This window comes from Zingiber officinale, chromosome 8A, assembly GCF_018446385.1.
Source record: "Zingiber officinale cultivar Zhangliang chromosome 8A, Zo_v1.1, whole genome shotgun sequence".
In the NCBI taxonomy this organism is placed as follows: Eukaryota; Viridiplantae; Streptophyta; class Magnoliopsida; order Zingiberales; family Zingiberaceae; genus Zingiber; species Zingiber officinale.
In genome coordinates this window covers 38,934,386-39,006,474 of record NC_056000.1, presented here as the reverse complement: position 1 = coordinate 39,006,474, position 72,089 = coordinate 38,934,386, and the positions used below count along the sequence as shown (strand labels likewise).

Below are 72,089 nucleotides of genomic sequence, written 5' to 3'. Positions count from 1 at the left end.
GTTTAAACAAAAGGAACAATCGAATCACAAGATCGACAAATAAAATAAAAGAAACACAACTTTGAATTACAAATCTGAAAATCTAGAATCTCTAGCCTCTTGTGTTTGGTATTTCAAAATCCATACAAAGAAAAATTAGTATGATGCGGAAAAGAATTACTAGTTATACCTTTCTTTGTAAAAACAACCTCTTGATCTTCTACCGTATTCCTCTTCTTATCTCGGACGTTGTGTGAGCAACGATCCACCGAGATGAGAATCCACCAAGCCTCCTTCTTCCTTCTTCCAAGTTTCGGGCAAGCAACCTTCTCCAAGAGATAACAAGTCTCAACCACCAACCAAACTCCAAGGAAAACTAGGAAACAAAACCTCCTTTTTCTCCTTCTTCTCCAAGAAAGATCCGGCCACCTTCCAAGCTCCAAGAGATGATGAGGTTTGGCAAAGGAGAAGAAAGAAAAAGGAAAAGGGAGAAATAAGAGGGTCGACCACACCAAGGAAGAGGGGGAGAAAAATAGAAGAGAGTTCACTTTGTGAAGGCACCCCCTCCCTCTCTTTTATAATCCTTGGTCTTGGCAAATAAGGAAAGTTTTAATAAAACTTGCTTATTTTCTTTTCCATGAAAAGGAAAATTTAATTGATAAAAAACAATTTCCTTTTCTTTTATTAAAGTGTTCGGCCACCTCTAATTCTCCAAGCAAGGAAAGTTTTAATCACAAGAATTAAAACTTCCTAATTTGTTTCCGGAAATTTTTAAAATAAAATTTTCTCTATTAATTTTTTCCTTTATACTTGGTTATAAAAGGAAATTTTATAAATTAAAATCTCTCTATTAAAACATGTGGATGATTTCCAAAAAGGAAAGTTATCTTTAAAATTAAAATCTCCCTCTCAATCTACAAATAAAGAAAGATATCAAATCCTTTCTTAATCTTTTGTAGAAACTATAATAGGAAAAATTTAATTTTAAAACTCTCTTTTAAAATCATGAACATGGTTTCATAAAAGGAAAGTTTTATCAAAAATTAAAATATTCCTTTCAATCTACAAATAAGAAAAGATATCAAATCTTTTCTTAATTTTTTGTAGAAACTATAAAAGGAAAGATTTAATTTTAAAACTCTCTTTTAAAATCATGAGGATGATTTCATAAAAGGAAAGTTTTATCAAAAATTAAAATTTTCCTTTTAACTACAAATAAGGAAAGATATCAAACCTTTCACTTAATCTTTTGTAGAAATCTATAAAAGGAAAGATTTAAATTTTAAACTCTCTTTTAAAATCATAGTATCCACATTAGAAAGATTTAAAAAATAAAATCCTTTTTAATTTAATGTGGCTGACCACACCAAGCTTGGATTCAAGCTAGGGCCGGCCACACAACTTGGCTCATCCTATTTGCTTGGCCGGCCCAAGCTTGGGTTCCAAGCTTGCTTGGTCGGCCACCTTAGGATGGATATAAAGGTGGGTATAGGTGGATATAATACTTTATTAATAAGAGGCTATGATAGGAACCGAGAGGAGGAATTAGTTTTGATCTCTCAATGAAATTAAGCTTCCCGTGTTCGCCCCGAACACCCAACTTAATTTCATCAATAATAATTCATTCCACTAAAGAATTATTATTGAACTACCGCACTAATCCCAAATTACATTTTGGGCTCTTTCTTATAATGAGTGTGTTAGTCTCCTTGTGTTTAAGATGTCGAATGTCCACTAATTAAATGAGTTACTGACAACTCTCTTTAATTAATATCTTAGTCCAAGAGTAGTACCACTCAACCTTATTGTTGTTGGTGCGGGAAGCATCCGATGATCGAAATTTGGATTTGATAATGGCAAAGGGATTCAAAGTTAAGATTATTTATTATCTAATATGTGCAAATGAGCTTGCAGGAAAGTCCTAACTACGGTTAGGCAGGTGGAAACTCCTAAAGGGTGGTAACCTTAGGTCCTAGGGGGTGGTAACCCTAGGTGGAGGAAAAATCCTAAGGGGTGGTAACCTTAGGTCTTAGGGGATGGTAACCCTAGGAGGAGGAAAAATCCTAAGGGGCGGCAACCTTAGGTCCTAGGGGGTGGTAACCCTAGGTGGAGGAAAATCCTAAGGGTGGGTAACCTTAGGTCCTAGGGGTGGTAACCCTAGGTCCTAGGGGGTAGTAACCCTAGGCAGAAAGTCCAGTTGGTCTGGAGGATCAGACTGGCATCAGGTAACTCTCCTGAGTGGAGTAGGTGAGGGCGCGTTCCCCGTAGAGGGAACAGTAGGCGTCGGGTCGACCTAGGGTTTCCGATCGAAAATTTGAAGTCAGACCCGGACAGTCCGGAGATTGTCAATTACTGTTTTTACTATATTTTATGTGTGCTAACATTGTCTTACAGGGTATGTTGTTGTTTTGGGACTAACACATCTTGCAGGTACAAAAAACCAACCTTAAGCCTCGGATGAACAGTGTCCGAGGTGCCTCCATGGAGCTTGGAGGCGCCTCGGGTGCAAAGCAGGAGCCGACTGCGATGGAGGGCTGGAGGCGCCTCGGACGTAGCTAGAGGCGCCTTGGACCAGGGATTGGAGGCGCCTTGGACGGCCATGGAGGCGCCTTCAAACTGATAAAGTGCGACGAGTTCAGCAGTGATCCACGCGACTGACTCAGAGGCCTGGAGGCGCCTCCAACAGTGTATTAAAGGAGTGCTTGAGGCAGCAACTAATTCAACGAATTCAAGAGATCTCTACTACAACGTGCTGCTCCTAAAGATGCCCTGAAGTGATGTTGCAAGTCCCTGACGACCCGAAGCTCCAAGACTTTGATTCTGTCATCGGTATAACTCTTTTATTGTTATTGTACTACTGTAATACTTTTGTAATTGAATTTGAGCGATATAGTTGTTGCCCACAGAAAGCGATCAACGATCGCGGGCCTTGGAGTAGGAGTCACCCTAGACTCCGAACCAAGTAAATATCTTGGTGTCTTTTGTGTATTGTTCTTTTTCCGCTGCTACTTCTCGATTGTTTTACGATTACGAAACGAGTCGAAGCCACGAGCGCTATTCACCCCCTCCCCCCTCTAGCACTTCTTGATCCAACAACTGTCATGTCAGACTAAGTCCACCTGTAGGGTTTAACATGACAATTCTTATGAGCTCCTCTTGGGGACATTATCAACCTAGATTACTAGGACACAGTTTCCCTCTATAATCAACAACACATAATATAAGTAATATCATTTCCCAACTTATTATGCCAATTGATTTATCGAGCTAAATCTCATCCTTTGATAAGTCAAAGAAATAAATACTAAATATATGTGCTTGTTATTATATTAGGATTAAGAGCACACACTTCCATAATAACTAAGGTCTTGTTCTTTTATTAAGTCAGTATAAAAAGAACTTACCTTAAATGGTCCTTCTCAATACACTCAAAGTGTACTAGTGTAATTTATCAGTCAAGATAAACTAATACATAATTATACTATAACTATTCCAATGGTTTGTTCCTTTCCATCTCAGTCGTGAGCTACTGTTTATAATTTATAAGGAATTGATAACATGATCTTCTGTGTGTGACACCATACACCATGTTATCTACAATATAAATTAATCGAACAACTACACTTTGTTGATACAGTCTGACCTGGCTGTTGTTTTGATGTTGACACTAATTTAAGTTTGTATCAGATGTTAATTGAACTCGGATTGATTACTGATCAAGGTTGATCATGTGGAAGGGAAAAGTTCAAGTTGGAAACTTGGCACGCGAAGTCGGAGAGGGCTCGGTAGCTCGGTCTCCGGACTAGGTCGGAGAGGGCTCGGTAGCTCGTTCTCCGGATCAGGTCAGAGAGGGCTCGGTAGCTCGTTCTCTGGACCGGACGAAGTCGGAGAGGGCTCGGTAGCTCGTTCTCGGGTCTAGGTCAGAGAGGGCTCGGTAGCTCGTTCTCTGGACCAGACGAAGTCGGAGAGGGCTCGGCAGCTCGTTCTCCGGACTAGGTCAGAGAGGGCTCGGGAGCTCGTTCTCTGGACTGGATTAGGTCAGAGAGGGCTCGGTAGCTCGTTCTCGGACCAATCCTAGTATCACATAGGCGTTGGATCGGTCAACAGACCGATCCAGTGATACTTTGGATGACTGATCGGTCCGCAGACCGATCTAGTGAGACTAAATTTTCTGATCGGTCTGGTGACCGATCAGGAAACACTCAGTAGCACACTGAGTGTAATTTGATAGGTCTGTAGACTGATCAGGAAACACTCAGTAGCACACTGAGTGCAATCTGATCGGTCTGTAGACCGATCAGGAGAAAATGTCGCAGAAGGAAAAGGGCGTTGGATCGGTCTATGGACCGATCCACATTCAATCTGATCGGTCGTCACGACCGATCAGACCAGCCTCAGACCGATCAGGCTGTTGTCTGATCGGTCCATGGGTCTGTGATCGGTCTGCTGACCGATCCACAATTAAGTTCATTGTGCATGCGCTTTCTCTGATATTTTCTGATTCGCACTTCTTTTTGCCCATCTCTGTTTAACCTTCTGCTGTGAGTCTTTTGGAGATACAGGTTGCAGATACCATACCAGTGCTTAGTTTCAAATTAAGCCTCATCAAAGGAATGAGACAAAGGATATTTCCATTGCTTTCTCTGCATCAAATGCATTTGAAGCAGCAACGGCTACAGGTTGCGATTGGCTGTGTTTCTGGCAGTGATCAGGCGGTGATTGGCTTAACTCCTCGTGATTGGTTCAAGCTCAGAGGCACCAGTGAAGACCGTGGTTCTATTGGTGTGAGCTCAGAGAATCAGAAGAGGAAGAGAAGAGATTGGCGACGCCGTAGCTTGCAGCAGGGATTCGGTGCAGGTTGGCAGCGATCCGGTGTAGGCTGATCAAATGCAGAGACATAAGAAGCAGTGTATGCTGGAAAGGTGAGGAGAAGAAGAAGCAAGTGAAAAGCTGTGTGTGTTTCGGTTGAGAGCTTGCTGTGTTCTTGGACTCTGTCTTCATCATCTTCGTGGCTGTGAGCTTACTTCGATTTTCTTTGAGCCACTGTGATCTGTAAGTCTTGTGTGCTTCATTTTAAATCTGTTCGAAGACTTTGTGGAGAGGTTTCTCCACCGAGAAGGAGAGCTTCATTAGCCGGAGTCATCCGGGGTGTGATCTACCGAAGATCAAGGGCTCGTCCACCTTACGGACACGCCGAGGAGTAGGGGCAAGTTATCCCCGAACCTCGTATATCTTGTGTTAGTGGTGCTTGGTTCTTTTCTCGTATAATTTCTTTTTGTTTGCTTATTTTCCGCTGCGCTAACAAACTCGCTTAGAATTTTTGTGAAAAGATTAAGATTTTGGTGGAGGCTATTCACACCCCCCCTCTCTAGCCATCCAAAGGATCCCAACAAGTGGTATCACAGCCTGGTGCTCTTCATCTGGACTAATATCCTAAGGAGCAAGAAGATGGCCATGAAGGAAAGATTCAGCACCAACAGACCACCCTTCTTCGATGGAGCAGATTTCCAATATTGGAAGAGTCGCATGGAGTATTATCTCAAAACTGATATCTCCATGTGGTTTTCTCTAAAGGAAGGATTTACGCCTCCAAAGGACGAAGAAGGTAAGGAACTCGACTCCTCGAGGTGGTCCACCGAGCAAACCCGCAAAGGACAAGCCGATGCCAAGGCAGTGGTCACTTTGCAATGTGGAATAGCCAAGGACCAACTCGTCAAGGTAGGTCCTTTCACAAGCGCAAAAGATCTATGGAACAAGCTCATCGAGCTCCAAGAAGGAACTCGGGACTCTCGGATCGCCAAGAGAGACTTGTTCCTAAACCAACTCCAAAACCTCACCATGAGGGAAAATGAGACAGTAAGTGAGCTACATGGAAGATTCAAAGATATCATCAATGGTCTCCATTCCGTGGATGAACGCGTGGAGAATCGCGATCTTGTAAGGTACGCCCTAAAAGCCTTTCCGAGGAGTGCCTTGTGGTCATCTATGGTAGATGCCTACAAGGTCTCTAAGGATCTTTCAATTGTAAAGTTAGATGAATTCTTTTGTGAAATGGAACTTCATGAACTTGCTAACAAAGGTCAAAAGGAGAAAGGTATAGCTTTGGTTGTAGGAGAAAAGAGCAAGGATGGGAGAAGAAAGAAAGAAAAGAAGAAGGAGAAAGAGATTCCTTCATCTTCATCCTCCTCCGAGTCCGATGATGAAGGTGGATCATCATCAAGTGAGATGGCAAATTTTGTAAGGAGGATCATGAGAAGAAGCAGGAGATACAAAGGTAAAACTGTAGATCAAAATGTTGATAAGTCTAACGTTACGTGCTATGAGTGTAGTAAGAAAGGACACTATCGGAGCGAGTGTCCAAAGCTAAAGAAGAAGGAGGAAAGGGCCAAGAAAAAGAAAGCCCTCAAAGCCACATGGGATGAATCCTCCTCGAGTTCATCGGAGGAAGAGAAGAAGGAGAAGAGCACAAGGCAACTAGCACTCATGGCAAGGGAGGAATCCGATTCCGGGAGTGATGGGGACGCAAGCACTTTAGCCGCAGCTTCATCATCTTCGGATGATGAAGAGGTAACCTCTTCTCACTTAGAAAAATGCTATAAGACTATTACACATTTGTCTACCTTGCTTAAAAAATCAAAAACTGAAATTAAATCTTTAAAAGATGAAGTAGAGAACTTGAGAGCCCTTAGGGATGATGAGGTTGATGACCTACATCTAGAGCTCCTTGAAGATGAAAACAAAGCCTTGAAGAGTGAAGTTGAGAAACTCAAGAAAATGCTTGAGAAATTCTCAACTAGCTCCAAGACATTAGACATGATTCTAAATGCCCAAAGGGCGGTCTACAATAAGGCTGGGTTAGGGTATCAACCCAAGGAGTCAAGTTTTATTTCTCTAGTGTCTAGAACTCATTTTCATAGATCACATGCTTCTAGGATTCATGAGACTAGGAAGGGTGTAACCAAGGCATGGGTGCCTAAGTCTTTCATTGTAGATGCATTAGGTCCCAAGATTTGGGTACCTAAAACATCTATCTTTCGTGTCTTGTAGGCATTGGTCAAGGGGGAGCGTCTATCAACTTGGTTTGTTGATAGTGGATGCTCCAAGCACATGACCGGGGACAAGTAATTTTTTACTACCCTTCAAAACAAAAATAGAGGTAATGTTGTTGGGTTCTTCGAGCCGCGAAAACCGCGTTTTCGCGTCGCGGAAACCCCGAAGGACCCAAAGCCGTAGATCCGTGCAAAGATTCGTATAAAAATTCGAAAAACTATTTCTTGTACGAGTTCAAAAACTGATCTACTACTTAGATCTATGAGGAAAAAGTGTTTACTCTTGATGCGATGCCCTTCGCGTTCCCGCTCGTCCAAATGATGCCGGATCTCAAGACCGTCAAGCGCCGGTCCTCTAGAAGTATCCACACGGACACACTAGATGGAGATGACCAAAAACCAAGGTGTGCTAGCACCTATGTGGTTCAGCCAAGGGAGGAGAGGGAGAGGGAGAGCTTGAGAGGGAGAAGGAGGAAGATGCACACACGTGAATGAAAAATAATTTTTTTTCACCCAAAAACCAAGTGGCGGCCACATTTCAAAATTCACATTAATTGCATTAATTGCAATTAATATGAAACCATAAAATCACATTAATTGCATTAATTGCAATTAATATGAAACCATTAAGAGAGTGGCTTTGTTACTTCCATGAGGTGGCACCCATGATGATGTGGAACATCATTATTGGTCCACCTAATGCCAACTCACCAATGAGGTGGCAAAAAGGTCAAGTCAAAATTGACCTTTGGTCTTCCTTCTCAAGTCAAGTCAAACTTGACTCAATCTCTACCATGGTGGATCTAATCCAACCATTTGATTCGAGCCAACTTAATATAATGAATCTAATTCATTAAATTAAATTGATTCAATGAGTCAAAATCTAAATTAGACTCATTTAACACATGAATCAACTTGAGTCGAACTCAAGTTAGCCCAATTAGGATTACTCTTAATCCAATTTGATTCATCAAATGAATCTAATCCTCTTGGTTCATCATATGAACCTAATCTCCACCTAATTGTCCTAAGTGTGTGACCCTATAGGTTCTTGTAACGTTGGCAATGCCCTAAACCCATTTAGGAGCATAAGTAATGAGCGGTATCTAGCAACACATCATTACTACCCAAGTTACAAGAATGTCGAGATCCGACATCACCTTGTGACTACCAATTGTGACTACTCACAAAATAATGACAAGTGTCCTTCTATCCTAGACGTCTAGATTGATCAATATGAGGCATAGACCGTGTCATCCTCTAATCAATCTAAATCTTGAACTCCAAGTAGACTCACTCGATCAAATGAGCTCAACATCTAATGTTGACTCATTTGGGCATGGCCATGCACTTAGTGGTCTCACTCTATCAAGAATACCGATGTCGCTCCCGTCATATGGGAGGAATAGATCCCATCTACATCACTCACATCCCTCTACATAATTCGTTATATACCCAGTAATCGCCTTTATAGTCCACCCAGTTACGGGTGACGTTTGACGAAACCAAAGTACATAACTCCTTATGTAGGGATCCATGGTGACTTCAGGTCTAAGGACTAATAGTCATACTAATAGTCACATGAGAAAGTATATGACACTCATATAACGATCCATGATACTTTCTCATGGCGGGTCATTCAGTATACATTCTCTAATGCATACCCATGTGTCAGCTTGATATCTCTATATCCATGACTTGTGAGATCAAGTCATCGAGCTGACCTACATGCTAGTCTTATTGTATTAACATTGTCCCTGAATGTTAATACTCGACTAGGAATGATTTAGAGTAGTGTTCCCTATATCATCTCACTATCGATTCAACTAATCGATTGATATAGGTATGAACCTTCTACTCAAGGACGCTATTATACTTAGTCTATTTGGCACTAATATAAATAAGTATAATAACCAAACAAATGCCTTTATTGATATACAAGAATATGATATACATGAGTCCATACAATCATCAAATGATTGGCTCTAGGGCTCTAACTAACAAATGTATCATTTGGTAACAATGGTAGTCTTAAAGTTATAGGAGTTGGAGACATTCATATATCCGAATGCCTCCAAATCAAGAATGTCCTTCTAGTCAAGGGGATGACTTTTAATCTCCTAAGTGTCAGTCAATTGTGTGATACGGGTTACACAATTGAGTTTCATTCAAGTCAATGTCTGGTCAAACACATTGACACACTTGACACGGTACTAGTAGGCACAAGAGTAGATAACATTTATCAAATTTCTTTTAAAAGTGCTACTAATGCCTCTGCTAAGTGTTTCATGTCAAAAGAAGAAGAATCATGGCTTTGGCATAGGAGGTTGGCTCATGTGAACATGAAGAATATTAGAAAGCTGGCCAACAAAGGATTAGTGCGAGGCTTACCAAGCATCAAGTACCAAAAGATAAAACTATGTGATGCATGTCAAAAGGGTAAGCAAACAAAAGCAACTCATAAAGGTAAAAGCACTGTAAGTACCTCTACTGTTTTAGATTTACTGCATATGGACTTGTTTGATTGTAGTAGTGTCATTTCTTTGAATGGTAGTAGATATTGTTTAGTGATTATTGATGATTTTACTAGATATACATGGACTTTCTTTTTGAAAAATAAGGATCAAACCATAGATATTTTTATTTCTTTTTGTAGAAGAACTGAAAATGAAAAATCAACAACAATTAAAACAATTAGAAGTGATCATGGTGGAGAATTTCAAAACCATAGATTTTTAGAGTTTTGTCAAGAAAAAGGATATAGGCATGAGTTCTCTACTCCAAGGACCCCACAGCAAAATGGGGTTGTGGAGAGAAAGAACCGAGCTTTGCAAGAGGCTGCACGAAGCATGCTCAATGAGTACTCACTACCGAGCTACTTGTGGGCTGAAGCTGTGAATACAGCTTGCTATGTGCAAAACCGAGTCCTGATACATAGGTTTTTAGGCAAAACTCCTCATGAACTTTGGTTTGGGAAACCCCCTACAATTAAACATCTTAGGGTGTTTGGTTGTAAGGTGTTTATCTTGAACACCAAGGATCATCTTGGAAAGTTCACGGCTAAGGCTGATGAAGGGATACTGGTTGGGTACTCTCTCTTCAGCAAAGCCTATCGAGTCTACAACAATAGGACTAAATTGATTGAAGAGTCCTCAGATGTAGCATTTGAAGAAATCCCTAAATCGAATGATCAATCAAGGGATGTAGGAGAAATTCAACTTGAACTTAGAAATCTAAGTTTGAATGATCAAAATGAAGAAAGAGTCGACGTTGACTCTGATGACGATGAGCAAAGGCAACAAAGGGCTCAGGCTGATCATTTGCCTGATACTGAGTCTCTGCCTGTGCCTAGTGAGACCATTCATGAGGCACTGCCAACACCAAGGCAATCTAGGATAGCCTCTAGTCATCCCCAAGACCAGATTGTGGGAGACATCCAACAAGGGGTTAGGACTAGATCATTCTTTAGAAATGAGTCTAATGAGGTCGCCTTGATTTCATAAATTGAACAAAAAATAGTTGATGAGGCATTGCACGATCCTGACTGGATCATAGCTATGCAAGATGAGTTAGGTCAATTTGAAAGGAGCCAAGTGTGGGACTTAGTTCCTAGACCTAAGAAGACCACCATTATTGGAACTAAATGGGTCTTCAAAAATAAGTTAAACCAAAAGGGAGAAGTCGTAAGGAACAAGGCGAGACTTGTAGCCAAGGGCTATAGTCAAGTCGAAGGCCTCGATTATGATGAGACTTATGCTCCCGTGGCACGATTAGAGTCCATTCGTTTAATGCTAGCTTTTGCTGCATATAGAGGTTTCAAGCTCTATCAAATGGACGTTAAATCGGCCTTCTTAAACGGATTCATCAAAGAAGAGGTCTATGTTGAACAACCACCAGGGTTTGTGAATACCGAAGCTCCAAACCACGTGTACAAGCTCAAGAAAGCTCTTTATGGGCTTAAACAAGCACCTCGAGCTTGGTACGAAAGGTTGTCAACTTACCTACTAGAAAAGGGTTTTGTGAGAGGTCAAATAGATCCAACACTATTTCTGCGTAGAGATGGTGAAAATATTTTTGTAGCCCAAGTGTATGTCGATGACATAATTTGTGGCTCAAATAACAAGGACTATTTGAATGAATTTATCACTCACATGGAGAGTGAGTTTGAGATGAGTCTGGTGGGAGAATTGACTTTCTTCCTTGGACTTGAAATCAAACAAACTTGAGATGACATTTATGTCCATCAGACGAAATACACTCAAGAGATGCTCAAGAAATTCAACATGAGTGACTCTAAGGAAGTGTCCACTCCAATGGCGACAAACACTCGTCTGGACAATGATGAGAGTGGAAAATCAGTTGATCTAACGCGATATAGAAGCATGATCGGTAGTCTTCTATATCTCACAGCTAGTCGACCGGACATACTCTTTGCTGTGGGCATGTGCGCTAGATATCAAGTCTGTGCCAAGGAATCTCATTTAATTGCAGTTAAGAGAATTCTGAGATACCTTAAAAGCACAATTAGAGTAGGTCTTTGGTACCCTCGTACTGAGTCTTTTGACTTGATAGGTTATACCGACTCCGATTATGCTGGGTGCAAATTGGATCGGAAAAGCACTAGTGGGGGTTGCCAATTCTTAGGATCATCATTGGTTAGTTGGTCAAGTCGGAAGCAACATTGTGTTGCTCTCTCCACGACCGAGGCTGAATACATTGCCATGGGAGAGAGTGTATCACAATTGTTGTGGATGATTCACACTCTAGAAGATTATGGACTTTCGTATAAGGGAGTGCAAGTGTTGTGTGACAACATTAGCACAATAAACCTAACGAAAAATTCAGTCCATCATTCTAGGACCAAACACATTGAAGTGCGTCATCACTTCATTAGAGATCACGTAGCTAGGGGAGACATTGCACTCACATATGTTGAGTCAAAGTCAAACCTAGCTGATATTTTCACCAAACCTCTTCCAGAAAATGAATTTAGTCATTTAAGGAGGGAATTGGGAATGTGTTTGGCTCAATAAGTCATTTTGACCACATCATGATCAATAAGGACTATTAAAATGACAAGAGAAATTGGGAAATTAATTTGGGCAACTTGGGAACATCTCACACAAACTATAAGGTTTAACAAAATATTTTTGTTTGCTAGAAATGGGGTGAGATGCTAGAATCAACCAAATTATTCAAAATGTATCATGCATCCCTTGAATAATTAGGTTGAAGAGACATAAATTGAGTATGGGGAAGACCATTACATAATTCATGTGTATTTGGTTCCTAGATCTTACTCATGTATTCCAACTAAGGAATCTTGGTTGGACTTTTGCCTAGAAATTATCTAATTATGGTTGATGGTTGATGTGTTGATTGATATTGTTGTTTGATTCATTTCTTGACTTTGATTGATAATAAGATAGGTTGTTAAAGGAAATAATAGCAACTTGGATATATTTTAACAAATTTGAAACTGATCATAGCAATCCTAAGTCTTAATTAATACCTTGGTTCACTATAGGTAATAGTTTTATAAGGTTTTCTGAGATTGGAACCCTAAGATTCCAAATGTCTGAGTTTTTGGTTTTAAAGTCTGAAACTTTCGGGCTCTAAACAAGCTCAGACCATAAGAGCTCATTTTTTTTGAATATATTTGTGGGTAATGATTCTTAGGTTCTAGGTTATGAATTTGGGAGATTCTGAATTCTTGAGTTCTGAACTTTTCAGAATTCTCGATAGACAACGGCTCAAAATTTCAGTTACTGAAATCAGAATTTCAGTATTATCAGACACTGACCGGTCTACCGACCGATCAGGAGGTTGCCTGATCGGTCTCCACGACCGATCAGGAGAGTTCCAGACCCATACCTGATCGGTCTCCACGACCGATCAGGACATTCCCTGACCACAGAAGGTTCACTGATCGATCCAAGGATCGATCAGGAGACACTGGCACGCATCGACCTTACTGATCCACATCTGATCGGTCCAGGGACCGATCAGGAAGCTCCCTGATCGGTCTCCACGACCGATCAGGACACTCCCTGACCGATCAAGACGTTCCCTGATCGGTCAGGATTTCTCCTGATCGGACAGCCGTCCGATCTTTTGATCTGATCACCCTCTTTAACTTCCCCCAACCCTTTCTCCTCTCATTTCATGCCAAAGAACCCTAGCCGACATTCTCCTCAGCACTCTCCTCAGTTCCGATTCTTCTCTCCACCTTCTCCGAAAGCTACAAATGGCGCCCAGGTAACTCCTTTTTCCTTCCCGAAATCTGTTCATTGTTGGCATTTTGGTTTCATTTCTCACTGAATCTCTGTATATTGTCTCTTGTCTCGGTACTTGATTATTTGGGGCTCCCGTGCACTCTCACTTGTCCCGATCATATCCCATTTTTGGCCTATTTAGGAAGAAATCAGCCGGTGAGGGTACTTCTAAGTCATCTGCTGAGAAATCCAAGTCCCAGGCACCCTCCCAACCTCAACCTTCTTCTTCTTCGAGATTCCCGAACCGACAGTTTGAACAAGCGTTTCAACAGAGGACATTCAAGCTACTCCCATGTCGATCTGTGGATCGAAAGTACATGGATGAGTTTTGTCCCTCTGCATCCGAAACCCTGGCTTATTATAAACTTGACTCGTTAGTCTACCTAGAAAGGGACATCAACTATGACCTAGTATATGAATTCTACAACAATCTTCATCAGGCCAGTGATGGTGCTTATAGAACCAGAGTCGCTAAGAGAACTATCGATTTCTCCATCGTAGAATTCTTTGGGTATCTAGGTTGCCGAATATGTTCAGGAGATCCTTTTCCCATTTATCCTGATTTACCAGACCCATTACCTCCTCCACTTGATGTATCACCTGACACTATCTATGAGTATTTCTTTGGACACCCTAGACCGAATGGACTGGATGAGTTGGATGTCGAGTTTCCTACTTTTGCGGCTTTGAGACTATCTCCTCCTGACTATAGTCTTTTTAAGATAGTCACAAACTGTCTTCTTCCAATCACATCCAAACCTCTAGCAGAGATCCGACCATACCACTGCCTGATGCTTTATGGTTTGCGTCGGCGTCTCGATTTTGATATCATGCCAAGCATCTATTCTTCGATCATCTCATATACTCAGCCTAGCAGCTCCACTATTTATATGCCTTATGGGCATATAATTATAGATTGGCTCGAGACCCTTCTGATAGATGTGTCTAAGGGTAGGATAGTGAAGATGGTCAGACAGGATTGCAGACTTGGGAAACGGGCATTTTCCAAGTCCGGTATCTTGGGACAGAATAGGACTGTTCGATGGAAGGATGGGAGAGGTCTGGGAGAGTTACCACGGGCACTTCCTCGACAGGTTGCTGCTCCTCCTCCTGTTGTTGATGAGGCCGACTCTGACCTGCGATGGCAGATTGCGGAGCTGGAGAGCCGCGTCGATCGGCACGATGAGCTACTGGCTGCTGAGCTCCATGGACTGCGCGTTCGGATCGACCAGCGCTATGATGATCTACGCAGTCAGCAGATGGTGACGCAGTAGCTGCTTCTGGGCTGGATGGCCAACTACCCACCTCCGCAGCATTTCTCGGGCCATCCACCTTCGAGCTCCAGCATGCCGCCTCAGGGTTACGTGCCTCCCGCAGATGATGATGTTCCTCGTGTTGAGGACATTGATTGATACATTCTGTTTGTCACTTTGACTGTCTGTGTTTTGGATGCTATTTTGTTGGATATTTTTGTATGACCTGGATATTTGCTTATTTCATCTATTTATGCTGCTCATTTTTCTATTTTTCTTTATGTGTCATTTCCTATTGGCTATTGATATGCTGTTCATATGCTTTGTCTTGACTGCCTCTTATTTCTTTATTACTGTCTCATAATACACTTAGAGGGAATTCTAGGTGCATTAAGAAAAAGACAGTATGAGTTAAGGGGGAGTCTTTTGAGTCTTATCACCCCATTCGCACCTTTTCGGTGTTTGACAAAGGGGGAGAGGATATCTAAGTTTAGAGATGTATGAAGGTTTGATTTTAGGGGAGAAGATAACGAGGAGGATCTTAATTCCCGTTATTGACTTCCTTACATCGTGGTGTATTCATGTTAGGGGGAGGATCTTGATTCCCCGAAAATTATGAAAATAAGAACATATCTGATCTAAACTTAAATCGTGTTGTCAAACAACAAAAAGGGGGAGATTGTTGATACAGTCTGACCTGGTTGTTGTTTTGATGTTGACACTAATTTAAGTTTGTATTAGATGTTAATTGAACTCGGATTGATTACTGATCAACGTTGATCATGTGGAAGGGAAAAGTTCAAGTTGGAAACTTGGCACGTGAAGTCGGAGAGGGCTCGGTAGCTCGGTCTCCGGACTAGGTCAGAGAGAGCTCGGTAGCTCGTTCTCCGGATCAGGTCAGAGAGGGCTCGGTAGCTCGTTCTTTGGACCGGACGAAGTCGGAGAGGGCTCGGTAGCTCGTTCTCCGGACTAGGTCAGAGAGGGCTCGGTAGCTCGTTCTCTGGACCAGACGAAGTCGGAGAGGGCTCGGTAGCTCGTTCTCCGGAGAGGGCTCGGGAGCTCGTTCTCTGGACTGGATTAGGTCAGAGAGGGCTCGGTAGCTCGTTCTCGGACCAATCCTAGTATCACATAGGCGTTGGATCGGTCAACAGACCAATCCAGTGATACTTTGGATGACTGATCGGTCCGCAGACCGATCTAGTGAGACTAAATTTTCTGATCGGTCTGGTGACCGATCAGGAAACACTCAGTAGCACACTGAGTGTAATTTGATAGGAAACACTCAGTAGCACACTGAGTGCAATCTGATCGGTCTGTAGACCGATCAGGAGAAAATGTCGCAGAAGGAAAAGGGCATTGGATCGGTCTATGGACCGATCCACATTCAATCTGATCGGTCGTCACGACCGATCAGACCAGCCTCAGACCGATCAGGCTGTTGTCTGATCGGTCCAAGGGTCTGTGATCGGTCTGCTGACCGATCCACAATTAAGTTCATTGTGCATGCGCTTTCTCTGGTATTTTCTGATTCGCACTTCTTTTTGCCCATCTCTGTTTAACCTTCTGCTGTGAGTCTTTTGGAGATACAGGTTGCAGATACCATACCAGTGCTTAGTTTCAAATTAAGCTTCATCAAAGGAATGAGACAAAGGATCTTTCCACTGCTTTCTCTGTGTCAAATGCATTTGAAGCAGCAACGGCTACAGGTTGAGATTGGCTGTGTTTATGGCAGTGATCAGGCGGCGATTGGCTTAACTCCTGGTGATTGGTTCGAGCTCAGAGGCACCAGTGAAGACCGTGATTCTATTGGTGTGAGCTCAGAGAATCAGAAGAGGAAGAGAAGCGATTGGCGACACCGTAGCTTGCAGCAGGGATTCGGTGCAGGTTGGCAGTGATCCGGTTGCAGGCTGATCGAATGTAGAGACATAAGAAGCAGTGTATGCTGGAAAGGTGAGGAGAAGAAGAAGAAAGTAAAAAGCTGTGTGTGTTTCGGTTGAGAGCTTGCTGTGTTCTTGGACTCTGTCTTCATCATCTTTGTGGCTATGAGCTTACTTCGATTTACTTTGAGCCACTGTGATCTGTAAGTCTTGTGTGCTTCATTTTAAATCTGTTCGAAGACTTTGTGGAGAGGTTTCTCCACCGAGAAGGAGAGCTTCATTAGCCGGAGTCATCCGGGGTGTGATCTACCGAAGATCAAGGGCTCGTCCACCTTACGGACACGCCGAGGAGTAGGGGCAAGTTATCCCCGAACCTCGTATATCTTGTGTTAGTGGTGCTTGGTTCTTTTCTCGTATAATTTCTTTTTGTTTGCTTATTTTCCACTGCGCTAACAAACTCGCTTAGAATTTTTGTGAAAAGATTAAGATTTTGGTGGAGGCTATTCACACCCCCCCTCTCTAGCCATCCAAAGGATCCCAACACACTTAACTTATAAATGTAGATATTTGATCAATATGATTCTTATTTCTAAGTAAATGTTTATACAAATAGCTAGGCTTTTAGTATACATTCCAACAGGAACAGTGTTGGGGATCTTGTATGGCCGGCTAGAAGGGGGATTGAATAGTCGGTGCCCCCAAATCGATAGCTTCCTACACTTGTTAGTTTGCGCAGCGTAAATACAAACTAATATGAATACAAAGAAAGCTAAAGACAAAGAAAAAACAAGCAACCCACTAACACGATGATTTACGTGGTTCGGAGATAACTTGCTCCTACTCCACAACTATCCATAAGGTGGACGATCCCTCAATCCATCGAAGGATTAATCCCCAAAAACTTCGGCTAGCACAATCCTCCTTGTCGGTGGAGAAACCTCGCCAACTCGACCAAGAGCACTCGGATTGCTAGGGCACTAGTTGACTACTAATTAGGGTTAACCACTATAAATTTTGTAAGCCTTAACCAAGCTCCAAAGCCTTGGTTATATAGGCCACAGGTTGGAAACCCCCACCTAATAGTCGACTGGTGAAAGTATCAGTCGACTGCCCTCTGTGGAGATTCAACCGTTACAATCCAATGTCTCGATACCAGTCTACTGGTGAAAGTACCAGTCGACTACTCCATACTGTTAACCTCCGCAAGTGTACGGAAATGTCATAAGTAATAATAAAATATATCATATCCACAGGGACTGGAATAAGAACTAAAGATGTCTCAACGCGTGTTAGCTAAACAACTAATCAATGGGTTTACAAGTGTAAAATAAAACTATGAAAAGTAAGATAGAAAATGAAAGGATAAGAAACAAGAATAAGGGCAACGATAAAGGGAATGTTCTAGGAGTTTTGGTTTCTTTGTAAAGATTATTCCATGCAAATGATCTACCAAATCTTATTTCTCAATTGCCCATTATTTGTAGAAGGTTGTCGGTTCTCTCTTGCAATAGACAACCGACCTAGGATTGAAATATATATCTAAACGTGATCAATTTGGAATGAATCTATGTTGTCCTTACACGGGCTTGCTTGTCAAGTGCGTCCCTCGGAAAATCAACATAGAGTTCATCTCTCCTCAACCGCATCAAGATATAATATACAAAACATACAATCTATCCTACCCCCTTGAATAACCCTATTTCACCCTCAAGATCATCCCTCAAACGTCCTTACACGGGCATGTTCCTGTCACGAACGTCCCTCGGAAAATCGAATGAGGTACAATCTCTACAAGATCCACAAGATATCCAAACATTCAATCAAGCATGGTAATTAGGTCTAAACACAACAATCCACACAAGATCAAATAGATACAAAACAGGGCAAAATCATAGAAATGGAAAATTAACAAATCCACAAGAGTTTTACATCAAATCATCCTTACAATTACTCCCTCCATCCTAGAACAATAAATCTACTCCATAAAACAAGGAAAGAAACCCGAAGAAAAGAAGATTACAAACATTCTTAATCCCCTCAAATCCAAGAAAAGAGAGAAAGAAATCTTATCTACAAAGAAGAACGTCTTCGGATCCAATCCATGCTTTCCTGGAGTCGATTCGGTGAAGATCCGCCCTTAGATCGCCGAAAATCCCTCCAAGAATGGTAAGGAACGCCCCAAATCTTGTTTCCCCCCGAAAGGGGAAAAGATCCCTCTCAAATCAAGAAGGAGGCTTTATATAGAGGGAAGGTTTGGGCGCCACACGGCCCCGAGGCACGACGGTGTGAGGTTCACACGGCCTGCTCCATTTCCCTCTCTGCCTACCTCACACGGCCGTGTGTGATACACAGCCATGACATGCACCTTCCATGACCCCCTTTGCATGGTCGTGTAGATCTACATGGCATGGACTGCTTTTGCCTCTGGAAACCTGGCACGACCGTGTGATATGCACGGCTAGAACCCTCTTGCTCACTGGAAATCTTGCACGACCGTGTGATGTACATAGCCAGGGCTTCCCTGGTCTCTGGAAATCTTGCATGGCCATGTGGTGTACACGGCCTGGCTCCATTTGGCTTCAAATCTTGGCACGACCGTGTAAGGTTCACACTGCCGAGCCATCTTCCTTTCCTGCTACAGCTACACGGCCAAGGATCTCCACACGGCCTGGGCAACCCCCCATGTCAGGGTCGTGTGAGGTTCAGGAATGGTGCCTTCCTCCCTTGCTTCCCTTACAGATTTGGCCTTGAACACGAAACCTTCACCAAATTCGACTCCTGTGTACAGAAAATACACAAAAGCAGATCTCCGAACAAAAAGAGTAAATATATTAAAAGGAAAGCTGGAAGTACAAAAATACATAGATAAAGTATGTACAAAGTATGTGAATGTGCGTCAAAACATGCTAAACAAGTGTATACAATCTACGCACATCACACCCCCAGACTTAAACCTTTGCTTGTCCTCAAGCAAAATGCTGCAATCTAAATTCATATGTTCTACAATGCTCTCATATCCCTAATGCATTCTCCTAACTCTATCAAAAAGTTTCATTAACAAGCACGATCGTGGAAACAAGTTAAGTATGGCTCAAGCATAAGTCTCTAGTGCATAGTGCAAGGTAACTCAAAAACTCTTCAAGTTTCAATCTATGTCCTAGTCAAGTCGTCATCAAGTTTGAATTCCTAATGTTTTCAGTGATAGACAAGTAACCAGTGATAGACACTTACTTGCCACACACTTGGTTCATCTTTCTCAATCAACCCAAGGTCTCAAAGGCGTGCTCAATCTCAAGAGAAGCTAAGCAGTCATTTCCCCAGTAACCTAAGTCGGTCTCAAAGGGGTGACTTGCTAGATTCCACTCACGACAACTATTTTTTATATCCCTTATTCACTTTTTTTTTCTTTGCTTTTTTCACACTTTTTTTCCATAAGTATTTGCATTGTGCAAACCTTATTCACAAATGTACTTTTAGCACAATTGTTGGGATATTTTAATTTTTTCAAATGAGCTTACATGATTTGAACATCATCCAGTAACCAAAATGAAGTTTGAGAAATCACCATGGAAAACAAGTACTAAACAAACAAGATAAATCATAACTATTTCAATGATATCAACCATTCAAGCATCAAGTATAGGTGTAGTGAAGATAAGATCCTTAAGGTCAAGCCAAAACTAAGACTCATCTCCATATGACACTTAGCTTATATCATGCTACCCAAGATAGAGAAAAGAGGTACATTGAGCATACTACTAGCATCACTTAAAACATCATGAAACTAGATAATGAGCGTGCTAACATTTAATCTTGAAGACAAGAAAGTATATAAGTGAAGTTTTGATATTCTCAAGATGTATTCCATAAAATTTTCAAAAGATAGTCAAGTGACTATCAAAACTCAAGCAATCAAAGCAAGATAATCAAAATAAAATGCAGAACAAAACTAAACATGCAGAAAATAAGCAAAAACTCCACACGGGCCGTGTAGATCTACACGACCCCTGCCTTCTCCCTCTCGGGTTACCTTGCACAGCCGTGTCTGGGACACGGCCTCACCAGCTTCCTTCTCTGGAATCAGCACACGACCATGTCGGATGACACAACCAGTGCATGCTTCTACACTGGGTTCTTCACACGACCGTGTGTGAGACACGACCAAGAAGCTCTCCTCCTCTGGATTCTTCACACGGCCGTGTCTGGGACACGACCATGCACCTTTTCTTCTCTGGAGACTCCACACGGCTGTGCCATGTAGACACGGCCAGAGCATCTCCTACTATGCAGTATTTGCCTGGCCGTGTACAGCACATGACCATGCTCTATTTTGCTCCACTTGATACTTCAACTCCTATCTAGCTCTTCTAACACTTCCATGCCCATGAAGAAGTTATGGCCAGCTCATGGAAACAAAATTTCAACCTGAAAACAAAGAAAAAACAAAGTAAAAACACTACTAATGAAAAATAGAAACATGGAATGAAACTAACTAAAAAGAACCCTTGGGTTCCCTCCCAAGAAGCGCTTGTTTAGGGTCTTTAGCTCAACCAATCTTGATCACTCTTCTCTTTTCCTTGCCCTTGAAGGGCAGACATATTTGTCATTTTTATTGGGAAGTCTTCTCCCAACATCTTCCACCACAATATTTTCTTCATTTAGTGGCCTCCCATGAGGATGGAAGTTCCATTCCTCAAGTTTATAGATTCTTGCCCTGCTACAAGCATTCAAAAGAGAAGAGACATGGTTAGAGGCTTTAGATAAATCATATTCCAACCGTTCCTTACCAATTACCAAAGAAAGTTTATGATTTTTAACATCTATGATAGCTCCAGCTGTAGCAAGGAATGATCTTCCCAATATGATAGGAATTTTTGGATCCTCATCCATGTCTAATACCACAAAATTGGTAGGAATTATACTCTCACCTACTTCTACTGACACATCTTCTACGATACCCATAGGGTACCTGCAGGAGTGATCAACAAGTTGTAGTGCAATAGTAGTAAGTTTAAAATTTTTGATACCTAGTTTATTACAAATAGAATAAGGAATGAGGCTAAGACTTGCCCCCAAATCACAAAAAGCTTTCTCAATAAATTCAGTTCCTATGTTGCAAGGAATATAAAAACTTCCAGGATATTTCAACTTTAGGGAATTTTCCAAAAGAGCACTACATTCCTCTGTAAGTGCAATGGTTTCTATGTCTCCTTTCCTTCTTTTGTTTGACATGATGTCCTTCAAGAATTTGGCAAACTTGGGAATTTAAAGAATTGCATCAATAAGAGGTACTTCAACACATATTTCTTTCACCTTCTCCAAGAACTTGCCAAACTCTTCATCCTTCTTTAACATAATAAGTCTTTCAGGAAAAGAGACTGCTATACTTTGATGGTTAAGTGGAAGAGTCTCTTCAACCTTAGTGGTACTCTCCTCATTATCTTGAATCTGATTTTGTATTGGAGGAGAGAGCTCTTCTTCAGTGTGCATCACTTTTGGAGTAGTCACTTGGGAATCTCCCAAGGTTCGTCCGCTCCTAAGCTCAATTCTATTGCAGTGCTCCATAGAATTGACATCAGGCTTGCCAGGTAGTTGTCCTGGTGCTCTAGAAGATGAGGAAGCTAGCTGGGCAACCTGGCTATCCTGAATCTTTTGATGTCTTTCAGAATTATTCATTCTCTGAGTAAGCTTCAATATATCCTGCTTCATTTCATTCTGATTGGAGATAATTTCTTCAAACATCTTTTCAATTTTAGACATAGGAAAGTCTTGAGAAGATTGTTGCTGAAAATTCTGCTGCCCAGGCTGAAAATTAGGTCTTGCCCCCATAGATGACCCTTGATCTTGATTATTTCTATAGGAAAAATTAGGATGACTTTTCCACCCAGGGTTGTATGCATTTGAGTGTGGGTTGTTTTACCTTTGATTAAAACCCATGATTGCATCACATTGTTCCAATTGATTAACATGTGTAGTGATAGCTCCCAATGGACATGAGTCATTTGAATGTTCAGAACTTTCACATACTTCACAAGAAGAAACAATGGCATTGACCGTACTTGAGCTAGCTCCCATATTCTCAAATCTTTATGTGAGAGCATCCAGTTTTGCAGTCAATAAGGTAACTGCATCAACATCAAATTTCCCTGATGCTTTTGTTGTTGGGTTCACACAAGAATAGCCACCACTTCTTTCATTAGCCCATTGATGGTGATTTTGTGCTACGCTTTCAATTATTTCTTCGGCTTCATCCAAACTCTTGTTCATAAGTGCCCCTCTAGCAGCTGAATCAAGGGACACCTTTGTATGATAATTGATGCCATTATAAAATGTATGTAGCACTAACCACCTTTCCAAACCATGGTGTGGGCATTGTCTGAGCATACTATTGTATATATCCCAAGCTTCAAATAAAGATTCTGAGTCGGTTTGTTTGAAACTTGCAATAAGGTTCCTCATATGAGTCGTTTTACTTGGAGAATAGAATTTGTCAAGAAATTGTTGCTCACATTGCTCCCATGTGGTGATGCTATTTAGAGCTAAAGAATTCAACCATTGCTTAGCTCTATCTCTCAAAGAGAACCCAAATAATAATAGGCGCACTGCCTCAGAAGGAACACCATTCATCTTCATTGTGCCGCATATCTCATAAAAGACCTCCAAGTTTTGATTCGGGTCTTCATGCGGTCCTCCACCAAACTGATTTTGCTGCACCATAGATATAATTGTAGGTTTGATCTCGAAATTGTTTGCTTCAACTGAAGGCCTTGAAATACTAGATCGAAAACCCCTAGTGTAAGGTGCTGCATAATCCTTTAGTGGTCTATTAGCCATGATAGAATGTTCTTGTTCTTCTTGTTGTCTTTGCAGAATTTTTCTATGAAATGTTTTGTCTATCTCAGGGTCTAGAGGAAGAAGTTCTCCTGCAAAATTAGATCTTCGCATACACAAGAACAAGATAGCAAGATATGTTCACATAAGAAAAAGAAAGAAAGAAACTAAATCAAAAGAAAAACAGAGAGAAGTTAGACAAGAATGTTAGAATAAAAAATACAGAATTAGAATTAGAATTACAACAAAAAGAATTGACAAGAATATTATACAAGAAAGGAAAAACTTATGAAAACAGGATTCTAAAAATTAGATTCAACTATGCAAATGAAAAGAAAAATTATGTTATGTTTAGTCTAACTCAATTGATAATCCCTAATGTTATAGCGCAGTCCTCGGCAACGGCATCATTGTTGACCTCCGCAAGTGTACGGAAATGTCATAAGTAATAATAAAAGATATCGTTTCCACAAGGACTGGAATAAGCACTAAAGATGTCTCAACGCGTGTTAGCTAAACAACTAATCAATGGGTTGACAAGTGTAAAGTAAAACTATGAAAAGTAAAATAGAAAATGAAAGAATAAGAAACAAGAATAAGGGCAACGATAAAGGGAATGTTCTAGGAGTTTTGGTTTCTTTGTAAAGATTTTTCCATGTAAATGATCTACCAAATCTTATTTCTCAATTGTCCATTATTTGTAGAAGGTTGCCGGTTCTCTCTTGCAATAGACAACCGACCTAGGATTGAAATATATACCTAAACGTGATCAATTTGGAATGAATCTATGTTGTCCTTACACGGGCTTACCTGTTGATACAGTCTGACCTGACTGTTGTTTTGATGTTGACACTGATTTAAGTTTGTATCAGATATTAATTAAACTTAGACTGATTGATGATCAAGGTTGATAATGAGGAGAGGAAAAGTCCAAGTACGGATACTTGGCACGCAAAGTCAGAGAGGGCTCGGTAGCTCGTTCTCTGGATCGGACGAAGTCGGAGAGGGCTCGGCAGCTCATTCTCCGGACTAGGTCAGAGAGGACTCAGTAGCTCGTTCTCTGGACCGGACAAAGTCGGAGAGGGCTCGACAGCTCGTTCTCTGGACTAGTTCAGAGAGGGCTTGGTAGCTCATTCTTTGGACCAGGAAGACGTTAGGGTTTAAGGCTGGGAGGCTCTAAAACTAACACAAGGACATTGGATAGGTCTGTTGACCGATCCAGTGATACTCTGGTTGTCTGGATCGGTCGGCAGACCGATCCAGTGATACATTAGTCCACACAGAAGCATTCTGTGGATTATCTGATCGGTCTACAGACCGATCAGAAAGAAGCGATCAGAAAGACGCTGGGACTCAAAGCGAGAGGGGGGATCGGTCTGTGGACTGATCCACCCATAGGCTGATCAGTCCACAGACCGATCAGACTCTTCCCAGACCGATCAGGATGAGTCTTGATCGGTCCAGAGAGCTATGGATCGGTCTGTTGACCGATCCACAACATGTCGTTTGTTTCTGCTGCTTCTCTGATATTTCTGATTCACTTCTGATTCACCTGATCAAATCATCTGCTGTGAAATTTTTAAGTTACAGGTTGCAGGTATCGTGCCATTGGTTAATTTCAAATGAAGCTCCATCAGAAGAATAAGAACAAGTGCCCTTTATGCTGTATTTCACTGCAAGTGATGCAATTCGAGCTTCAACGTTCACTGGTCGCGATCAGTTGAACTCTTGCTCATTGGTTCGAGCTCAGAGACACCAGTGAAGACCATGGATGGTATTGATGTGAGTTAAGAGAACCAGATGAGAAGGAAGAGTGATTGGCGATGTTGGTGCTACTCGGAAAGCCTAGAGGTTCCACTGTACAAAAATTTTGTACAAAGATCTGAACCTTTTCCTAGCTACCATGTGTTCTTTTAAATTAAATTTTGGATCGCCTGCGGAACTTAACACGTTTGATCCAAAACTTAATCTATTTGTTCTTTTAGGTTTTGACTTGGATCTCCTGCGGAACTTAACACGTTCGACCCAAATCACCTTAAGTTATTAATTCCATTAAATATTAATTTCCATAATTGGTTCCCAGTACTGACGTGGCGAGGCACATGGCCTTCTTGGATATGGGAGCAACCACCACCGACTAGACAAAACCTTTTATAGAAATCTAATATTTAATTTCCTAAAATAACTTTAGGTTAACCGAAAAGAACAATCAAATCACAAGGAAAAATAAAACAAAAGAACACAACTTCGAAAAACATATTCGAAACACTAGAATCGTAAGCCTCTTGTATTTGGTATTATTTCCAAAAATAACTAGTATGATGCGGAAAGAAAAATTACTAGTTATACCTTTTAGAAAGACCTCTTGATCTTCTACCGTATTCTTCTTCTAACCTCGGACGTTGTGTGGGCAACGATCTTCCGAGATGAGAACCACCAAGCACATTCTTCTTCCTTACAAGTTTCGGCCATCAAAACTTCTCCTAGGATGAAGAGGTTCGGCCACCACCACCATGCTCCAAGGGATGCTAGAAAAGAGGCTTCTTTTCTCTCCTTCTTCTCCTTCTTAGATCCGGCCACCAAAGCTATCTCCACCATGAGAAGGTTTCAGCCACACAAAGGAGAGGAGAGGAAAGAAAGGGCCGGCCACACCCAAGGAGAAAAGAGAGGGAAAATAGAATAGAGTCGTTAGCCTTGAAGCCTCCTCTACCCCCTCTTTTATAATCCTTGGTCTTGGCAAATAAGGAAAATTTAATAAAAACTTCCTTAATTCTTTTGCCATTGAAAAGGAAAATTTATTTAATTAAAATAATTTTCTCTTTTCAAATTGTAATGGCCACCCTTCTCCCCAAAACAAAATTAAAACTTCCTAATTTGTTTCTAGAAATTTATAAAAATTTCTCCAATAATTTTAATCCTTCATGATTGGTTAATAAAAAGAAATTTTATAAATTAAAATCTTTCTTTTAAACATGTGGATAATTTCCAAAAAGGAAAGTTATCTCTAAAAATTAAAATCTCCTTTCAATATACAAATAAGGAAAGATATTAAATCTTTTCTTAATCTTTTGTAGAAACTAATAAAAGAGAATTTTTAATTTTTAAACTTTCTTTTAAATCATGAATATAATTAAAAGGAAAGTTTTTACCAAAATTAAAATCAACCTTTTAATCTACAAATAAGGAAAGAGATTTTAACTCTTCTCTTAATCTTTTGTAGATTCTTATAAAAGGAAGGATTTAAATTTTTAAACTCTCTTTTAAATTATATTATCCACATAAGAAAAATTTTAAAATTAAAATTCCTTTTTTATTTAATAGGGCCGACCACATGAATTCACCCATGAACATACCCATGGCCGACCCTAGCTTGGTCTCCAAGCTAGCTTGGCCGGCCCCTATAGGATGGGTAAGAAGGTGGGTATAGTACTCTATAATTAAGAGGCTACGATAGGGACCGAGAGGAGGAATTGGTTTTGGTCTCCCGATAAAATTAAGCATCCCGTGCTCGCCCCGAACACACAACTTAATTTTATCAATAATAATTCATTCCACTAGAGAACTATTATTGAACTACCGCACCAATCCCAAATTACATTTTGGGCTCCTTCTTATCATGAGTGTGTTAGTCTCCCTGTGTTTAAGATAACAAATGCCCACTAATTAAGTAAGTTACTGACAACTCACTTAATTAATATCTAGCTCCAAGAGTAGTACCACTCAACTTCATCGTCATGTCGGACTAAGTCCACCTGCAGGGTTTTAACATGACAATCCTTATGAGCTCCTCTTGGGGACATTCTCAACCTAGATTACTAGGACACGCCTTCTATAATCAACAACACACACTATAAGTGATATCATTTCCCAACTTATCGGGCTTATTGATTCATCGAACTAAATCTCACCTATTGATAAATTAAAGAAATAAATATCAAATATATGTGATTGTTATTATATTAGGATTAAGAGCACACACTTCCATAATAACTGAGGTCTTTGTCCCTTTATAAAGTCAGTATAAAAGAAACGACCTCTAATGGTCCTACTCAATACACTCTTAGTGTACTAGTGTAATTATATAGTTAAGATAAACTAACACCTAATTACACTACGACCTTCCAATGGTTTGTTCCTTTCCATCATGGTCGTGAGCTACTGTTTATAATTTATAAGGTACTGATAATATGATCTTCTGTGTGTGACACCACACACCATGTTATCTACAATATAAATTAATGGAACAACTACATTTATCACAAATGTAGACATTTGACCAATGCGATTCTTATTTCTAGATAAATGTTTATACCAAAAGCTAGGATTTTAGTATACACTCTAACAATCTCCCATTTATACTAAAAGACTAAGCTGCCATATCTGCTGCCATACATCTGATTCCCATCCCTTCAACATGCCCATCAAAAGCTCTTGCCTTAAGGACCTTAGTGAAAGGATCTATAGGTCATCACCTGATGCAATCTAGGCGGCAACAACTTCTCCTCGTTTATACGATTCCTCGTATTGGGTGGTACTTGCGCTCTATTGTGTTTACTTGCCTTATAGACTTATGGTTTCTTCGAGTTTGCTACTGCACCAACATTATTTCAATAAATTGTAATAATTTTTGGACAAACCAGAAATCATATCTAAGTCTATCTTGAGGTTATTGAGTCATTCAGCTTTTATGGCTACCTCAGAGGCTTGCCATATACTAAGCTTCTATGGTGGAGTCCAGAAAAACACCTATTCTTATCACTCTTCCATAGTTATGACTTTACCTCCTAAAGTAAACACAAAACCCCGAGGTTGACTTATTATTGTCCCTATCCGATTGGAAGTCAAAATCCATGCAACCCACAAGGACTAAATTAACTGCCTTGTAAGCTAGCATATAATCTCTAGTGCCTCTAAGGTACTACAATATATGTTTTACTGCAGTCCACTGTCCTTGTCCAGGGTTACTTTGATATCTGCTAACTATGCCCATGGCAAAACAGATTTCTGATCTCGTGCATAGCATACATTAGGCTTCCAACAGCCGTAGCATAAAGAACTGCCTTTATTTCCTTTATCTCCTTTGATGTCTACAGAGACATATCTTTAGATAAAGTTACTCCATCCTCAAAAGGTAAGAAACCTTTCTTGGAGTTTTGTATGCTTAAAACGAGCAAGGATTTTTCCGATGTATGAAGCTTGGGATAAGTAAAATATTCTTTTCTTACGATCCCTTATTACTTTGATCTCAAGAATATATACATTCTCCCAAGTCCTTTATATCGAATTGTTTGGACAACCATACCCTTACTTCTGACAACATTTTGATATTGTTTCCAACTACCAAAAATGTTATCTAAGTATAGTACAAGAAATATCACCACGTTTCCATCACATCTTTTGTATACACAAGACTTATCCGGTTACTAAATCCATAGATCTGGATTATTTTGATAAACCGGATGTTCCAAGACCTTGAAGCTTTGCCTCAGTCCATAAACTGATTGAGCTTTCACACAAGATGCTCTTAGCCCTTTGCAATGAACCCTTCTGGTTGCTTTATATGGATGTTTTCTTCAAGACTTCCATTAAGGAATGCTGTCTTGACATCCACTTGCCAAATAGATAAAAGAATCTGGATAGACTTAAGCATGGCTACCAGTGAAAAAGTTTCCTTTTTCATCTAGCCTTGCTTTGAAAGTTTCTACCTTCCTGTCTATCCCTCTTTTCCTAATATAGACCTTTTTACACCCAAAGGCTTTTATACCATTTGGTGGTTCTATAAGCTTTCAGATTTTATTAGAATACATATATTCTAATTCTGTTATTCATTACTCTTTGCCAAGATATTGCATCTTTATCTTGGAGTGCTTCGTCATATGTCCGGAGATCAGGTTCATGTCCTCCAGGGATCGAGTCCAAAAACTCTCCCAAAACATAAATCTTTTTAGGTTGCCTAACAACCCTCCCACTACGATGAGGCACTTTCTTCAATTGTGTATCATTTGTGATACGTGTTGCAGTTTCCTTGTGGTATCTCATCTTGTACAGTTGGTACTAGATTAGACATGTCTTTTATTATTTCCTTAAGAACAAATTTTCTTATGGGCATGAGGTTTATTACATAGTCCTTTTCTAAAAATCGGTCATTGATGCTAACAATAACCTTCTGATTTTTAAGACTATAAACCTACTTTCATTTCTCTAGGATAACCCACAAACAAGTGAATCATTGTCTCTCTTCAGCATATGTGCTGGACTACCCGAATCCGAATATGCTTCAAAATAGGCTTACACCTATTCAGCAATTCTATATGAGTAGAGAGTTCTGACTTTGGAAGGTACTATGTTCACTTCCGTTTCCAGAGTATATCCTTAAAATAAATTTGGTAATTTTCTAAATAACTCATCATCAATCTACTTATTTCCATAAGAGTCCTATACCTTCCTTTTTCTACACCATTCTGTTGGGATATACCTAGGTGTAGTTAGTTGGGATTGAATCCCTACTTCTGATAAGTGACTCCTAAATTCTCCCAAGAGGTACTTGCCACTACGATTTCACCGTAGTGTCTTGATACTTTTACCTTGACATTTCTCCACATCAGCCTCATACTCTTTGAACTAATCAAAGCACTTAGACTTGTGGCACATTAAGTAAATGTATCCGTATATCAAATAGTTGTCTATAAAATAGACGAAATATTTGAAACAACCTCTTGCTTGGATAGTCATAGGATCACACAAATCAGAATGAACCAATTTCAACATATCTTTGACTCCATACCCCTTAGACTTGAAAGCTTCTTGGTTATTTTTCCTTCCAAGTAAGACTCGCAGGTTGGAAAGATTTCCACTACTAATGAACCCAAAAGTTCATCAGCTACCAATGAATCATACTCAAGTTAATATAACCTAGCCTTAGATGCCAAAGATATAATTGGTTCATTTCCGAAGGTTACTTTCTCTTAAAGTTAGAAGATGTGTTACTAATTTCCATTTGTTGCATCGTGAGAGTTATTGGATTTATAAATTGCCAACCAGAACAGATAACTTCCCTCTTTTTCTTAATAATAACTTTGTTATTAAAAGAGGCAGAATATCATGTTCTTTGAATAGTTTAGAAACTGAAAACTAGTTCTTTCTAAACTTGGTGCGTAAGGACAATTACTCAAAAATCCATGTTTTATTTGTATCAAAAGATAAACATCTCCCACTGCAACAGCTGCCACTTTTATAGCAGTGCCCATGTGGACGGTGTTTTTATTTTCATTTAGTTGTCGGGTTTCCTGGAACCCTTCTATGAATTACGAACATGATTAATGACATCTGTATCTACACTCCAGGTTCTGGTAGATAACACCACTAAACATGTTTCAACTAATGAATAAAATACACCTATATTGTTCTTAGTTCTAAGAGGACAGTCTACCTTAATGTCCAAATCCTATTTCCAATCAATTATAATTGGGACCACTAAGTCTATCTAAAGTATATCAGCTAGGGATTGACCATCATCCTAAGAATCACAAAAATATTTGGTTAAGACCAACTCCTTAAAAATCCCCATGAATTTTGTATGTCACGTTAGTGTGGACGTATACAAATTCAAAGAGGAAATTTTATCATTTTAATTTTATTATCTCGTCAACCTTACTTTATGACGAATAAGATTAATAGTTGGTCTATCTTTAATCAAATATTTGGTCAAGACTTCTAAATTTAAAATAATATTGATTCCTCTAACAATACTATTTAAATTTACCAACACCTCAAAACACCGTGAATTTTGCATGCCACGTTAATGTGGACGTATACAAAATCAACATTTGTAAGAGGAGGGTTTTACCCATTAACTATCTTGTCAACGTAACTTTATGACAAATAAAATTATCTCAAACACCGTTAATTTTGTATGCCACGTTAGTGTGGACGTATACAAAATCAATCATTTGTAAGAGGGGTTTTAACCCTTTAATTTTATTATCTTGTCAACCTAGTTTTATGACAAATTAATAGTTGGTTTCATTTGGTCACACAAATAATAACAGTGACTCCGATGGAGAGGATACTATTAGATGTGTCTAAGTGTATACCATTACTTGACACTAAGTCCATTAATAAGATTATGCTCCTTCCGTTGGGGAAGATCACACGCTCTTAATTAACTTCCTATAGTCATCCAAAAATGGAAGTCTGTTCTAGTGATCTGCAAACTAGCTCATCCGTTATGGAGGAAGGCACTCAGAGCCAACGCGCAAGCTTTTTTGCATCACTTATAAACCAGTAATGGAGACCATGGGATTTACTTAAAAATCCCTCTCCCACTTAGTTATTTATAAATAAGGAATTTTAACTATGCTAGCCTACTAAATATATAAACTAACATGCACACACAGCATAATATAAAAGCAATAAATAGAAAATCTAATTTTCAACTATTATGGCTTTTATCTCTAGTTGTCCTCTGTGTGTTGTCATCCCAAGCTGCTGCCATATTTGGCCACCGCCATCGGGTCTAGCTGTCGCATCCATCTTGCTCCTTATTCCGCTGCGCCTCTGGTCCTTAGAAGGTTTCACGCTTTGCAAGATTCGATCCGCGACATAAATAGAATTTTACATTTTGATCCTATATTCCTCGAAGGAATGTACATGTAAACTAGATCGAACATAAAATAAAATTTACATCCATCGATCCTATATTCCATAAAAGGAATGTACATGTAACTAGATCAAAAATAAAATCCTAATAAAACTAAATACAGCTCCTGCTGTATTTTATAATACAATCATGCACACACAATAAAATGCCCTTGACATGTCCAAGGGTCTAATCACACACATAATAACTATAAGCCATAATAGTTGGATCCTGCATCCACAAAGTTAGCACATCCTACTATTAACCTGCCTAAATTATGTATGACATGTGCATAATTAAACTAATACCAAATACACAGAGGCAAAACCCTAGCTCTGATACCAATTGTTGGTTGCTACTCGGAAAGCCTAGAGGTTCCACTGTACAAAAATTTTGTACAAAGGTCTGAACCTTTTCCTAGCTACCATGTGTTCTTTTAAATTAAATTTTGGATCGCCTGCGGAACTTAACACGTTTGATCCAAAACTTAATCTATTTGTTCTTTTAGGTTTTGACTTGGATCTCCTGCGGAACTTAACACGTTCGACCCAAATCACCTTAAGTTATTAATTCCATTAAATATTAATTTCCATAATTGGTTCCCAGTACTGACGTGGCGAGGCACATGACCTTCTTGGATATGGGAGCAACCACCACCGACTAGACAAAACCTTTTATAGAAATCTAATATTTAATTTCCTAAAATAACTTTAGGTTAACCGAAAAGAACAATCAAATCACAAGGAAAAAAAAACAAAAGAACACAACTTCGAAAACATATTCGAAACACTAGAATCGTAAGCCTCTTGTATTTGGTATTATTTCCAAAAATAACTAGTATGATGCGGAAAGAAAAATTACTAGTTATACCTTTTAGAAAGACCTCTTGATCTTCTACCGTATTCCTCTTCTAACCTCGGACGTTGTGTGGGCAACGATCTTCCGAGATGAGAACCACCAAGCACCTTCTTCTTCCTTACAAGTTTCGGCCATCAAAACTTCTCCTAGGATGAAGAGGTTCGGCCACCACCACCATGCTCCAAGGGATGCTAGAAAAGAGGCTTCTTTTCTCTCCTTCTTCTCCTTCTTAGATCCGGCCACCAAAGCTATCTCCACCATGAGAAGGTTTCAGCCACACAAAGGAGAGGAGAGGAAAGAAAGGGCCGACCACACCCAAGGAGAAAAGAGAGGAAAAATAGAATAGAGTCGTTAGCCTTGAAGCCTCCTCTACCCCCTCTTTTATAATCCTTGGTCTTGGCAAATAAGGAAAATTTAATAAAAACTTCCTTAATTCTTTTGCCATTGAAAAGGAAAATTTATTTAATTAAAATAATTTTCTCTTTTCAAATTGTAATGGCCGGCCACTCTTCTCCCCAAACAAAAATTAAAACTTCCTAATTTGTTTCTAGAAATTTATAAAAATTTCTCCAATAATTTTAATCCCTTCATGATTGGTTAATAAAAAGAAATTTTATAAATTAAAATCTTTCTTTTAAACATGTGGATAATTTCCAAAAAGGAAAGTTATCTCTAAAAATTAAAATCTCCTTTCAATCTACAAATAAGGAAAGATATTAAATCTTTTCTTAATCTTTTGTAGAAACTAATAAAAGAGAATTTTTAATTTTTAAACTTTCTTTTAAATCATGAATATAATTAAAAGGAAAGTTTTTACCAAAATTAAAATCAACCTTTTAATCTACAAATAAGGAAAGAGATTTTAACTCTTCTCTTAATCTTTTGTAGAATCTTATAAAAGGAAGGATTTAAATTTTTAAACTCTCTTTTAAATTATATTATCCACATAAGAAAAATTTTAAAATTAAAATTCCTTTTTATTTAATAGGGCCGGCCACATGAATTCACCCATGAACATACCCATCGCCGACCCTAGCTTGGTCTCCAAGCTAGCTTGGCCGGCCCCTATAGGATGGGTAAGAAGGTGGGTATAGTACTCTATAATTAAGAGGCTACGATAGGGACCGAGAGGAGGAATTGGTTTTGGTCTCCCGATAAAATTAAGCATCCCGTGCCTTGAACACACAACTTAATTTTATCAATAATAATTCATTCCACTAGAGAACTATTATTGAACTACCGCACCAATCCCAAATTACATTTTGGGCTCCTTCTTATCATGAGTGTGTTAGTCTCCCTGTGTTTAAGATAACAAATGTCCACTAATTAAGTAAGTTACTGACAATTCACTTAATTAATATCTAGCTCCAAGAGTAGTACCACTCAACTTCATCGTCATGTCGGACTAAGTTCACTTGCAGGGTTTTAACATGACAATCCTTATGAGCTCCTCTTGGGGACATTCTCAACCTAGATTACTAGGACACGGTTTTCTTCTATAATCAACAACACACACTATAAGTGATATCATTTCCCAACTTATCGGGCTTATTGATTCATCGAACTAAATCTCACCCATTGATAAATTAAAGAAATAAATATCAAATATATGTGATTGTTATTATATTAGGATTAAGAGCACACACTTCCATAATAACTGAGGTCTTTGTCCCTTTATAAAGTCAGTATAAAAGAAACGACCTCTAATGGTTCTACTTAATACACTCTTAGTGTACTAGTGTAATTATATAGTTAAGATAAACTAACACCTAATTACACTACGACCTTCCAATGGTTTGTTCCTTTCCATCATGGTCGTGAGCTACTGTTTATAATTTATAAGGTACTGATAATATGATCTTCTGTGTGTGACACCACACACCATGTTATCTACAATATAAATTAATTGAACAACTACATTTATCACAAATGTAGACATTTGACCAATGTGATTCTTATTTCTAGATAAATGTTTATACCAAAAGCTAGGCTTTTAGTATACACTCTAACAGGCGACGCCTGAGTTGGTTGCAGTGATTCGACACAGGTGACAGTGATTTCGGGACAGTGAGAAAGCAGAATAAGAAGAAGGAAGAAGAGAGGTTTGGTAGTGTGCTGGAAAAACTCTCTCTGTCGATCAAGCAAGAGGCTGTGTGTTGTTGAGCACTTGGCTGAAGAATTCCTTCTGTCTTTGCGTGCGTTTTGCTTCGTGGCTGTAAGTTTCATTTGTTCAATCCTTTAGCCACAAAACTCTGTAAGTCATTGTGCTTTGTTTTCAAATCTATTCTGTGACTTTTGTGGAGAGGTTACTCCACCGAGAAGGAGAAACACTTAGCCGGATTTTGTCCGGGGTGTGATCTACCGAAAGATCAAGGGATCGTCCACCTTACGGACACGCCGAGGAGTAGGGGCAAGTTATCCCCGAACCTCGTACATCGTTTTGTTAGTGGTGGTTTGTTCTTTTCCTTGCATCAGTTTTCATTTTACTTATTTCCGCTGTGCTAATAAACTCTTGTGAGGAAATTGATTTGATTTTTATAGGAGGCTATTCACACCCCCCTCTCTAGCCATCCAAAGGTCCTAACAAGTGGTATCAGAGCAAGGCGCTCTTCATCCGGATTAACACCCTAAAGAGCAAGAAGATGGCTATGAAGGAAGGTTTTAGTACCAATCGCCCACCCCACTTCGATGGAGCGGACTTCCAATATTGGAAGAGCCGTATGGAGTATTATCTCAAGACCGACATCTCCATGTGGTTCTCGGTCAAGGAAGGTTTCACACCTCCGAAGGATGAAGAAGGTAAGGAACTAGAGTCGTCAAGGTGGTCCGCCGAGCAAACTCGCAAAGGATAAGCCGATGCCAAGGCGGTGGTCACCCTACAATGTGGAATAGCCAAAGATCAAATTGTCAAGGTAGGTCCATTTGTGAGTGCAAAGGATTTGTGGAACAAGCTCATCGAGCTCCAAGAAGGAACTCGAGACTCTCGGATCGCCAAGAGAGACTTGTTCCTAAACCAACTACAAAATCTCACCATGAAGGAGAGCGAAATGGTAAGTGAACTACACGGAAGGTTCAAAGAGATCATCAATGGTCTTCATTTCGTGGATGAACACGTAGAAAATCGTGATCTCGTAAGGTACGCTCTCAAAGCCTTTCCAAGGAATGCCTTGTGGTCATCTATGGTAGATGCCTACAAGGTCTCCAAGGACCTTTCAATTGTTAAGTTAGATGAATTCTTTTGTGAAATGGAACTTCATGAACTCGCTAACAAGGGTCAAAAGAGAAAGGTATTGCTTTAGTTGCAGGAGAAAAGAGCAAGGATGGAAGAAGGAAGCAAGAAAAGAAGAAGGAGAAAGAAATTCCTACATCCTCATCCTCCTCCGAGTTCGATGATGAAGGAGGATCATCATCAAGCGAGATGGCCAACTTTGTGAGAAGAATCATGAGAAGGAGCCGGAGATACAAAGGGAAATGTAAGTCTATTGATCAAAATATTGATAAGACTAACGTTACTTGTTATGAGTGTAGCAAGAAAGGACACTATCGGAGCGAGTGTCCAAAACTCAAGAAGAAGGAAGAAAGGACCAAGAAGAAGAAAGCTCTCAAAGCTTCTTGGGATGAATCCTCCTCAAGCTCATCGGAGGAAGAGAAGGAGAAAACCACTCATCAATTAGCACTCATGGCAAGGGAGGAATCAGACTCTGGAAGTGATACATCAGCCGCGGCTTCATCATCTTCGGATGATGAAGAGGTAACTTCTCCACATTTAGAAAAATGTTATAAAACTATTGCACATTTATCAACTTTGCTTAAGAAATCAAAAACTGAAATCAAATTATTAAAAGAAGAAGTAGAACACTTGAAGACTCTTAGGGAAGATGAGGTTGATGACCTTCATCAAGAGCTTCTTGAGGATGAAAACAAAGCTCTAAAGAGTGAAGTTGAGAAACTCAAGAAAATGCTTGAAAAATTCTCAACTAGCTCTAAGACCTTAGATATGATTCTAAATGCCCAAAGGGCGGTCCACAACAAGGCTGGATTAGGATATCAACCTAAGCAGTCTAGTTTTATTTCCTTAGTGTCTAGAACCCAATTTCATAGATCACATGCTTCTAGGGTTCATGAGACTAGGAAGGGTGTGACCAAGGCATGGGTTCCTAGGTCTTTCATTGTAGATGCATTAGGTCCCAAGATTTGGGTACCTAAAACATCAATCTTTCGTGTCTTGTAGGCATTTGTCAAGGGGGAGCATCTATCAACTTGGTTTGTTGATAGTGGATGCTCCAAGCACATGACCGGGGACAAGTCACTCTTTACTACCCTTCAAAACAAAAATAGAGGTAATGTGTCCTTTGGTAATAATGGTAGCCTTAAGGTTATAAGAGTTGGAGATATTCAAATTTCCGAATGTCTTCAAATCAAAAATGTCCTTCTAGTCAAGGGGATGACTTTTAATCTCCTAAGTGTCAGCCAATTGTGTGATACGGGTTACACAATTGAGTTTCATTCAAGTCAATGTCTGGTCAAACACATTGACACACTTGACACGGTACTAGTAGGCACAAGGGTAGATAACATTTACCAAGTATCCTTTAAAAGTGCTACTAATGCCTCTGCTAAGTGTTTCATGTCAAAAGAAGAAGAATCATGGTTGTGGCATAGAAGATTGGCCCACGTAAACATGAAGAATATTCGAAAGCTGGCCAACAAAGGACTAGTACGAGACTTTCCAAGCATCAAGTATCAAAAGACAAAATTATGTGATGCATGTCAAAAGGGTAAGCAAACAAAAACGGCTCATAAAGGTAAAAGCGCTGTAAGTACATCTACTGCTTTAGATTTATTACATATGGATTTGTTTGATTGCAGTAATGTTATTTCATTGAATGGAAGTAGATACTGTTTAGTGATCATTGATGATTTTACTAGATATACATGGACTTTCTTTTTGAAAAATAAGGATCAAACCATAGATGTTTTTGTTTCTTTTTGTAGAAGAACTGAAAATGAAAAATCAACAACAATTAAAACAATTAGAAGTGATCATGGTGGAGAATTTCAAAACCATAGATTTTTAGAATTTTGTCAAGAAAAAGGATATAGGCATGAGTTCTCTACTCCAAGGACCCCACAACAAAATGGGGTTGTGGAGAGAAAGAACCGAGTCTTGCAAGAGGCAGCACGAAGCATGCTCAATGAGTACTCACTACCGAACTACTTATGGGCTGAAGCGGTAAATACCGCTTGCTATGTGCAAAACCGAGTCTTGATACATAGGTTTTTAGGAAAGACTCCCCATAAACTTTGGTTTGGGAAGCCCCCTACAATTAAACATCTTAGGGTGTTTGGTTGTAAGGTGTTTATCTTGAACACCAAGGACCATCTTGGAAAGTTCACAACTAAGGCTGACGAAGGGATACTAGTCGGGTACTCTCTCACCAGCAAAGCTTATCGAGTCTACAACAATAGGACTAAATTGATTGAAGAGTCCTCGGATGTAGCATTTGAAGAATCCCTAAATCAAATGATCAATCAAGGGATGTAGGAGAAATTCAATTTGAACTTAGAAATCTAAGTTTAAATGATCAAAACATAGAAAGAGTCGAAGTTGACTCCGATGACGATGAGCAAAGGCAAGAGAGGACTCAGTCTGATCTTTTAACTGATGTTGAGCCCTTGCCTGTGCTAGTGAGACCATTCATGAGGCACCGCCAACACCAAGGAAATCTAGGATAGCCTCTAGTCATCCCCAAGACCAGATTGTGGGAGACATTCAACAAGGGGTTAGGACTAGGTCATTCTTTAGAAATGAGTCTAATGAGGTCGCCTTGATCTCAGAAATCGAACCAAAATTAGTTGATGAGGCATTGCACGATCCTGATTGGATCATAGCTATGCAAGATGAGTTAGGTCAATTTGAAAGGAGCCAAGTGTGGGACTTAGTTCCTAGACCTAAGAAGACCACCATTATTGGAACCAAATGGGTCTTCAAAAATAAGTTAAACCAAAAGGGAGAAGTAGTAAGAAACAAGGCAAGACTTGTAGCCAAGGGCTATAGTCAAGTCGAAGGCCTCGATTATGATGAGACTTATGCTCCCGTGGTTCGATTAGAATCCATTCGCTTAATGCTAGCTTTTGCTGCACATAGAAGCTTCAAGCTATATCAAATGGACGTTAAATCGGCCTTCTTAAATGGTTTCATTAAAGAAGAGGTCTATGTTGAACAACCACCGGGGTTTGTGAATACCAAAGCTCCAAACCACGTGTACAAGCTCAAGAAAGCTCTTTATGGGCTTAAACAAGCACCTCGAGCTTGGTACGAAAGGTTGTCAACTTATCTATTAGAAAAGGGTTTTGTAAGAGGTCAAATAGACCCAACACTATTTCTGCGTAGAGATGGTGAAAACATATTTGTAGCCCAGGTGTATGTCGATGACATAATTTGTGGCTCAAATAACAAGGGATATTTGAATGAATTTATCACTCACATGGAAAGTGAGTTTGAGATGAGTCTGGTGGGAGAATTGACATTCTTCCTTGGACTTGAAATCAAACAAACTCGAGATGACATTTATGTCCATCAAACAAAATATACTCAAGAGATGCTTAAGAAATTCAAAATGAGTGACTCTAAGGAAGTATCCACTCCAATGGCGACAAACACTCACCTTGACAATGATGAGAGTGGAAAACCAGTTGATCTAACGTAATATAGAAGCATGATTGGTAGTCTTCTATATCTCACAGCTAGTAGACTGGACATACTTTTTGCTGTGGGCATGTGCGCTAGATATCAAGTCTGTGTCAAGGAATCTCATTTAATTACAGTTAAGAGAATATTGAGATACCTTAAGGGCACAATTACAGTAGGTCTATGGTACCCTCGTACGGAGTCTTTTGACTTGATAGGCTATACCGACTCCGATTATGCTGGGTGCAAATTGGATCGGAAAAGCACTAGTGGGGGTTGCCAATTTTTAGGTTCATCATTGGTTAGTTGGTCAAGTCGGAATCAACATTGTGTTGCTCTCTCCACGACCAAGGCTGAATACATTGCCATGGGAGAGAGTGTATCACAATTGTTGTGGATGATCCACACTCTAGAGGATTATGGGCTTTCGTATAAGGGAGTGCAAGTGTTGTGTGACAACATCAGCACAATAAACCTAACAAAAAACCCAGTCCATCATTCAAGGACCAAACATATTGAAGTGCGTCACCACTTCATTAGAGATCACGTAGCTAGGGGAGACATTGCACTCACCTATGTTGAGTCAAAGTCAAACCTAGCCGATATTTTCACCAAACCTCTTCCGGAAAATGAATTTAGTCATTTGAGGAGAGAATTGGGAATGTGTTTGGCTCAATAGGCCATTAGGACCCCATCATGATCAATAAGGACAATTAAAACAACAAGAGAAATAGGGAAATTAATTTGGGCAACTTGGGAACATGTCACACAAACTATAAGGTTTAACAAATGATTTTTGTTTGCTAGAAATGGGGTGAGATGCTAGGATCAGCCGAATTATTCAAAATGTATCATGCATCCCTTGAATAATTAGGTTGAAGAGACATAAATTGACTATGGGGAAGACCATTACATACACTACAACAAAATCGCTCATAGACATCGGTTTTCCACCGGTGTCTATTTGATTTTCGACCGATGTCTATGAAGCCGATGTTAAAAGTCTGCCATTTTAGACATCGGGTTAAAACCGGTGTAGTATCACTTAACGACACCGGTCTTCGAATCGGTTATTAACCGGTGTAGTATCACTTAACGACACCGTTTCATCAACGGTGTAAAACCGATGTAATATTGTATGTTAATAACACCAGTTTTGGCAGCGGTAAATGACCGATGTAATATTACTTTATAACACCGGTTTTACATCGGTGGAAAACCGATGTAATATGTATATTTTTTAACAGCACAGATTTGATTTTAAAACCGACAATAACAAAAAAAAAACACAAATATTCACAAATTGTACAAATATTCATCATTCAATAATATCCATAAAATACACAAATATTCACAAATTATATAAATAATCTTCTTACAACAATATCCATAAAATACCCAAACATTCTTTTTACATCAAAAGCTAGCTAATAGATATCAAAATCAAAGTATAACATTATGTTAACACATCAAGGTACAACTGTCTCAAATGTAATCTAGCATGCATTCAACCCACTCGAACCGCACTTCATCAATTTCAACTCTGGAGTACTTGAGATTTGTAAACTGTAAAAACACATAAATCCACCATATGTCAAATAACTAAAACAAATGTGTGCATGGATCAAATAAAATAGAATATTGAGTTTTTAAAGGCTGCTGTGGAAGATAACGAATATAACAGTGAAGGAAGCATAGAAGAACAAAGAAAATGTTCATAGTTAACAAGCAAATGAAGAGATATACTATTTATTGTACTACCTCTGATGCCATCTTCCAAATCTCATAAGCAAGAATGCAACTGTGCCCTTTGTATACACATGGCTAATAGACATAATACAATAAGGAGCAAAAGCTATAAAATTCACCATCACCACGCAATCAATGAAGCAGGCAAACACAAGGTGGGTTGATATGCAGTGAATCAAAAGGCAACTGTGCCCTTTTTTTGTGGCTTTCATCTTTCCCAGATAATTCCTTCAGTGATTTTTGCTGCTAACTTGGTTTCTGTTTTTTCACATCTTTGTATTAGCGGAATGGATTAAGATTATAAAACCCTCTTACATTTCTTTTGCAGTTGGTTGATTTTGAGAGCTGGAAAATTATTTTCTCAGAATCTAAGAAAAGTACTGGTTACTTCAGCAGAGTCTCTCTTCCAGAATATAATGTTCCTCGAGAGCAACAAGAAATGGAAATTCAAGCTAACATCTTTGCTTTTGGAGTAGTTTTACTGGAAATAATCAGTGGAAGACCTCCATATTGCAAGGAAAGAGGGTGTCTAATAAATTGGGTAAGATGCATATTTGAAAATATTTGATACTCAAAAACAGCATCAACTTCTTGTAACAGATACTGAGGGCATAAACCCAAATTTGTTCTTATTTCCTACAAACTTCCGATAATCATTTGTTTCATGTAGTTTAGAAGCTTAATTCTCAACAAGCCCTCTAATCAGTTCATACAATAGTCAGGGTAAGTTAAAGGTTGTATTACCTCTATTTAGCTACCTTATCACATCCCAACTGAGGAAACCATAGCCTCGCTGTAAATCACAAGTTTCTTTCAACATTATCTTCCCTTTGGAGATTCATTAGTTGGAAAAGACATAACATTGTTTGCCCTTTGGGTTCGCTAGTCTCAAGATATATCCTTCTTGATCCAACAGTTTGTGATTCATATTAGTAGATTCATGCTATATATCCATGACTCATTGTTCTTCTATGTTATACAGGCCACAAAGTATCTTCAAAACCCACAAGAGATAAGTAAACTAGTAGACCCTGAACTGAAAAACACAAAGTCAGAAGACCTCGCGGGTTACAGTTAGCCATGTGCATGAAGATGGGGGTCTAAAAGTGTATATCTGGTTAAGTAGGGTCATACTTGATGGTAGATGTACAAAAAAAAATTGGTTCTCAAAATTCAGAAAATACACTTAAACAATAAAAAAAAAACAAACTTAGTTTAGAGTCACAAAATGAACCTTTTGCTATGAAACAGGAGCCCAACATTTAAACAATCAAAATAAGGATTAGTATTGATTACCCATTTATCTTAATAGGTTAGGTTAAATTCGAGTATCAATCCTTTAATCCTAAAGTTACCATTTAAGATAGCTTATCCAGCCACTCTACTCACTGCATCTCCTAATCTCTATTTCCTTTCTTCTTAGGCAATCATTTAGTCTCCAACTAGTATATGGTTTGTAACAAAAGCATAGCATTCGGTTTGTATAAAAAAAATCATTGTAACAAAAGCATAGCATCCGGTTTGTATCAAAAAATCATAGCAAGCACGAGTTTGTAAATCACGAATAAGTATTGGCAACATAATAGGCAATGAATGAGCCATATTGGAATTCAAGCAGGACAAATTGAACTTGGGATTAAGTATTGCATAAAGAAAGAATTGGATTTACCATATCCTTCCATAGAGATAATTTGTAAATCACCACCAAAATAGCGAGCATAGAGACGACTAATTGGAAGCCCATAACCATAACCAGCCATAATTACTCCATCTGAGCTTCCTTCATCGTTTTCCTCGAGTGGATTTTTAGCAGTGCTATAGAGATATGTGAAAATCTTTGGAAGACCACTTCTTGGTATGCCACCCCCTTCATCTGATATCTGAAATAATTGATAGCATATCAAGATCAGTATTCCAAAGCTAGAAAAACTAGATGATTGATATGTAACAAGAAATTCCTCGAACCATGAGTATTAACAAACAGAGAAATGCCATAAGATATAATTTAATGATATTAAGAAGAAGATAAATTACAAAAATTAGAAATTTTTTGCATTTATCCGGGTGTTATACTTGTATCAACAGCAGATGCTGATATACATGTTGGCAGTAAAAGATTTTCAACAGGCTCTGACGTATTCTTGTATGCATATAGTCAGATATAGACAAAGTGGAAGACTCTTGGATTTCACATAATCATTGTCTGGTTTAAAAATAACCAGTAGCAATGAGCCCCAAATTCATGAAATATTTGAGAATTTCCCTAACTTTCATTTGTAATAGTTTTCTGATAAATCTGATTAACCACTTTAAAGAGTGAGGAGTTAGTCCAATTATGTTCTTCAATGTATAATTGTTCTCTGTCTTGCAAATCTACATCTGGTGGTTCTGCAGTATCAACACTTTTCAAGAAATAAAAAATGCCTGCAAGACATCAGTAACTGTCAAGAATTCCCAAAGAAAATATAATTTAAATTCATATTTTTCATCTTCACTACATCTAGTTTCTATTTTCTAGAGTACCTAGTATTCTGTGTTAAATTCAAATTCTGCAACTTGCCAAGACAGCATGAATTTTTAACTAATCCTTTCTTATTCTTGAAGTATTGCAATCTTGCTTACCAAGCAGAATAACAGTAATTGAATATTAAGTATTTATTGGTATCGTACCTTTATTGTAACATCTTCAATCCCATCAGCGACAATAATTCTAACAGGAGGGGCATTCTTATCAGAATTCATAAAACATTCTTGAACCGCACGCAGAGAGTTTTTTACCAACTCAAAGACCATAAGGTGCAAATGAGAAGGAACATACCTGGTCCACAGTAGCAAGTTGAAAGAAATAATCAGATAAGTCATAAATATACAATATCATTAAAAAAATTATTTATACAGTAAGGATGTGAACCTCAAACAAAAAGAAAGTTATAATCATATTACTCTGAAACGAGAGGATTGGTTATACTAATTCCTCCTCCTCGCGCTCTCCCCTGCCTTGTGTCTCTTGGGGAAGCACGAGTTTGGGATGAGGATCATGGCCTTCGTGACCTTCTGCGGGCTGAGGACGGGGGACCTGAGGCTGATCGCTAGGACTGTGCTACCGAAAATTTTCTTGGAGAACCTCCATCTGCATGCATGCGAGGTGCTGAAAGGGAGGCGAGCTGTTGTGCTCACCGCCTTGCCGAGGCTCATGGTGGAGGGATTCTTGAAGGAGTACTTAGAGGTGGGGGAGGTGGTGGGGGTGGAGCTGCAGGTGGTGAAGGGCTGCTACTTCACGGGGGTCATCTCTTGGCCTGACAAACAGAGAGCTCTCAGGGACATGGTCAAGGCCGGTGCGGCCATTGTGAACCTCTCCAATGTCCACCACCACCAACTCTCGGCCAAGGTTGGACCTGCATTTCTTTCGATTCCACGTTAGTCGATCAAAGATATGAGTTAAAAGTGATTGTTTTATTTTTCAGGAAATTTATGTCGTGAGAGAGGAGGAATCAAGGAGTGAGAGCAGCAAAATGCCGAGAAACAAGTACCCGAAGCCACTTGTGTTCCATGACGGAAGACTGGCTTTTCTCCCGACGCCATGCGAGATGATGGCGTTCTTCATGTGGATACCCGTGGCAATCCCTTTGGCCGTGTTTAGGATCATGATGGGGATCGTTTTCCCTTATAAAATATCCATCTTCATCGCCGCCGTCATCGGAATCCGATTCCGGAGGGCCGGAGATGGGAAAGCGAACGGGGAGAAGAAGGGGTGGTGTACGTGTGCACGCACCAGACGCTCGCCGCCGATGGAGAGGCCGGGGTCGCCAACCTGCTGCGCCTGATCGATGCGGAGATGCGCGTGGCGATGACCCTGACCGGCGTGCGATCGATCGCGGAGATCGACCGCACGGCGCTGGCGAGCGAGGTGTAAATGCTGGCCTGCGAGAGGGGACGACATGCCGGGAGCCGTACCTGCTGCGGTTCAGCCCGCTGTTCGTGGAGGTGGCGGAGGAGGTGGTACCGGTGGCTCTGGACGCGCGGGTGGGAATGCTGTACGCTACCAAGGCCTTCTCTTCTCAACCAAATGGAGGAGTTGGAGGAGATGCGGTGTGGTTGGACGGAGAAGCAAGTTCGTCGTGTCTTGATCCTGATCGGGAGAGGATCTAGGAAGGGGGGAAGAGGGAGATGAGGTTGAGAGAGATGGTCGGAGGTTTAGGTTATCGCGAGAGAGATGTCGTGCGGAGGAAGGGCGGGATAAAGATTTAGGTTTGGAGGGAATTCACAGTGTGCAGATTTTGGCTTGTGGGGAAAAATTAAAATATTATTTGGGTTCATTAACATCGGATTTTAAAAATCGATGTTAAAATCAGTGTCTATTAACCAAAAAAATGGCGCTCATAGACATCGCCTAAAAAACCAATGTCTATAAGCTAAAATCTGCGCTCATAGACACCGGTTTTTAGAAAAACCGGTGTAAAATACTCAAAGACATCGGTTTTAGCCTAAAACCGTTGTTGTTCCACTGATGTCTATGAGCGATTTTGTTGTAGTGATAATTCATGTGTATTTGGTTCCTAGATCTTACTCATATATTCCAACCAAGGAAACTTGGTTGGACCTTTACCTAGAAATTATGTAACTTTGGTTGATGGATTGTTTGATACATTTGAACGATGCTTTTCATGATTTTGATTGATACTAGGACAAGTCCTTGAAAGAATGATAGCAAACTGGTTATATTTTGACAAACTTGAAACTAAAAATAACAAAGGTCAAAAATTTCAGTTTTCAGGCCTTAAGTTGTCTGTTTTCTAAATGTCTGCAACTTTAGGGCTATAAACAAGTTCAGACCATAATTTTTAGGTAATAGTTATGCTTGTAGATCCTCCAGGTTCTAGGTTCTGAACTTGGAAGTTTTCCTAGAGAAACTTCCACGAATTATCGAACATCTCTATGAATTTCAGTTACTGAAATTACTAATTTCAGTTACTGAAATTACTAATTTCAGTTACTGAAATTACTGGAGAGATCTAAGTATCAGACACTGATCGGTCTACGGACCGATCAGGTCAGCCTGGCACCCGCTACTGATCACTTTATGATCGGTCTACAGACCGATCAGAGAGTTCCCTGATCGGTCTACAGACCGATCAGGAAGTTCCCTGATCGGTCCAGGGACCGATCAGCGAGTACTGATCGTCTCCTGATCGGTCTGCGGACCGATCAAGATGTTCCTGGATCGGTCCAGGGATCGATCAGGAGGCTCCTGATACCTCCTGATCGGACAGCCGTCCGATCATTTCATCAACTGTACACCCATCAGGAAACCCTTAAATCTTCCCGATCTTTTCTTTCCTTCTTTCACGCAGAAGCCCTAGCCGACTCTTCCCTACACCTCACCTCTTCTCTTCTCTTTGCACGCCGGAACCCTAGCCGAAGCCCTAGCCAAAGCTCAATGGCACCAAGGTAACTCCTTACTTCTCTAGAACTTAGCATTTCGATTTCATTTCTCACCATATTTGTGCTTTTTGTTTCGGGTGTTGGTGGCTCCGGTGCTCATTTACTTCCCATTGTTAAATCTTAGGAAGAAACAAGTGGGTGAGGGGACCTCTAAGTCACCTGAGAAGTCTAAGTCTAAGGCTCCCTCTCGTCCTCAACTATCTGTCTCGGGGAGATTCCCTAACCACCATTTTGAACAAGCTTTTAAACAACGGACCTTTAAATTACTTCCTTGTAGGTCTGTAGATCGTAAATTCATGGACGAATTTTGTCCAACTGTGTCAGAAATCATTGCCTACTACAAACTTGACTCACTTGTCTACTTAGAACGGGATATCAACTATGACTTGGTCTCTGAGTTTTATAACAACCTTCATCAGACTAATGATGTAAGTTATAAAACAAAAGTTGCTAAGCAGACTCTTGATTTCAGTTTCTCATCCTTCTTTGACTATCTCAGTTGTCGGAGGTGTTCCGGTAATGTCTTTTCGATATATCCTGACTTACCAGATCCTTTACCTCCACCCTTTGATATCTCATCTGATGATATTTATGAGTACTTCTTCAGACATCCTAGACCGGGTGGCCTTGATGAGCTAGATGTTGACTTCCCTACTTTTGCAGCCTTGAGATTATCTCCTCAAGACTACATTCTTTTTAAAATTGTCACAAACTGCCTTCTTCCTATCACATCTAAACCATTGTCTGAGATCCGACCATATCATTGCCTGATGCTTTATGGATTGCGTCGGCGTCTTGACTTTGACATCATGTCTAGCATCTACTCTTCGATTATCTCCTATAGTGAGCCGAGCGGCTACACTGTTTATATGCCTTATGGGCATATAATTACAGATTGGCTCGAGACCCTTCAGATTGATGTCTCTAAGGGTAGAATAGTCAAGATGGTCAGGCAGGATTGCAGACTTGGGAAATGGGCCTTTTCCAAGTCTGGCATCATAGGACAAAATGGGGATGTTCGGTGGAAGGATGGGAGAGCTCTAGGTGAGTTACCACGGGGACCTCCACGACAGGTTGTGGCTGCTCCTGTTGCTCCTCCTGCTGCTGCTGCTGACGATGGAGAGGCAGACCCTGATCTGCGCTGGCAGATCGCCGAGCTGGAGAGTCGTTTTGATCGGCACGATGAGCTGCTGGTCGCTGAGCTCCACGATGAGTTACACAGTCAGCAGTTGGTGACACATCAGGCGATTATGGGATGGATGGCCAGATACCCACCTCCGCAGGATTTCCCGGGCTATCCATCCTCGAGCAGCGGCATGACACCTCAGGGACCCACTCCTCCCATTGATGATGCTGATGTTCCTTATGATGAGCAGGCTGATTGATATACATTGTTCTATGATGTCATTTTGACTGTCTATGTTTTGGATGTTGTTTGTTGGATATTTATGTCTGACCTGGATACTTGTTCATTTCATCTATGTATGCTGTTCATTCTCTTGTTTTCCTTATGTTTCACTTCTTATTGGTTTTTAATATGCTGTTCATATGCCGTATCTTGTATGTCTCTTATTTCTTTATCACTGTCTTATAATACACGTAGAGGTATTCTAGGTGAATTAAGAAAAAGATAGTATGGGTTAAGGGGGAGTCCTTAACGTTCTCTTACCTAATTCGCACCTTTTCGGTGTTTGACAAAGGGGGAGAAGATAACTAAGTTTAGAGATAAATGGAAGTTTGGCTTTAGGGGGAGGACCTTGATTCCTCTATCCTTACATGGTGTTGTATCTGTCTTAGGGGGAGGATCTTGATTCCCCTAAAATTAGGGAAATATGGAAATATGAACATTTCTGATCTAAACTTAAATCGTGTTGTCAAACAACAAAAAGGGGGAGATTGTTGATACAGTCTGACCTGGCTGTTGTTTTGATGTTGACACTGATTTAAGTTTGTATCACATATTAATTAAACTTAGACTGATTGATGATCAAGGTTGATCATGAGGAGAGGAAAAGTCCAAGTACGGATACTTGGCACGCAAAGTCAGAGAGGGCTCGGTAGCTCGTTCTCTGGACCGGACGAAGTCGGAGAGGGCTCGGCAGCTCGTTCTCCGGACTAGGTCAGAGAGGGCTCGGTAGCTCGTTCTCTGGACCGGACGAAGTCGGAGAGGGCTCGGCAGCTCGTTCTCCGGACTAGGTCAGAGAGGGCTCGGTAGCTCGTTCTCTGGACCGGACGAAGTCGGAGAGGGCTTGACAGCTCGTTCTCCGGACTAGGTCAGAGAGGGCTTGGTAGCTCGTTCTCTGGACCAGGAAGACGTTAGGGTTTAGGGCTGGGAGGCTCTAAAACTAACACAAGGACATTGGATCGGTCTGTTGACCGATCCAGTGATACTTCGGTTGACTGGATCGGTCGACAGACCGATCCAGTGATACCTCAAATGAACTGATCGGTCTCGTGACCGATCAGTAACCACACAGAAGCAATCTGTGGATTATCTGATCGGTCTCGTGACCGATCAGTAACCACACAGAAGCAATCTGTGGGCTATCAGATCGGGACCTGGACCGATCAGAAGGATGCGATGGGACTCAAAGCGAGAGGGGGGATCGGTCTGTGGACCGATCCACCCATAGGCTGATCGGTCCACAGACCAATCAGACTCTTCCCAGACCGATCAGGATGAGTCCTGATCGGTCCAGAGAGCTATGGATCGGTCTGTTGACCGATCCACAACATGTCGTTTGTTTCTGCTGCTTCTCTGATATTTCTGATTCACTTCTGATTCACCTGATCAAATCATCTGCTGTGAGATTTTTAAGTTACAGGTTGCAGGTATCGTGCCATTGGTTAATTTCAAATGAAGCTCCATTAGAAGAATAAGAACAAGTGCCCTTTATGCTGTATTTCACTGCAAGTGATGCAATTCGAGCTTCAACGTTCACTGGCCGCGATCAGTTGGACTCTTGCTCAGAGACGCCAGTGAAGACCATGGATGGTATTAGTATGAGTTCAGAGAACCAGATGAGAAGGAAGAGTGATTGGCGACGCCTGAGTTGGTTGCAGTGATTCGACACAGGTGACAGTGATTTCGGGACAGTGAGAAAGCAGAATAAGAAGAAGGAAGAAGAGAGGTTTGGTAGTGTGCTGGAAAAACTCTCTCTGTCGATCAAGCAAGAGGCTGTGTGTTGTTGAGCACTTGGCTGAAGAATTCCTTCTGTCTTTGCGTGCGTTTTGCTTCGTGGCTGTAAGTTTCATTTGTTCAATCCTTTAGCCACAAAACTCTGTAAGTCATTGTGCTTTGTTTTCAAATCTATTCTGTGACTTTTGTGGAGAGGTTACTCCACCGAGAAGGAGAAACACTTAGTCGGATTTTGTCCGGGGTGTGATCTACCGAAAGATCAAGGGATCGTCCACCTTACGGATACGCCGAGGAGTAGGGGCAAGTTATCCCCGAACCTCGTACATCGTTTTGTTAGTGGTGGTTTGTTCTTTTCCTTGCATCAGTTTTCATTTTACTTATTTCCGCTGTGCTGACAAACTCTTGTGAGGAAATTGATTTGATTTTTAAAGGAGGCTATTCACACCCCCCCCCCTCTCTAGCCATCCAAAGGTCCTAACATTACCTGTCACGTGCGTCCCTCGAAAAATCAACATAGAGTTCATCTCTCCTCAACCGCATCAAGATATAATATACAAAACATACAATCTATCCTACCCCCTTGAATAACCCTATTTCACCCTCAAGATCATCCCTCAAACGTCCTTACACGGGCATGCTCCTGTCACGAACGCCCCTCGGAAAAGCGAATGAGGTATAATCTCTACAAGATCCACAAGATATCTAAACATTCAATCAAGCATGGTAATTAGGTCCAAACACAACAATCCACACAAGATTAAATAGATACGAAATAGGGTAAAATCATAGAAATGGAAAATTGGCAAATCCACAAGAGTTTTATATCAAATCATCCTTACAATTACTCCCTCCATCCTAGAACAAGAAATCGACTCCATAAAACAAGGAAAGAAACCCGAAGAAAAGAAGATTACAAGCATTCTTAATCCCCTCAAATCCAAGAAAAGAGAGAAAGAAAACTTATCTACAAAGAAGAACGTCTTCGGATCCAATCCTTACTTTCCCGGAGTCGATTCAGTGAAGATCCGCCCTTAGATCGTCGGAAATCCCTCCAAGAATGGTAAGGAATGCCCCAAATCTTGTTTTCCCCCAAAAGGGGAAAAGATCCCTCTCAAATCAAGAATGAGGCTTTATATAGAGGGAAGGTTTGGGCGCCACACGGCCCTGAGGCACGGCCGTGTGAGGTTCACACGGCCTGCTCCATTTCCCTCTCTGCCTACCTCACACGATCGTGTGTGATACACGGCCGTGACATGCACCTTTCATGACCCCCGTTGCATGGCCGTGTAGATCTACACGACCTGGACTGCTTCTTTCTCTAGAAACCTGGCACGACCGTGTGGTGTACACGGCCAGAACCCTCTTGCTCACTGGAAATCCTGCATGACCGTGTGATGTACACGGCCAGGGCTTCCCTGGTCTTTGGAAATCTTGCATGGCTGTGTGGTGTACACGGTCTGGCTCCATTTGGATTCAAATCTTGGCATGACCATGTAAGGTTCACACGGCCGAGCCATCTTCCTTTCCTGCTGCAGCTACACGGCCAAGGATCTCCACACAACTTGGGCAACCCCCCATTGCAGGGTCGTGTGAGGTTCAGGAATGGTGTCTTCCTCCTTGCTTCGCTTACAGATTTGGCCTTGAACACGAAACCTTCACCAAATTCGACTCCTGTGTACAGAAAATGCACAAAAGCAGATCTCCGAACAAAAAGAGTAAATATGCTAAAAGGAAAGCTAGAAGTACGAAAATATGTAGACAAAGCATGTACAAAGTATGTGAATGTGCGTCAAAACATGCTAAACAAGTGTATACAATCTACGCACATCACACACTGGCCAAGCAAACAGAAGCATTCTGTTCACTCCCAACCAACTACCCAGTCGGCTGTACCAGTCGACTGTCATTTCCATCAATCAACTAGTACCTCGAGTACAGTCTCTTAGCACTTGGACACTCACCCTTACGACTCACTTGACTTTTCTTTATTACAGCCTTGACCTCTTGCCTTCAAGCCTACTTCCTTTGGCTCTCGTCCCTCAGATGCATCCAAGCCCGCAGCTTATCCCCAAGGTCATCCTTCGCATATGCCTCAAAGTCGCTTCCCTCGATTCTTGTCCTTGCTACGTTGTCTACGGTCCCTCGGATGCTTCATCCTTCACTGGACCCGAAGCCATCAAGCTGAGTCATATGTATATCCTGCAAACCTACACAACTAAAATACACATATCAAATACAAGAGTGAACTTAACTTAAACCCTTACCCAAACACCAAAACACATGGTCACACGGACCATTGAGATTGCTCCAACAATCTCTCCCTTTTTGATATTTGGCAATACGTTTAAGTTAGGGAAAACAAAATAGCAAAACAATATGCTAAAAATAATGGACTTACGTTGTCAAGGATATACACTTAGACTTACACCACCGAATGGACTTACGTTGCCAAGGCTACATACTTGGACTTACACCGCCGAATGAACTTACGTTGCCAAGGCTACACACTTGGACGTACACCGCCGAATCAAAAATGAAAACTTGCATTGGAACCTATCCCAAGGCTCCTCCTACACCTTAGCTCCCCATTGAGATAGGATTCTATCACAGGGCTATTTAAGAACCTATCATAAGGCACCCCCTACACCTATGCTTCCCATTGAGCTAGGAATTTCATGCAAAGGCACTTAAGGTTTTCCCAACTAAACCTTACTTCTCCCCCTTTGCCTAACATTAAAAAGCTTCCAATAATATCCCAATTGTCAGAAACTTGATCACCAAACTGACCATAAACTCATGTATTTATCCCCCATGGATCTCATACATCTAAACAAGTTGAGCTGGTCAAAATCCAGTGCTGAAAACAATTTCAGACTAGCATTAGTCGACTGCAAAAAGTACCAGTAGATTGCCCTTATAAAAAAAAACCCACAGAACCATTCCGTGTTCGATAAACACTGTTATCAGTAGTCTGGTAACTATACCAGTCGACTGGCACTCTAATTCCAGCCTAATCAACATTCTGAACCCAATTTTGGAAATGCATAAAAAAATTCCAGTCATCTAAAAATTCCTAAATTTTATGGAGAGGTCTGTTTTACGCATGCCTACTTAGGAAAAATACATCTAAAAATGTATCTATCACCAATCCCAAGATTGACACAAAATTCAAAACTAGCTTAATGGTTTAATTGAACCTTGACCTAAAGTCCTAGTTTTGACTTGCTCTTGATGTATTTGCTCATACTAAACCCCAATGCATCCCTAGCATTGGTTTATATGGCATCTATACATCCAAAACTAATTATCATGCAATATGACCCCAATGTCATATTTCCTTGCATGAAACACAACCTAAATCTGTCAATTCCCTAAGGTTGAGACTCAAATCCGTCTCCAAACCTTTTGGCACATTTCATGACCCAATATAGACTCCCAAGTAAAATCCACTTAAGATCCATTTTCCATGGGTCCCAAATTGATTCTTTGAGCTCCCCTAGAGCTCTTAGCCTTGGTCACCTCCCTAGGTGACTCATCCACAATTGCTAGGCCACATCGGTGCACCTCCGGTGATACTTGGCCTACAAATTTAACCTTTTTAACCTTAAACACCTTGTCCTTAGTTAACTTCTTCTTACCATTAAATGGCTTTCCCTTTCCATTTATTGACTTCTCCTTGCTATAGTCATATGCAACCCTCGCATAAGACTTTTCCTTAGCCTTGGAGACACTAGATTGGTATCCCAAACATGATCTATCATTGTTGGGTCTTTGACTACCCAACACCATACTTAACCCTCTAGATCCAACCCTGAATCTAGCTAGGGTTTTCTCCAAACTATCAAGCTTTGCCTTCAAAGCCTGATTTTCCCTTTCTAGATTCCTAAACCTAGAATCAACATGTCCACCATAGACATTCCTAGGCCTACCCATTTTTTTAGGCATGTGTCTCCCCTTCTTGAAATTTTTGCCTAGGCTCTCCATTACCTTCTTCTCCTTAGGTAATAAGAATCTAACATGTCTAGGTTTATCATGCATAAATTTTCTAGGGTTTTGATCTACATTAACCCTATTCCTATCATGATATTTAAATCCAAAATTTTGCATGGATAAATAATAGAAATTATTCCTAGCATGCAAGGAATAGTTTAAATTTGAATTAACCTTCAAGTTAGGATATACCTCCCTTACCCTTGAAGCTCCCCCTCGACTTGAGCTCCTCTTCTTCTCCCAATTCTTTAGATGCTCCAACTTCTTGAACTCTCCCTTCCTTGGAGTTCTTGTGTGGTAGTGTCCCATTTCACCACACGTGAAGCATCTAATGTGCTTCTTCTCCTTCTTCTTCCTACAAGTCAAATTAGATTCTAAAGGAATTGAATTGAGTTTAGGAGTCACTTCTTTCTTACATAATGGACACCTACTCTTGTAGTGCCCCTTCTCATTACACCCAAAGCAAATGATGTGGTCCTTTGACTTCACTTCGGTGGAGGTGCTTACTAAGTTGACTACTTCCAAGACCTCTTCTTCATCCGTCTTGGCTTCTTCTTCAACCTTTGAGGATGTTTCCTCATCCACACTTGCGGATGGAATTTCTTCATCCTTCTCCTCCTCGAAAGTTGAACACACATCATCTTCCGGTTGCTCCTCCTCCATTTGAGCCACTTCATTCCTTTCTTCGGATTTCTCCTCTTCATGTGTAGGCATGAGTTCTTCACCTAAAACCATCTTTACCTTGCTCCACAACTCATGGTCCTTCTTGTATTCACCTATACGACTTATCACGTTAGAAGGAAAAATATCTAATAAAATTGATATTACCTTTAAGTTTACCTCCGATCATGAGGTTTACTCTTCCGTCCAATGTCGTGGTCAGAGTCTCTTCCCTTTCTTATCTTTTAGGACTTCGAACGGCTCTTGGATCACCATCATGGTGTCCAAATCCGTGTCGAAGAAGACCTCCATCTTCATCATCCAAAATGTGATGTCCCCTAGGCTTCCTCCAAACTTTGGAGGTGCTATCAAGTCGACGATCTTTTGCTTTCTTGGCGGTTAGTCCAATGGAGAGCATCATCGCTTTGATACCACTTGTTGGGGATCTTGCATGGTCGGCTAGAAGGGGGGTTGAATAATCTGTGGTCCCGAATCAATAGCTTCCTACACTTGTTAGTTTGTGTAGCAGAAATACAAACTAATATGAATACAAAGAAAGCTAAAGATAAAGAAAAACAAGCAAACCGCTAACACGACGATTTACGTGGTTCAGAGATAACTTACTCTTACTCCATGGCTGTCCGTAAGGTGAACAATCCCTCAATCCGTCGGTGGATTAATCCCTGGAAACTCCGGCTAGCACAATCCTCCTTGTTGGTGGAGAAACATCGCCACAACTTGACCAAGAGTCATATATGTATCCTACAAACTTGCACAACTCAAATACACATATCAAATACAAGGGTAAACATAATTTAAACCCTTTGTCCAAACACCAAAATACATAGTCGTACAAACCATTAGGATTGCTCCAACAAATAATATACGTCGGTTTGACCTAGGATTTTCTGTAACGACCACCCTTCTTACTACTACTACTACTCTCTAAGAGTGACCGTTACTTATCTACTAACTCTACTTAACCGGTTTATTAAAAATCTCTAGGAAAACCCTACCGAAAAATTTCGGCAGAGTCTCCCCTGTACCGGTGACCAAATCATCAATACAAACAAACTATACTCAGCCACAGGCGGCTGGAACATATATCTTCACAACCACGCAGTATAATATCACAAATAAAAGAAGGAAACTACCCTAACAATAGCAAACATCAATATCACTCCATCAATAGAACCCAACTACAAACGCGGAATAAACTTAATTACAATATCGACCCATAATAGCATTAAAAGAAAACTAAAGAACTCTAAACAGAAAAGTCTTAACAATTCCTTAGTAAACTCTTGATCTCCCCATAGTCCAGCCATCACACACCTTCATCACCACCACCTTGTCGCCTTCCTTGCTAAATCTTTTTCTTTCCTTTATCTGCAGTAGGAGGAAGTGCAGTCTATAAGCATAAAGCTTAGTGAGCGTTATCTACTCACAAAAACTCGATATGCATGTATATAAATAAAAACATGTTAAAACTGAATGCTAACATATAAAATTACTCATGCTCATAAATAGAAAAGGAAATCATGCTAACTGAAATGCTAATCATTGTATAGCTAATTATGCTCATAAATGTTGGTGCAATATCCTTTAGGTCAAGGTTGACTGAGTTCACCAAGCTTGGGTCTTGGTCATAGTTTCGATGTTTGACAATACATGTAGACACATGGACAATGCAGGTGCAGTTGTTCATGTGGGGAGATTCTGATCAGGGATTGATCAGTGTGATTGAAGGAGAGTCAAGTAGGTCAAGAGTGACCGGATACCTGACTAGGAAGTCCTAACTGGTATGTTAGGCAGCAGAAGTGAAAGTCCTGGTGAGTGAAGCCAGGCAGAAGGAAAGCCCTAGTGAGTGAAGCTAGGCAGATTGGAAATCCTGGTGAGTGAAGCCAGGTGAAAGTCCTAGTGAGTGAAGCTAGGCAGATTGGAAATCTTGGTGAGTGAAGCCAGGTGAAAGTCCTAGTGAGTGAAGCTAGGCAGAAGGAAATCCTGGTGAGTGAAGCCAGGTGAAAGTCCTGGTGAGTGAAGCCAGGCAAGGGAAAATCTAGATGGATCAAGGATGATCAGACATCTGGTGGAAGTCCAAGTAGGACAAGAGAGTGACCGGATACTTGGCACAACGAGTAAAGTCCAAGTGGGTCAAAGGGATTGACCAGACACTTGGTGGGAAGTCCTAGCAGGTCAAAGGAGTGACCAGATGCTAGGCATGATGTATCAACAGGTCAAGGTTGACCGGATGTTGGTTTGAGAGGCTTGGGACTTGGTTTTGGGCAAAAACCAAGTGCTGGATCGATCAGTGGATCGATCAGTGGATCGATCCAGGCCTTTCCTAGCGAACAGAGAGCCTCTGGATCGATTCGTGGATCGATCCAGATGTCCAAATCGATCAGTGGATCGATTGGGACGCGGCTGCTTTGCGCGATAAGCGTTGGATCGATCCGTGGATCGATCCAGGCGTTTTTCCATAGCACAGAGGCGCTCTGGATCGATCCGTGGATCGATCCAAAGCCTCCCCGATCGATTGGGAATATTCGAATCGATCGGGATCCGACCGTTGCGTCGTATTTGAGCTGCAGGCGTGCGTTGGCTGCAGCAGCTCTTCACCGTTTCATCTCAGATCTTCGCTAGCTCCTCCACAGCACTCTCAAAGCTTGTGATCGCCAGTTCTTGAAGGTTCTTGGAAGCTCTCCGAGTCAAGAGGCGGATCAAAGGCAAGAAGAGAAGCTAGGGTTAGGGTTTTCTGCATTCATTGTAAGCTTTGTGCTTGTATTTTGTTTCCCTTTCCTTCTTCTTGTACCGAGAGTCTTGTAGGGCTTCTCCGCCCTCGGTAGTTACCGAAAAGGAGTGTTTCATAGTGGAGGGTGCGTGCGTGGTGTGGATCCTTGGATTAGTCACCTCCTTTGGAGGTGGATACCAAGTAAAATCCTAGTGTTAGCGTGGTTGTATTTGTTTCTGTATTTTCCGCTGCATATTCTTGAAGAAACAAGCAACGCCAAGCAACGCCGAGCAACGCCAAGCACCGAGCGAACGCGACGAGCTATTCACCCCCCTCTAGCTACTTTTGGTCCTAACAAGTGGTATCAGAGCAAGGTTGCTCTTCACCGGAATCACCGCCGGAAGGGGCAAACATATCAAGAAAAGCTAGAGGGTGAAGAAGTTGGAGAAAATTCTTCAAGTTCAAGACTTTATCAAGCTCAACTTCAAGATGCAATTCCAAGACGGGCTTGGATTTGACACAAGGGTGGCTCCACCATACACTTCTACGAGTTTCGATTCTTGGAAATCAAGAATCGAAAATTTTCTTATGATGGAGATAGAGCAATGGTTTGCTCTAATGGAAGGCTTCAAGGCTCCAAGAAATTCAAAGGGCAAAGTTCTAAAGAAAAGCAAATGGAGCCCGGAGCAAGTCCAAAGGTGCGAGGCAAATGACAAAGTGACCAAGCTTTTGGTCAATTTATTGCCAAGCACCATTCTTTGCAAAATTGGAGAATTTGAAGATGCAAAGGAACTTTGGAGCAAATTGGCTAAGCTTCATGAAGAAATCCCCTCCACTGTACAAGATCATGAAGAATCCAGAGAGGGTGACTCTTTGGAGCAAGACCAAGAGGAGGACTCCGAGGTTGAGAGATGCTCAACCTCCGAAGAAGAGGAAATCCAAGAAGCTTCATCCTCAAGGGAATGCACCGAAGGGAACAAGGAGGGAGCATACTCCTTGTTTCATATTCAAGATGATGAAGCCTCCACCTCTAGGATTGAGGGGGAGCAATCCTTGGTGACACCGGATCAAGAAGAAGGAGAAGCTTCTACATCCGGGTCAAGAGATGAAGAGATTGAAGAAGCTTCTACCTCCACGAGTCAAGAAAAATCAAATGGAGGAGAATCAAGATCGGATCAAGAGGAAGCTTCTACCTCCGGATCCAAAGGAAAAGATGCCACCCCTACAAGCAAAGGTATAAATATTTCAATTAAAAATAAAAATCATATTATATGCTTTGAGTGTAGGGAACATGGGCACTACAAGAGCAAGTGCCCTAAATTGGCCAAGAAGAAGGGCCAAGTGGCACAAAAGGGCAAGGCGAAGCCCAAGGAGATCATCCCCAACACAAAGAAGAGCAAGGAGCATATTATATGCTTCTCTTGCAATCAAAAGGGGCATTACCGAGTCAATGCCCCAAGGGGAAGAATGGAGGCTCAAGGAGGCTACCGCCGGATCCAAGGTAAAGAAGAAGGTATCTTTTATTGAGCCTACCCCTTACATTATGGTGAAAAGCATGATAGTTCTAACTTTTATCATTTTAATGTAATTTACCATAAGAATAGAAAGCATGAGGGCTTTAAGGAAAAACATGTGGCCCTACATGCCAAAACTACCCAACCTAAGGTTAGGAAGGTAGATAGACACTTGGGCGGGAACACTAAGGAAAATAGACACATGCCCAAGATCAAAAATGCTCATGGACCAAAACCTAAGGATTTAATGATAGAAAATCAAGTCTTGAGGTCAAGACTTGACAAACTAGAAAAGACCCTAAAAAGGATGGAGAATATCCTTAAAGGGCAAAATGAGCAATACCTAGGGCTAGGAGCACAAAGGTCATCCAATGGCTATAGAGGTTTGGGATACAAACCCAAAGCTAAAAAGGATGTGCCTAGTTATCATAGGGTTCCATATAGCTATGGAACAAACCCTAAGTCTAGAGGTCAAGTCAAAGATACAAGGGAAGATATCCCTAGAAGTATCTTTGCAACCAAAGTGACTAAGACTTCTAAGATGTAACACCCCAAATTTCATGATTTAGAGTTCTAAAAGTCCATAAAAATATTTAGAAATGTTATAGAAATATTTTAGAGATTTTTAGAAATTTTTAGAGTATTTTTATGTAATTTTTGGAGGTCGTTTGGTATTTTTACTAAACGAACGAAGTTTTGAAAAAAAAATGTCCAAGCTGAGATTTGAACCAGCAACCTCTGATCTGGGCAAAACTCGGCTAACCAAGTGGGCCGGCGGTTATTGCTGATCAAATAATGGGCGAAATCATATTTAAGGGATAGTAGATATAGAAATATCTTAAGTTTATAAAATGTTGTGGAAAAATGTTTCGGCCGAGGTTCGAACCCTCGACCTCGGACCCGAAGCAAAGATTTAAGCAGAGCGGCTGACCAAGTGTGCTAGCGATCGTTTGTTATTAAGGAAGAAGAAAAATTCCATTTAAGCTATAGTTGGAAACGAAAATAACCTTGAGTATAAGTTTTAAATCCTTTTACCTAAACCTAAAATTTCTCTCGAAATTCCCTTTCTTCTCTCACGCTCACGACGCCGCGCGATGGCTCTCGCTCGGGTGGAAATGAAGACGACTTAGGGCTCCACTCCGGCGGCTGGCGAGCGCCCTCCTCCGCGAGTCCTTCACGGATCCGAGGCCCTCTCGGCACGGTGACTGCGCGGGCATAAGAAGAGGCCGGAAGCTTGCAAGCACCCGGAACCCTAGCAGCCTCTCCCTCTTGGCAGTAGGTCCAAGAAAGCATGGTAAGTTGCTACTCACCTGCGGTAAGAGTTGCTCCGATTTTTGATTTGGTGTTTTCTTGTTTTCTTGAGTTTTACCGTGACTTTTTCCCTTATTGCAGTTGTAAAGATTGAGTTAGCCATAGAACCCTAGTTTTTCAGATTTAAAGCTTTGTATTCTGCTTAAGTCTTGTTGAGGGATTCGGATTTACAAGTGGGGTTCTGTTTGCGTTTTTCATGGCTTTCACATGGCTAAGAACGAGTTTGAATTTGATTTCTTTCATGTTGTTGAGGCTGGGAGATTTCTGCATGATACCTTTTTGATCAAGTGCCTGATCAGGAAGTTATTCGGAGGATTGAATGGTGTTTTGAGTTCAGTGGAGCTTTGAATTTTAAGGTTGATTTGCTTTTTTGGGGTTCCGATTGGTTTTGTGTTCCTGAACTGTTATGGGATACAGGTTAAGTACAGAAGTTGAGTTGATCTTTCTGGAGTGGCATAAATTTTGATTGAATTTGTTTACTCTTGATGTAATATGGATTTGGACAGATTATGGTAGAGTGAATCCTTGATATCTCCGTATCACTAAATAGCTAAAGTTTTCCAAAGGTTTAGGATCAAATCTGTTTGGTTTATCTCTTTTGTTATTGTACAATTTTGAAGTGTAAGTTTACTTGATGACCAAGGAATTCAATGAGCTTGTCTTGTTATGTGGAAGATTCAATTAGATCTCTAGTAGCTTAATCTAGTTCTTTTATTTTAGTTTTAGTGCATGAGTGCTTGATTGTTTCTCTTTGGTTTCCGAGCATGATGCTTAGATTGTACCGATTTTGGATTTTTGATTGGTAACCAGTTAGATTGATTTGTGAAGCCTATTCTGCATAGGAGATGTGGAAATATGGAACAATTAGAAATATAGTCTACACTCTATTATGCATGAACAGATTTCATATTCACTAAGTGCCGTATGCCATATATGAATGTAGATAGAGAAAAGTACAGATAACATGCTTGATATTCTATACCATTTGATAGTTGTAGACTTTTAAGGTGAAGTAGTATCTAATTGCTGGAATTATTTTGTTATTATACCGTGAGTTAATCTTGTGTAGTATTGGATTCATTGGAGTGAGTTTTTAAAGGAAGATAAGAAGGGGTTTTAATGGATTTGGCATATAGTTGAGTTTAATTACTGATTTAAAGTTATTCAAGTTTGATTCTTTAAGTTTCAATTCAGCAAGTTGACTTCTTGAGGTTCAATTCAGCAAGATTAATTCCTTGCATTCAGTTCTAGAGTTGTAGCATTTGTGCATTGCTTGTACATTGTAAGTGTTTGTAGAAGCATGAAGGTTAATTCCATAAGCCAGAACAACCTTATAGTTAGCGTGACAGATGGGGGTTCTTTGGAAATTAAAGAGTATGAATAGCTTTAAGTCAACATTTAGTTTAGTTCTTTTGCAAAGGTTATTAGGCATGGACAACCGGCCTTCTCTTTTAGCTTTGCAGTTTTATTTCCTTTGCAAATCAGTGAGCTTGAATGGTCTATTTTAATGTATGCAAATCTTAGATTTCCTTGTTATTGGACAGCATGTATAGTTAGTTGCAATTCCTTATGTTCACAGCAAGTCTTAATGAATTGAACTTGTTTTATGCAACTCTAGAATCTATATGTACATATGATATTCTACTTAATCCTTTTAGGGATTCATGAGAAGTTATAAGTAAAGTAAAGACCAAGGTCTGAAGGAGAAAAAGATAAATATTTTAAAGTATAAGAAGTATAAGTTTTATAGAGTTTCAAGTTCTAACCAGTTAGACCCTTTTAATATCAATTGTTTAACATGCTATTAGATTCTTTGTTAGTGATCCTTCAACCTGCAGTTATAGTTTTAAGTTTAGCATGTTAGTTTCAGATTTCATGAAAACATTTCAGACTCTTTTATTCCAAGTATATAGTTAGATTTTTCTTTAAGTTTTTTTGTTTCCCTTTATTTTGCTATTAGGCAATGAACATAGAATGACTTGGATTAAGTATTAGTTTATTAGGCTAATTGGAGGTTGATCCGGCAGTGATTTTAGTTTATTTTATGATGAAGTAGATGGTGTAATCTCTTTAGTGCAGAAGCGTGGATGAAGAGTGAAGATGAGCATATGTAATATGTTGATTTGGTGAGTATCATGTATTAAACTAAAGATGATTTGAATTGAGGTAATGAATTTAACAGGTGAGAAGTATGAGAATAATTTAGATATGCTACTTCCATTCGAGTATACAGATTTGAGGTTCTGAACATGAGATTTAGATAATTTTCTTATGTTAAATCTAAGCATGAGGTTTAAATAATTTGCTTACATTAAATCTGAGCATGAGGTTTAGATAAATTGCTTATGTTGAATATGAGTTTGAGGTTTAGTTATGCTACTTCTATTCAAGTATATGGATAACATCTGTGCTTGGCTGATTCTGGAATTTTAAATGGATTACGAGTTATAATATCTTTATTGAGTGAATTCCAGATAAGCTGTGTATTAGTCATATTATGGAAAGGAAGTTTGAGAGACGATGAAAATCTGTACTAGCCAGAATATGTTTCTTTTGTTAAGTTTCTTTGCAGAATTTCTGTTAAACAAGTGCAGATTTTGTTAAGCTAGTATGCAGATTTCTGTTAAGCTATTATACAGATTTTTATCAAGCTACTATGCAGATTTCTGTTAAGCATTTGTGCAGATTTTTAATAAGTATTGTATGTGCAGATTTCTTTTGTATTTTATGCATGGTTATGTGTTACATAGTTAGTTTCATTCATAGATGCATACGAAAGTACCCTAACAGTGTTTTGGGTTTAAGAAAAAGTATAAGAAAGATAAAGAAAAGTATTATCAAGATAAAGAAATGAAAGAAAAGGCCAAGGCCTTAAGTAGATCCCAAAGTCAAGACTTTAGGGATTTTGGCACACAAGGTGTCTATTAAAATGCCAAGGCATTTAAAGAAGAAGTAATTAAGATTATAAGTATTTTACTTTTAAGAAGAGGCTAGTACCCGACTTCACAAGGTTGTCGTTAAACAAATCCAGGTGTCCAATTCCAAGGTCTTGGCCCTGGTAGACCAAGGTCTGCTCTTTTAGGATTGGTGGCTCGCTACCCCAACCTATTAGGGAACGCGCATAAGATGGTACTATGCCTGGGCCCAAGAAGAAGTTGATTATTATTTTGAAGTATTATAAGTATAAGCTTTTGAACAAGTAAAAAATAAGTTTCACATAAGTATTAAAGAATAAGGCTTTAAGCAAGTGAAATAAGATACAGAAGGTGTTTAGAATTCAGTAAGTTAAGTTCTTTATGCAAGCATGATAGTATAGACTTGCCTTACATGTTTAGCCTTTCAGTATGTTTCTTTACTAATAGAAGAGCATGAGTTAGTTTACTGTTCTTTGCTATTTATGAGCATGATTAGCTATACATGTTTAGTATTTCAGTTAGTATGATTCCTTTGCTATGTATGAGCATGAGTAGCTTTACATGTTAGCATTCAGTTTTAGCATGTTTTCATTTATATACATGCATATCGAGATTTTGTGAGTTAGATAGCGCTTACTAAGCAAATTTTGCTTATAGACTGCACTTCCTCTTACTGCAGATACAGGAAAGGAAAAGATATAGAAAGGAAGGCGACAAGGAGGTGTTTGAAGGATGTGTGATGCCAGGACTATGGAAGCCTTGGGACTAGGAAAGAAGTTTTATTTTAGTCTCCATTGTCTTTTGCTATGATAGGAGTATTTGAGATAACATTTGTTATTTTGATGTGATTAGGACATAGTAGAAGAATTGTGATATGGTGTGATGAGTTGTGGTATTGTTTCCTTTATTTTGGATTTATTATACTGCATGGTTGATTGATGTGTGATCCAGCCGCTTGTGGCTGTGTATATTATGTCATGTATTAATGATTATGGTCACCGGTACAGGGGAGATTCTGCCGAAATTTTTCGGTAGGGTTTCTTCGAGGATTTTTAATTATACCGGTTAAGTAGAGTTAGTAGATAAGTAACGGTCATCCTTAGAAAGTAGTAGTAGTAAGAAGGGTGGTCGTTACATAAGAAGTCTAAGAAAGTCACTAACAAGGTCACAAGGGAGGCTATCCCTAGAGTTGACCTAGAAAATGTGACCAAGGCTTCTAAGAAGCCCAACAAGGTCACTAGGAAGGTATCTAGGGAAGTTATCCCTAGTGAGTACCTAGAGCATCCAAGGAGCACCAATAGGTGTTGGGTTCCTAGGAGCATCTTCTCTACCCCATAGATGGGTTAGAGAGTGTCAACTCCGATTAGAAGGGTAGTTAACCCAACTTTGAGGAAATTGACACTCAAGGAGCATTTTCAAGGTTTTAGTTAACCTTTGAAAATGAAATGGACCTATTGATTACTCCTTGAAAGAGTAAAATGTGTCTAATGGTGAAAAATTGATTTTATCTTAAAATGGCACAAATTGGGAAAACCTTGAGAAATACCAAGTTGGGATTTTGGTATTCTCTTGGAAATTTAAGGCAATCCGGGCCTTGATTTATGTAATCACTCTTGAGGAAAAATGGAATATGCCAACATTTGAGGATATGCTTAATTTTTTAGTTTTTTAGTTGGCATAAACAAATCAAGAGAAATATAAATGTCAATTTAGGTTTTGGCATTTTCTTGAAGCATTTAGGGCAATCTAGGTTTAACCTTTTAAGGTAGCTAAGTGGTTAAGGATACTTAGATAGGGAATCTAGGTATATTTTTATTTATGTTAAAACTTGCCATGATTGCTTGCCCATCATATGCCATGACATCATGTTTATTCTTGCACTCATACCTTATTATGAAAATACAAAAATACCATGTCATGTCATACATACATCATGTAGTTATAGGATATTTTCTTTTGAAAATTATTTCCTTTTGATGTATGCCATAACATAATCATGCATTAAGTTTAAATTCCTTGTAATTAAGGACAAATGGCATTTAACAACACTTATTAACAAGTGACATCCTGGGTGGATGTCTAATATCTCTAAAATGCCTAGATAGATATGCATGATCCCTAGAATAGGGCAAAATCAAATTTTACATCTCACAAAGACCTATAAGATGACTTTTATGCGTTTTGTCCACAATAGATACAAGTGAGATGTTAGGATGATGAACAAAACTCAACATGTTGATTTAGTGCATTCTTTTGAGTTTTAGGTTCATCAAAACACATAGTTATGTGTTTTCCCATCATTGGGAAAGCTAATGTACAAGTCATGTGCATTAAGCCCAAGGAATGTGATGGGATATTGGTTTTGAAAATTATTTTAAAAGACTTTTGGAAAACCTTGGTGAAGGCTATCTTTTGATAGTAATCACCATTGAATAGTTAGACACAAACTTGAAGAAAACGCTAAAGTTTTAGCATGTTTTCAAGTTTGTGTCAATATTTGAAAATATGAAGTATTTTCATAGAAAACTATTTTTCCATGATAAAGTATGCCCTAAATAATGTCTACATGAAATTTCATGATTTTTAGATTTTTGTAGAATTTTCTAGGGGTCTCTGAAGTTGGCTGAATTTGAAATTCAGCAACTATCAGAGCTCCAATCGATCCATGGATCGATTAGAGTGCCTGAATCGATCCGTGGATCGATTCATAAGGCAATTCTCGCGAGCAGAAGCTCGCTGGATCGATCAGCCGATCGATCCACACATCCTGAATCGATCAGTGGATCGATTCAGATAGGTTGAATCGATTGGAACCCAACTCCAATCGATCCAGGATGCTGATTTTGGCTGGGAAGGCCTGATTTCAGCACTCTAAACCTATTTTAGTCTAGGTAACCATTCTAAACCCCTGAGAATATATTTGTATACATACAAAGGGTGTTTTCGTGTGTAAAACAAGGATGGATTGGTTAAGGAAGGCTAAGTTGAAGTTTAGGTTGAGGTTGTTTCAAATATTGACCATTTAAACCTCAAAACTTCTAAAAATTTGGGTTTCCTAAAGGTTTAGGAATTCCAAGTCATTGTTGGTGCAATGATAGAAGTTACCACCATGTCTTTAGGGGGAGGGACTCTTTAAAGACATGAAAAATTATTTTTCATGAACCTTGGAAGGTGATTAACCTTCTGTTAAGAACATGCTCAAGGTTGAGCGTTTGAACTTTAATGGGGAGTGGATATCCTCATTGTTCAAGTGGGTTCTAGTGGATAATGATCAAGGATGGGCATTTGCCTACATTGGGGGAGAATGTAAGGTTAAGGATAATGAAGGGTATGGGACCTTCATTATCGTGTTGACCACAACGAGTGAAGTTGTGAACAACGATGAGCAACTCTTCAGGGGGAGAGTTTTCAACAATGGGGCATTTGTTGAAGTGTGCCTAAAATTGAGGCATGGGTTGATGTGTGCTCAAAGATGGGTTGATGTGTGCCAATAGGTGGAGAATGTGTGGTTTAAGCTAGGCTTTCATTACCTATGGGGGAGCTCATAGGGGGAGAATGAAGGGAACCAACATTCATACTTTTGGCATGAATGGAGTTAAGGCTATGGGACTAGCTTAACTCAGAATGGTCCTAACTTAAAGGTATTGTCAAACATCAAAAAGGGGGAGATTGTTGGTGCAATATCCTTTAGGTCAAGGTTGACTGAGTTCACCAAGCTTGGGTCTTGGTCATAGTTTCGATGTTTGACAATACATGTAGACACATGGACAATGCAGGTGCAGTTGTTCATGTTGGGAGATTCTGATCAGGGATTGATCAGTGTGATTGAAGGAGAGTCAAGTAGGTCAAGAGTGACCGGATACCTGACTAGGAAGTCCTAACTGGTATGTTAGGCAGCAGAAGTGAAAGTCCTGGTGAGTGAAGCCAGGCAGAAGGAAAGCCCTAGTGAGTGAAGCTAGGCAGATTGGAAATCCTGGTGAGTGAAGCCAGGTGAAAGTCCTAGTGAGTGAAGCTAGGCAGATTGGAAATCCTGGTGAGTGAAGCCAGGTGAAAGTCCTAGTGAGTGAAGCTAGGCAGAAGGAAATCCTGGTGAGTGAAGCCAGGTGAAAGTCCTGGTGAGTGAAGCCAGGCAAGGGAAAATCCAGATGGATCAAGGATGATCAGACATCTGGTGGAAGTCCAAGTAGGACAAGAGAGTGACCGGATACTTGGCACGACGAGTAAAGTCCAAGTGGGTCAAAGGGATTGACCAGACACTTGGTGGGAAGTCCTAGCAGGTCAAAGGAGTGACCAGATGCTAGGCATGATGTATCAACAGGTCAAGGTTGACCGGATGTTGGTTTGAGAGGCTTGGGACTTGGTTTTGGGCAAAACCAAGTCTTTGGATCGATCGATGGATCGATTCAGAGCCGGATCGATCGGTGGATCGATCCGGCTCTTCGAGCAGAGAGCCTCCGGATCGATTCGTGGATCGATCCAGATGTCCAAATCGATCGATGGATCGATTGGGACGCTGCGCGCGATAAGCGCCGGATCGATCCGTGGATCGATCCAGCGGGGATCCAGGCGCTCTGGATCGATCCGTGGATCGATCCAAAGCCTCCCCGATCGATTGGGAATATTCGAATCGATCGGGATCCGATCGTTGTGTCGTATTTGAGCTGCAGGCGTGCGTTGGTTGCAGCAGCTCTTCACCGTTTCATCTCAGATCTTCGCCAGCTCCTCCACAGCACTCTCAAAGCTCATGATCGCCAGTTCTTGAAGGTTCTTGGAAGCTCTCCGAGTCAAGAGGCGGATCAAAGGCAAGAAGAGAAGCTAGGGTTAGGGTTTTCTGCATTCATTGTAAGCTTTGTGCTTGTATTTTGTTTCCCTTTCCTTCTTCTTGTACCGAGAGTCTTGTAGGGCTTCTCCGCCCTCGGTAGTTACCGAAAAGGAGTGTTTCATAGTGGAGGGTGCGTGCGTGGTGTGGATCCTTGGATTAGTCACCTCCTTTGGAGGTGGATACCAAGTAAAATCCTAGTGTTAGCGTGGTTGTATTTGTTTCTGTATTTTCCGTTGCATATTCTTGAAGAAACAATCAACGCCAAGCAACGCCGAGCAACGCCAAGCACCGAGCGAACGCGATGAGCTATTCCCCCCCCCCCCCCCCCCCCGCCTCTAGCTACTTTTAGTCCTAACAAGAAACCAATAAAAGAAGCATACTAACTGAAATACTAAACATGTATAGTTTATCATGCTCATAAACCAATAAAAGAAGCATACTAAGCATGTAAAGCTACTAAACATGTAAAACTAAACATGCTAAATAATCTAGTAGCAAGAAACAAATAAAACTATTACTGCATGCTTCAAATAACAAGAAACTAAACTTTCTAATTCTAAACATATTTGAAGCTTGTTTCATTTGTTTCAAAACTTATACTTTAATACTTCAAAATAATAATAAACTTCTTTTGGGCCCGGCATTGTACCAACTTTTTGCGCGCATCCTTAATAAGAGTCGAGGTAGCTAATCCCGAAACTACTAAGGAACTTCTAGGCCTTGTGCCTAGGGGCATCTTGTAGCCCATCCCTTGGACCTTGTGTCCGGTACATGCCCTTTAAAAGTAAAATACTTTCTTTTTTTAACTATAACTTCTTTATACTTGCCCTTAATTGGCATTTAAGCAAACACCTTGTGTGCGCTTTTGATATTCAATCTTCTGGAATTGAAATCAAGTCTAGACCTTGGTCTTTCTTACTTATAGTTACTCAAAGACAGAAACTTATGCTTATGAAATAGAAAAGAACTAATAATTGCATGCTCAAGATATACTAACTGTAATTAAACAGAAACAAACTGCTTTCTGGAAATTAGAGGTTGTTCATATGACAATTTATTCTAATCAACAAGAATTCTATGAGCTAAATGCAACTAAAAATCTGCTCATGCTTCATTAATTGTGCACGCCTACTGCTACACAAAGAAAACTAGATGTTTGATACAAAAATCTGAAGCCAACGGGAGCCAATTCCACAACACAAGAACCTCTCCAATAAGATTAATCTTGCACACATGGAAATCTTCAATAAACAAGCACAGTATCAAATCTGAATATGATAAAACATGATAAAACACTTAAAACGAGTGAGATTATAAGCTGCCATTTCTGTCCAAAAACTCATACAGCACAACCAAAATAAATACAGCTCCAACAAACTCAAATCTGGTTCTATAATTGCATGGGAACAGATGTAAACTAGTTTGGGAAACAAACAATATAATAGCATCACTACCAACTTATAGAAAGCAGTAATTGAACTAGTTTATGTTAGCCTTGGGAACCTAATACTAACATAGTTTATTCCTCACACTTATACTGATTTATTAAGTTTATTCATGTCAACTAGTCTGACAATCTAGTTCACAAGTATTAAACTAGATTTATTCCTTGATGTTTATTTATAGGTGCTGTCTTATTAATTAGATGTGCTTGATCTGTTGTAAGGTTCACGGTGAAAGGGAAACTTGTTGTAAACCATTTGCTACTGGAAACCTAGAATCCTAATTGTTCTTCATCCTCATTGCTTAGGACAACAAACCCCGAACTGCACAGCAACTCACGGAAACAACATGTATTCTATACAACACAAACCGAAAGTAAGGAAAACAAATCAAAACTCGGAACTACTCCTACAACAACTCAGTGAAACAAAATCACCCAGTCCGAATGAATCTACCTAAAATCAAACTACAAATTCTGAAAGCAAACAAAGAAGAATCAAAGCTCGCGGAACTACTCCTACTGCAGGTGAGAAGCAACTCACATCGGTTCCTTGAACTCACAGCCGACGGGAAGAATTCTAGGGTTCGGAGGAGCTTGATCTTCGGCTTCTTCTTGCGCCCACCGATCCTCCTCGACGATGGTGGTCGCACACGGTTGAGGACCCGCCGGAAAAACCCTTCGCCGGCGCCGAAGAGAGAGCCCAAGGAGGTGCTGCGGTTTCGCCCGAGCAGGAATCGGCGCCGTCGCGTGAGAAGAAGAATTTTGAGAGAAATTGTTGATTTTCCCGAAAAGAAACCTAAATTCCTTTTCTTATACTAGGGTTTAAATCGAACTATACCTTAAATCAATTTGTTCCCATATTTAGTTAACAAAACGAGCTTAGCTCGATTGGTCGGGCCGATTGTGCTTGGGTCCGAGGAGCTGGGTTCGAAACCTAGCTTCTACAATTTTTTTTTTAACTTTCTCCTCTCGGTAAAAATACCAAACGGACTCCAAAAATTGCATAAAAATACTCTAAAAATTCCTAAAAATCTCTAGAATATTTTAAAAGCATTTCCAAATATTTTTAAGGACATTTAGAACTCAAAATAAGGAAAATTGGGTCGTTACAATTCCTCATACCTTATAAAAAGTTCGTCCTCGAACTTAGAATAGTTCTGGATATTTCTGTCTCATGTTGTGCTCCCGCTCCCAAGTGACTTCCTCGTGCTTCTGGTTCTGCCAGACGACCTTCACTAGTGGTACTTCTTTGTTTCTTAGTCTCTTGACTGCACTGTCCACTATCTGTGTAGGTCTACTCTCATAACTAAGATCCTCTTGGATCTGCACTGACTGAGGCTCAATCACTTGGCTAGGGTCGTGGAGACACTTCTTTAGCAGAGAGACATGAAATACATTATGTATTGCTGACATGTCTTGTGGTAAGTCCAGCCTGTAAGCTACTTTCCCAATCCTTTCTGTGATCAGGTAAGGCCCTACATAACGATAACTTAATTTGTCCTTCTTGCCAAATCTCATCACTCCCCTCATAGGAGTGACCTTGAGAAAGACTGAATCTCCTACTTGGAATTCAAGTGGCCTACGGCGTGTGTCAGCATAACTCTTCTGTCTACTTTGGGCAGTCTCAATTCTCTGTCTGATCTTCTGAATAGCCTGAGTAGTCTAATCTATCAGCTCTGTCTGAATGCCCAGCTCCACTTCCATTTCTCTTCTTTCACTTGCTTCTTGCCAGGAAATGGGTGATCTGCACTTCCTGCCATACAATGCCTCATAAGGAGTCATCTTGATGGTGGCCTGATAGCTGTTGTTGTAGGCAAATTCAGCTAAGCACAGGTACTTGCACCAACTTCCCTTGAAATCTAGTGCACAAGCTCTGAGCATATCTTCTAGAATCTGATTTACTCGCTCTGTCTGTCCATCAGTCTGTAGATGGAAAGCTGTGCTGAACTTGAGTTTGGTGCCTAGTGCATTCTGATCACACTCCCAAAAGTGAGAGGTGAATTGCCCATCTCTATCAGAAACAATAGATTTAGGAACTCCGTGAAGTCTGATCACCTCTTTAACATACAGCTGTGCCAACTGCTCTATAGAGTGAGACACCCTGATGGCTAGAAAAATGAGCAGACTTGGTCAATCTGTCCACTATTACCCATATCGCACCATATCTATTTGTGGTTCTTGGAAGACCTGTTATGAAGTCCATGGATATGTCTTCCCACTTCCACTCTGGTATGGTAAGAGGCTGTAGAACTCCTCCTGGTCTCTGGTGTTCTGCTTTTACCCTCTGACATGTCAGGCAGGTACTGACATATTTAGCTACATCTCTTTTGAGTCCAGACCACCAGAATCTCTGTTTCACGTCTTGATACATCTTGGTAGAACCAGGATGCATGGAATAAGGTGTACTATGAGCTTCTTCTAAAATTTTCTTTCTCATCTCTTCATCATTGGGGACAGAAACGCGACTCCCCTGATAAAGAATTCCACTGTCTGATACTCGAAACTCCGAATTTCCTTCTTCCTGTATCCCTTGCTTGATCTTTTGGATATCAGGATCTTCACTTTGCTTTCTCTGTATATCCTCAAGTAGGGTTGACTCTAAGGTCAATGCAGAGAGTTTCCCATAAATAATTTCCATTCCAAAGTCTGACAACTCCTTCTGCAGTGGTAGGGCTAATGATGACAAAAACATCAAGGATGCATTGGATTTTCTGCTTAGTGCATCTGCCACTTTATTAGCTTTGCCTGGGTGGTAGAGAATTTCACAGTCATAATCTTTGACCAACTCTAGCCACCTACGCTGTCTCATGTTTAAGTCCTTCTGAGTGAAGAAATACTTAAGACTCTGATGGTCTGTGAAAATTCTGCACTGAACGCCATACAAATAATGTCGCCAGAGTTTTAGTGCAAAGACCACAGCT

General features: G+C 40.3%; 2 protein-coding genes across 2 annotated transcripts; one reads left to right on the top strand and one right to left on the bottom strand.

Annotated features, from left to right (window-relative positions):
• Window positions 1–42,810: 42,810 nt before the first annotated feature.
• On the bottom strand, window positions 42,811–44,012 carry LOC122010701 (pyruvate dehydrogenase (acetyl-transferring) kinase, mitochondrial-like). Its single transcript, XM_042567203.1, has 2 exons — window positions 43,871–44,012; window positions 42,811–43,080 (listed from the first exon to the last, which is right to left on the bottom strand). The coding sequence occupies exons 1-2, from the start codon at window positions 43,991–43,993 to the stop codon at window positions 42,811–42,813; spliced, it is 393 nt and encodes a 130-aa protein (XP_042423137.1). The 5' UTR covers window positions 43,994–44,012.
• Window positions 44,013–44,237: 225 nt separating this feature from the next.
• Window positions 44,238–45,024, top strand: LOC122010700 (glycerol-3-phosphate acyltransferase 1-like). Its single transcript, XM_042567202.1, has 2 exons — window positions 44,238–44,588; window positions 44,665–45,024. The coding sequence occupies exons 1-2, from the start codon at window positions 44,238–44,240 to the stop codon at window positions 45,022–45,024; spliced, it is 711 nt and encodes a 236-aa protein (XP_042423136.1).
• Window positions 45,025–72,089: the final 27,065 nt, after the last annotated feature.

Bases quoted from the DNA above. Each gene is read 5' to 3' on its own strand.
- LOC122010701 (XM_042567203.1), bottom strand. From the start codon at position 43,993: ATGGTCTTTGAGTTGGTAAAAAACTCTCTGCGTGCGGTTCAAGAATGT. The intron at 43,081-43,870 runs GTACGATACCAA...CAATTATTTCAG, and splicing joins TTGAAGATGTTACAATAAAG to ATATCAGATGAAGGGGGTGG.
- LOC122010700 (XM_042567202.1), top strand. From the start codon at position 44,238: ATGGCCTTCGTGACCTTCTGCGGGCTGAGGACGGGGGACCTGAGGCTG. The intron at 44,589-44,664 runs GTTGGACCTGCA...TTTATTTTTCAG, and splicing joins ACCACCAACTCTCGGCCAAG to GAAATTTATGTCGTGAGAGA.